This window comes from Salvia miltiorrhiza, chromosome 4 (genome assembly GCF_028751815.1).
Source record: "Salvia miltiorrhiza cultivar Shanhuang (shh) chromosome 4, IMPLAD_Smil_shh, whole genome shotgun sequence".
NCBI lineage: Eukaryota > Viridiplantae > Streptophyta > Magnoliopsida > Lamiales > Lamiaceae > Salvia > Salvia miltiorrhiza.
This window is the reverse complement of record NC_080390.1, coordinates 5,711,356-5,782,799: the sequence shown is the minus strand read 5'-3', so window position 1 is coordinate 5,782,799 and position 71,444 is coordinate 5,711,356. Positions and strand designations below refer to the sequence as shown.

Genomic DNA, 71,444 nt, shown 5'->3' with positions numbered 1-71,444 from the left:
GAGGATTGATAATTGGAATTTGGATAATTGTGAATTGTGAAAGCAGAAATCGCAGGCAGAAAGGGAAGGGTGGTGGATAATGCATTGGATTATTATTTACTATTAATAATAAAATTGCAGAAGAGAGTTGGGGGAAGAAACTTTAATGGTGGTTGCCCGTTTTAGGACACACCAACGTAGCTCCAACCTTTTCTACCAAACGCGCACCTCCAGCGCGTGTCACTCTTTATTTTTCTAGTATTTTTTTTCTTTGAAATATTATTTATTGCTACAACAGAAAATAATTGTAATTATTAATTGAAAATAATTAAGGATCAATTGACGAGAATCTGTATTAGTTTGGGAATATCCGGAGGCGAGATTGAATTCAAGATCTCTCACAAAGGAAATTTTTTGAATGCTTCAGTTTTGTCACTTGAATTAGGCCTCATTGACTCTTTTTTTTTTTAAATATTTTACAAAATATTTTCTAGTATTTTACAAAATATTTTATTATCGTTTTGGATATAAGTTTGAGTTTATTATATGGGGTTATTACCGAAAAATACTCATAGTTTGCCAGTTTTCTGATTTATAACGTGACTTTAAAATTTGGCCAAAAAATACACCAATTTTAAATTTAATCTCAATTTTAACATAATTTGAATTTGTGAGAAATAAAAACCTATGTGGCAATTAAGTCCTACAAAATAAAATCCTACCTGGAAATAGAGTCTTGAAGCTTCAAAAATTTCCGTCGACTCTGCCTGGTGAAAACGGTGGCTGTTGCTAATGGAGGCTCCTTTATCGCCGAAAAACGATAGGGGAGGTAGAGGCGGTGATTTGGGGGGTTTATCGATTTACAGAGGCCTTTCTGCCGTTTAGAATCGGAGCAATAGAGGAGCGGGTTTTCGGTGAGAAACAAGGAAAGTCGAGAGACATAATTGGTCTTCGCCGGAGTTCGCGGATAGGGAGGCTAAGCCTAGGGTTTCAGACGGTGGCTCTCACTATCGTCGTGTTGCCCAGTCGAAACAGAGGAGAGGGGCTCTGTCGATCTGAATGTGTGAGGGTGAGGCGAGAAATGAGAGATATGGAGGAAGGTTTGACGACGGTCGACGATTGTTCTTGGATGTGAAGGGAGCGCCGCGACCGATGTTTATGTGTGTGTGCGTGTATCAAATTATATTAGTAAGAAACCTTCATTTTCAAATTGATTTTAAGTTGGTTTTGTAAGAAATTTAAATTATAATGATTACAAATTTACAATAGTATTTCTTTTCCTATTCTTTGTTTTTTTCTTTTAAAATTTCTAGTAAATGGATACAATATGTATTGCGGATAAAATTGTGTTGGTGCAAACTCGATTTAAACTTAGAGCATCTCCGATCGCTTGCACAGTTGCACTTTTATACAATAATTTTAATATTAAAATAATAAGTTTATTTTTATTTTTAATAGTAGTATGTTTACTATACAACAAAAAATATATTTTTTAATTAGTCTATTCTTAAAATTTATTGTAATTATGTAAAATAAGTGAGATTTAACAATAATAATAATGCATAAAAAAAAGTAACTCAACATTGTTCATTGCAACAAAACATCGCAACAAAATAATACAGAATTGGAGACATTTCTAGCTATAGAAAAGGGTTCGACGCTATTATAACTTTGCCTGTCGGAGAAAATCTAAAATGTGTGTTACTAATGCTTCATGTTTATGTTTCATAGTATAAACTAGTGATGTTATGACTACTACCACAAATTATGTTGTAATTGAAAAATGCATCATTCCAATATTCATTAAAGTAAAAGAAATTAAGTGTACTAGTTTTTTTCCTTAACTAACCATACAAAAATCAATCCTTTTACGTTTTATTGTACACTGTGCTTGGATAGAAATTTTAATTTGTGATAGCATTGTCTAAATTCCATAAATATTAAGTCTATAAAATATATATATTTAAGTGAATAATAATTTCATAAGGAATTAAATTCCATATCACATAGTTTCATGCTCAAACGCGTTGAGAAATGATGTCGATGCAATATATATTAAATGTATATAACAAATTTAGAATAATAGTAGAAGATGAGTATTTTTCAACCAAAATATATTTCCCTAACTTGTAATTCTGATGGTTGAAAAATATACAGCCGAGCATGAGTGACAACAATCGATCTTTTTTACTTCCTCTCAATAAAATATTCTGTTGGTCTCAATAAAAGATAAAATGTTGTGTTACCTTCAAACGAATAAAATATTGTGTTTTGACTCTGAACAATACATAATTAATAAGTCAACAGCATCTACCCTTATTTTCACAAAAACTTAGGTGCGATAAATTACATGTATGCTACAGACACACGGAGTTAGGATTTTAAAAATAGATGGGTGAAATTATATTTTTGTATTTAAAACTAAATTTGAATAGATAAAATTATAATTTTATTTATAAAAAGTAAAAAATATAAAGTACAACTAGGGATGTTACAAAAGTCCGAAACCAACGGATCAACCCGAATAGACTGATAAAAAAGAAGGGTTAGGTTTGAAAAATTTTAGCCCGAAAAAAATTTAGGCCGAATGGCCCGAGTCCGATAAGGTTGGCCCGAAAATCGAGTGGGTTGACCCGATTAACCAAACACTTTCTTAATAATTAATTTTTAAACTTCAATACTTTACTTTTTGATTCGATAATAACATTTTGATACTTGTAGAATATGTTTTGATTTTTTTCAATGGTTGATAACAAACATCTATGATATAAAAGTCAAATAAAAATATTCATTTATGTTAAATTTATATACAATTTTTATCAGAAACGAAGTTAAAGTTAGATGTTAACTTACGTTAAAATGACACTAATTTTTGTATCTAAAACAAGGTGAAATATCTCGATCTAAAAAACACGACATATTTTTATTATAAGAATATGATTATCTATAAAAAAAAATTAAACATATAAAAAATCATAAATTTGCGGGCCCAAAAGGGCTAGCCCGAAACCGAGTGGGTTAGGGTTAGAGTCGAAAAATTTTAGCCCGAAAAATAAAAAAACTGACTAATCCGAATCGAAAATAACCCGAGAGTCTGGAGCTCTGCTCCTCATATTTGAGTTAATATGTATTTAGAATTACGCTCAAATTGATTTAATCAAAAAAGTCTTATTTATCTTTATACGAAGTAGTATGATTTATAAAAAAAATCTCATTTGCTTTGAAAAAAAGTTTCATTTATATTGAAAAAAGTGTCATTTATATATGTTGGGAACCTTGTGGAATATCCTAACCCTTGTTTTGTTGATACCAAAATTCATAGGACTTAAATGTAATAGACTAGAATCGTTTTGAACTCAAGTGTTAGAGTTCGTTTCTAGTTTAGTTGCGGTGTCGAAGACTGAAGACTGAAGACTGAAGACTGAAGGACGAAGACTGAAGACTGAAGACTGAAGACTGGAGTTACCAACTGAAGTATCAGTTGAAGAATCAGTTGAAGACTGATTATTTAATGCGCGCCATGGACTGATACTAAAGTCAAGTATCAGTTGAACATTCCTCCTAGGACTGATCTTCCAACGTTCAGAGGAAGCCACGTACGCTCAAGTACAACCGCATTAAATGCAGAGATATCTCAATATCTTATCTCTGCAGAGGTCATTCCTATCTGGTGGTTACTTTTCAGAGATGTCACATCTGCTGTCCATCAAAGAGAGCCGTTTCCACACAGACAAGGAACCTCGAAGATTGAAGCCTCAGCCCAAATTCGAATTGCTCTCCAACGGAAGAAATCTTGAGGACGATTTACGCCAACGAATCTATTCAAGAGTTCTCCTACAAATAGCGCTCGAGGATCAATTCAATCTTCACCGATTCAACGACATAAGCTGAAGCTCTGCCGAAATAGCTACTCAGCCTAAAGCTTAAACCGCCCAAAGCTTGAATCGAAGAAGAGAATTCCAAAGCCAAAATCAGTCACTGCTGATTACATACATTCTCTTAGACCCTAGGCATATATCTGTGTACCCAGAAGCCAAAGGTCAAACTTGCTTCAAAGAACTTGTTCTTTGTAAGTATAGTTGGCACTCGTTTAAACCTCTCCCCCATAAGAGTGTTTGAGTGACTCGGAGTTCAGGAAGGTACTCTGAACTCTGAAAGGGAAGTCTGAGCACGAGTTGTGCTTAGCAGGGAAATCCTACGCGAGTTGTGTAGGTGCTGAAATCCTACGCGAGGTGTGTAGGTGGGGAAATCCTACGCGAGGTGTGTAGGTGCTGAAGAGAGTTTATCTTCAGTTTACGGTTTGCAGTGCACCAGGCAAGCACTTGCGGAGTGGATTGTTGGTCTGATCAACCAGCCGTGGATGTAGGAAAGGGTTTTTCCGAACCACGTAAAAGTCTCTGTGTTATTTACAGCTTTCAGTTTTACATTCATACCTGTGCTATTTCAATTGATAAAACTGAATACTGACTAATAGCAAAGAGAAACCTTAATCCAACTATCTGCTCCACCGAGGCTATTCGAAACTAAGTTTAATTTCCGCTGCGTATGATATCTATCTGACTGAACTATCCTCTGATAGTCAGAAAGAGTAATATCATCTCTATCCTTGCAAACACGACTGAAGCCCTTACGTGCATCAGTTAAGTTCCAGCAACTTAACTGATATCTCCTTACTGAAGAGCTTTCAGTATCAGTCGTCAACCCTGTTGGTCAAAATTGATTTCGGTAAAACATGAGTCTTGTTTGCTTGTAAAGTTTCGTTTCAATCTCTGACTGAGATCCCTCTGATTGAGGTTAGTAGATTGTTGTAAAAATAGCCCATAGGTGTATTCCCCCCCCCCATACACCTATTCGAGACCCCCCGGACCTAACAATATAATACAACTTCTATTTTGTATGTTTATTTTTTAAAAATCTTATTTGATTTTAATAACTAATTCATTTACTTTATGTTAAAACAACGATGAGTTAGACATATCGAATCAAATTTGGAGGGCGAAGCCCTAATCGAATATTTGCGGCATGCCGCACCAAAGAGTATCTCCATCCAAGAGCCGCCTTGTGAGCTCTATAGAAGTAGTCCTCAGAGCCCCTCTTCTATAGTGGAGCTCTATAAATTTCATTTTTATTTAGTTCAAAATAAAATGTATTTCAACATTAAAATAAAAATTATATTTTCAAATTAATTTTTTGATTAAATTTAAATTTTAAGATTAGTATAATTAAAAAATTAAAATTACAATAACTAAAAAAGTTACTCCCTCCGTCCATGAAAGAATTTCCTAGGAGGGAGTTGCACGAGTTTTAAGAAAAAATATTGTTGAGTGTATTGAGAGTGGATAAAATGTAATTGAGTGTATTGGGAGTGGTGAAAATGTGTTGTAATTAATATTGAGAGTTGTGAAAAGTGAAAAGTAAGAGAATTATAAGTGGTGGGGTATAATCCAAAAATAGGTAGGAAGTTCTTTTGTGGACGTCCCAAAAACGAAGGATAAGAAGTTCTTTCATGGACGGAGGGAGTATAAAATGGGATGAATAAGTTGTAAGAAGAAGAAGAGGAGCAAATAAAGAAAGAATGAATTGAATTGTACTGTAATAATTGACGAGGAAGATGTGATATTTATAGGGTGGGAAATAAGAATTAAAGAAAAAAAGAAGAAGACAAGTTCAAATCAACGACTAATTTAAAATATAAAAAATCTCAAAATAGTCATTAAAAATTGAATTTTCTAATTTTTTTTTAAATAGATCCGTGCAATGCACACGTTATATATAAGAGTAAAATTTTGAAGTAGCCAAAATGAGGCATAAAACACAATTTATGGCCACACATTGAAAAAACACAAAATTTGGCCATTTTTATTGATTTGGACGTTTTTTCCCTTAATGAGGCGGACCGGGTAGGATCAGGCACGCGGGTCGCGTGCCGGGTCGGGTTAGGCACTTATGGCACTATTAGTGCCATAAGTGCCAACGAAAATTCAAAATAAAACTAAGTAAAATGGTTATTTGGGCACTTATGGCACTAATAGTGCCATAAGTGCCATACGTGCATCACAAATACAGAAACAACAACATCATCTAAATCCTAAATGGATAATCTAAACCCTAAATGGAACATCTAAACCCCAAATGGATAATCTAAACCCTAAATGAAATATCTAAACCCTAGGGGGAAGTGTGCACTTATGGCACTTATGGCACTAATAGTGCTATAAGTGCCATACGTGCAGCACAAATACAGATCAGATCAGATCTGTCGATGGCTGAAATCGAAGGAAGCGGAGATCAGATCTGCCGATAGAGGAGGAGGCGCAACGATCAGATCAGATCCACCGTCGCCGCCTCATCAGATCAGATCCACTGCCGCCTCATCAGATCAGATCCGCCACCGACGCCACCTCATCCTCCGCCACCTGACCAATCCCTCCTCCACACCGCCGATTTCAGATGACCGGATCTCCTCCACCGCCGCCGCCTCATCCTCTACTCCGACGAATTCTGCCCAAGCCGCGAGAGCTCCGACGAATTCTCCAAGTTCGGCGCCGCTGTCGCGCAACCGCTGGAGAGAGAGAGAGAGGGAGATGAGAAAGAGAGAGGAGAGAGCGACAGCCGCTGGAGAGAGAGAGAGAGAGAGGGAGATGAGAAAAAGAGAGAATAGAGAGAAGGGTAGAATAGTCATGACATACAAAAAATAGCCAAAATTTATGTTTTTTCAAATGGTAGACAAAATTTGATGTTGTATGTTGAATAGGGCCATTCGACCCTATTGTTTCTATATATAATGTCTCTGAACACAGTCTCTCAAATCCCATGGTCCGACAATAGCGCGAGACTCGCTGGAGCGCAGCTCGAGCCGGTCCAACAAGCCCCGCTGCGAACCCTCTAAATGCACTTTTGTATATATATAAAACTGATGCCCAAACTTTAGCAATTAGCATGTTATGTAATCATCTCGTTTTGTTTAAAATAAGCCATTAATTACTCTCAAATGCTTAAGTTATTTTCTTTTCTTTTAAGGAACTTAAATTGTAAGTTACGCGTAAGTGTTAAAATAAGTTTACCAATGTCTTCTTTAGAATATTTATATCGACGAAGGATCACTTGAATTTATACATATATATCAATTAAAGTTGGTGTGAATTAAAATTTCTTTGATAAAGTTTATGTAAACTTCAATAGTTCGTTTGCTACATGTTATTTGATAATGTGTAATATTTGTGACTGAAATGTTTATTAATGTATTAATTATCAATATCATATTTAATAAGATATATAGAAAAAGTGTCACACCTTAGAAGTATGATACATAATCAAAAAGATATGAGTAGTAGATAACATACCATTAATAATTTATAAAAGGACTTTGATAAACAAGTGCTATAAATATATTAGTAATAAGATAAATTATTTTCCTAAAAATTTATTACTCCCTCCGTCCACCAATCAACTACCTATTTGATGGTCGGCACGGAAACTAAGAAAGCTGAAAAAGGTGGTGTAAAAGTGGTGTAAATGACTAAAAGGGTAGTGTTAATATATTTTGATTACTTTTACTAATCTTTCATTAGAACATTATTTTAATGCCTTGACTTATTAAAGTGTTCCTTTTTTTTTAATAAACTATTTCTTCCTTTCTTTTTTTACTCTTTAATTAAATAAACTAAAAACTCAGAAAATATATAAACTGGAAATAAATAAATAAATAAATAAACTGAAAATTCGAAAATAAATAAATAAATAAACTGAAAATTCGAAAATAAATAAATAAACTGAAAATTCAGAAAATAAATAAACTGGAATTAAATAAATAAATAAACTGAAAATTCGAAAATAAATAAATTAATTAAAATCTGAAAAATTATTTTTTTAGAAAATAAATAAACTGGAATTAAATAAATAATTAAACTGAAAATTCGAAAATAAATAAATAAATTAATTAAAATCTGAAAAATTATTTTTTTTAGAAAATAAATAAGCTTAAAGTTCGAAAATAAATAAATAAACTGAAAAATCGAAAATAAATAAATAAATTAAAATCTAAAAAAATATTATTTTTAGAAAATAAATGAACTTAAAGTTCGAAAATAGATAAATAAATTGAAAATTCTGAAAATAAATAAACCGGAAATTAATAAATAAACTGAAAATTCGAAAATAAATAAATAAATAAACTGAAAATTCAGAAAATAAATAAAATGGAATTAAATAAATAAATAAACTGAAAATTTGAAAATAAATAAATAAACTTAAAATTCAGAAAATAAATAAATAAACTTAAAATTCGAAAATAAATAAATTGGAAATAAATAAATAAATAAACTGAAAATTTGAAAATAAATAAAAAATAAATAAACTGGAATTAAATAAATAAATAAACTGAAAATTCGAAAATAAATAAATAAATTAATTAAAATCTGAAAAATTATTTTTTTTAGAAAATAAATAAACTTAAAGTTCGAAAATAAATAAATAAACTGAAAATTCAGAAAATAAATAAATTGGAAATAAATAAATAAACTGAAAATTCAGAAAACAAATAAAACGGAATTAAATAAATAAATAAACTAAAAATTCGAAAATAAATAAACTGAAAATTTGAAAATAAATAAAAAATAAATAAACTGGAAATGAATAAAAGAATAAATAAACTGGAATTAAATTTTTTAGAAGATAAATAAATAAATGAATAAATAAACTGAAAAGTGAAAAATAAATAAATAAACTGAAAATTCAGAAAATAAATAATCTGGAAATAAATAAATGAATAAATAAACTGGAATTAAAATTTTCAGAAAATAAATAAATAAATAAAGTGAAAACTGAAAAATAAATAAACTGGAAATAAATAAATAAACTGAAAATTCGAAAATAAATAAACTGAAAATTTAGAAAATAAATAAACTGGAAATAAATAAATGAATAAATAAACTAAAAATTGAAAAATAAATAAACTGGAATTAAAATTTTCAGAAAATAAATAAATAAATCAACTGAAAATTGGAAAATAAATTTTTTAGAAAATAAATAAACTGAAAATTCGAAAATAAATAAATAAATATAGTGAACAATACGAATATAAATAAATTGGAAATAAAATTTTCAGTACATAAATAAATTGGAAATTTAAAATATCCTACTCCATTTAATTAACATCAAAATTGGATTAAGTAGATAAGTAATGGTAGAGTGTGGTGGGTCCAATTGGTAAAGTGTAGTAATTTAAAAAGTAAGGGAGGGTATATAAGTCCATAAAGCAGAGTATGTAGTTAATTGGTGGACAAAATTTTAGAGACAAATGGGTAGTTGATTGGTGGACGGAGGGAGTATAATTTAATGTATAACTAACACATGGGATACACTATCATCTCGTACAATGCAAACACAACTAGGATTTTCCTAGTAAAAGTTTTAAGTTTAATTTTTATTTAAAATAAATATCAATTCAATTTTTATAGTATAAAACAATAAAATTACTTTGAAAAATTATAATTTCATTGTTTATATAATTGATTAAAATATCAGAATCCATTAATTTGTAATAGTTTTAATTACAACACCACCTCTAACAATTCCGCATTTATATCTTCAAAAAAACATCTGTTAATTCTATCATGTCTAACCAAATTTTGCACATATACACACTTAAAACGACGCCATTTATTATTTATGTTAATTAAAATGACATAGTGTGATCACTCTTCTTCTCCTCCTCATCCTTTTCTCCATCTACAAAGTGGTCAATTTAATGGTTGCACATGTAGAGTCTACATCAACCCAATTTTTGCCAGAAAAATAAAAATAAAATTAAAATACCATGGCCACAAAATTATTAAAAAGTATTGTATAATTGAAAAAATTACAAAGTCGTTAACTACATATGTCAATACGATCCATAATGGCCAGCCATTGCTAATAACTGCTAGTAGAAATATCTTTTGTTAATTCATTAATTGCATGTTTGCATCATCATCAAACTCTTAAGAAAATATCCCATCGATTAAAAAAAAGGTATCTCATTTTCTAAATTAAAAAAGAAAAAAACATAAAAATAATTAATGTCGAATCATACTCGATTTTCAAATCTGTTTTAAATACAATTTGAAAATGAGATACAATTTCAATCTCACATTTTTCTCAACCACCCCTAATACCACTAAGGGTGCGTTTGATTCACTATATTGGTTTAAGCCATATTATTTTTGAACGGATATCTTTGGTAGATTAGTGGATATTATTAATCCTATTTTTGCGTTTGATATGTTAAACAAATATATTAGTCACACAATATTGGTGTTTGATATCTTATTATGTGCCCTAGATAATTAATTAGAAAGACACAAAAGCCCATGCGTTAATTAACATTGGACCAGCGTATCCCTAGTTTTTCAACGAACGATAATATGATACGATCTGCATCCTCAAGTAAGAACCATTCTAGCGCCAAAAGTAAAAAAAAAAAAAAAAACCATTCTGGCGCCAAAAGAACTAGATTTTTTTCAACGCCGGGATGGTCGGCGAAGCTCCCGGCTGCCAAACCCGACAGCAGACACACGCCCACCACAAAGGTCAGCGAACCCAAAGATCCAGCTCTCATTCACAGCAGAACAAGCGGACTGCCTGGGTACCATGCACCAGCAGCCGCACTCCATGTGTTCGAAGAAAAGCATCAACCAAACTATATCACATAAGCAAAAAAGCAAACACTTGGAGTGCACAGCAGCCCCAAACAAACCACACCAGAAATTTACAGACGAACTGCATTCGGTACTTATAACTAAACCCAAAAACACCCAAAAACTGCATTCGGTACTTATAACTCAGTAAATCTAGCCATAGATTAATGGTCGATGAAAAAAACTACGATTTGAAATCGCGAAAGAAGTTCCCAAATCCAGTTCAAAAATCAACCATTTCTAATCAAGCTTTGGGTAAACCCACACCACAATCGGCGAAATTATGTACAAATGCAATGATTTTGATCGATGGAAAATCTGGGTCGAAGGAGATATCCCTTACCAGAGCAAAATAATTTTCTTCTCAAAGCTTCGATTGCGTCGATAGAGAAGACGAGAGAGAGAGAGAGAGAGGCGCGACGCCCTAATTATTTTCGAGAAATGAATGTTGTGTGTTGGAGGGCAATCGAGACAAATGAATTCTTTTCTTTACTGCTGGCAACAGAATCGGAGGGGGGAGGCGCGATTTGTAATCCGGACTCATCACGGAAATTGTGTCCGGGCCTTATGTTTATCAAGGGCCGTGCGTATTAAAAAAAAGGATATCAAACTCTCTTATAAGCCATGATTCCTTTGCTAATACTGCATAAACTAAGGAACCAAACTGCGCCTAAATGAAATGAAACTAGAAGAAAAAATTGAACAAACCACACGAGTCGCGTGGGCTTTAACAGTTAATAATACTATATTAATAAAGTGTCGTATAGAAATAAAATAGGGGTAAAATTTTAGGCCAAAGTTTGGCCATCAATGTTGTGTGAAATCCTACCGACATTTGTTGACTCAACCACAACCAATCTAAATAGCTCAAGATCTTCTTCACGTCACGTCCCAAACACTATGTATTAGGGCCCACATCATTTTATGATATTTAAAACATAATAAATGTGCATATTTCATTAGTATGTGACGAGACTGAAACCATATTTTATCGCCTGGATCTAATTAGTATACCAAAGTATCATCTCAAAATTAAATTCATCATTTGTGGAACTCAACTCTGCATATCAAGAAAATTGCAATCAGCCATGAGGCATTAGAAATCGTGTGCAAACACAACATATTTATTCTCAATGTTTGAAATGGCAACTCAATTTTCTAGATGTGAAGATGGCTTCACTCACCAAGAGCAAAGTAGAAGCATTACTACTTGCATTTTACCAAGTATGCATCCCATCCTTGAAGCCGATATTCCTTAGCTGCCTCCGCAGGGTTTGCAGCCTTAATGATTCCACGTCCCACGATAATCACGTCGCTGCCTCTTTCTGAAATGACCTGAAAACCACACCATTTCTCGTAAGATTTATTTACAATGGGGAGCATGTGGTAATGAATCGATTTCCAACCAAAAGGTTGTTATATATTATCATCCGCGGTCGTTCATATTCATATTAACAGCTATCAAATGCAGCTTACACCAGAAAATAGTAGCTTGTCATAAACTAAATGATACTTACAGAGTGTGGAGTGTTGTATTGTTGACCCAAAGCATCTCCACCTTTCACCAATTGAACACCGGGGGTTGCATGGATGAGAGCTGGATTTCCTGGCCCACCAGGCCATGATGCCGGATTGACGGATATGAAGCCAATAACAAATTCCGGATGATCTTCAGCAATTTTCACAGCCGCAGCTGTGTAATCACCCTTGGCCAGGTTACCAGCAGAACTCATTTCAGCGAGCAGCAACAGACCTCTGCCTTTTGGTAAACCCTATCACATCGGAAAAGTCATGAGTAAACTTAATAGCATATTTCTGATAAATCAAAAGGTCAGCAAATTCACACCTTTAGTTTTAAGCCATCCACGATAGCTGGCCCTGAAATTATATGAGCATTTACTATATCTGCCCAGTCCAGTATACGGAAGATACCACTGTACGAACCGAATGAGAACTCTTAACAAAAGCATAAGAGGAATTTTTGTGAAGGGAAAGCCATAGAAACTTCTTACCTTTCGTACTGCATGGTGACTGTGTTACCAATGTCCGCAAACTTACGGTCTTCAAAGATTAAGAAGTTATGTTTGTCTGCAATCTTCAGAAGATAAAGCAGAATTAGTTCCCAAAAATAATTTAACAAGCACATGTAGCCACTCAAAACCCTTTTGATCTACATTGGATACAGAGCAATGTAGAAGAAGTTTCCAGACATTTATGTTCTGTTTTCTATTTTCTTCCACCTTTTTAATCTTTTTCTTGTTTGGGGTGGGGGGTGGGGGAGATTGGAATTATCAATTAGACATTGTCAGTAGTTCCCGGTGAAGCATGGACGGACAGGTGTTCAAATTCCCTCGAGAAAAATAGAATCAGTCCATCTTCCAAAAGTTTGAACCACTGAGGAGATGGCTCAGGGGACTACGACAGTAAACCAGCGATAGCTACAGTTGTTATGCTAAATGTGAAAATAACATTCAAAGAGTAGGGATATACCGAGCGAAGTTTAGATCCAAAATCAGGTGTGAAATCAGGCAATATATCGACATGAGTTTTTAACATGCAGATCTCAGGCCCAACCTGCAGAAGTACCCAACCAAAAGGTGAGTGAGACAGCTGGAAAATTCATGCTACCACATTATCAACTAATCAATAAATCATAATTATTATAAATATAGTAATGTAGAAAATTACAGTAGCATCAAATATGAGAATATATATAGATGCCCTTATTCATGCTACGGCCATTATTAATTTTTTAGTACCCTTGTATTCTGTACGAAAATACTAAATGAATGATTCACTATGCCTTGTAGCTTCTAATTCATAGCAAAGTTTGAACTAGTTGTTAGAGTGGAATTTGCATTGGTCAGTAAGAATGCTTACTTAATAGTTTACTCCTATAAATGCCCAGAAATTAGAAAATTTTCAACTGCACGTAACCATGTATGGAACACATTAAACCACTAGTCATAGGTCACTTAATGGGACAATCTTTGCATACTCAAGTGGACAGAAATGAACAACAGGAGGAACAGATTTTAATCGAATTAAAAACAAACTATACAGAGCAGTCTCTAGCTTCAGTAACTGGGGCCAAGACAATTCAAACATTTTCCATATTTCCAACTAGAAACAGCCAGAAATACTATGGCAGCATAAGTTGAAATTCTAGAGACTAACCATATTTATTAAAAAAAACTAACTGAATCTTTTTTATATTCCTTACCTTGTCCGCAATATCGAGCAACTCAGCAGCAGTAGCAACATCAGCAGCCAAGCACAAGTTTGATTCTTTCTTCTTCATAATCTCAAACAACTTCCTTCCTGTAGGATTCTTTGCCATCTTTGCCCTCTCTTCAAATGGAACTCTGACCGTCAACTTCTTGTCAGCTACCGCTGCCAGCGGAACCGACACTTGTCGATTTTCCTCCAGAAACTTCTTGACCGTATTTTCTGTCTCTTCTGACACTCTCCCTTTCTCCTTCAATATCCTCACCATTTCAGTCAGCTTCACCATTGAATGAAGGGTAATCCCATTTTGTGCCAAATTTTCCCTGCCCCCCTGCTCTCTAGGTAGAAGCAAGACAAAGAAGAATTTATAAGAAAATCTTTAGAACATGAAGCTCGAGCATACAAAATTGAATATTCACGCCTGCTGTAACAAAAAATGTACAAAAGAGAGGACGAAAGTAAATGAATCAAGTAGAACTGTAGAAGTATAACATTACAGGCAAACAAAAAAATCAAGCTGTAAAAAGTTCAAAATCAGCAAATAAGTATCAAGAATATTACAGTAGACAATTTCATGCACCTTCAGCAGTCACATAAACCATAACACTATTATTTTCACGTATTCCACCTTATGACCAAAGGCTAGTTGCACAAAGTGCACAATATCCTTCACATACTGTGCTTCATCAGTCGTACTTATCAGAAATAGATGCAACATTTCCTCTTCACAGCAGAACAAAAACGCGCACAGACACAACATCCAACACTCCAAAAAAATATCAAGTTAAAAGTAATCAGATGCAAGCAAAACCTTACTAAAAATCACGCATTCTCACCTATCAATCATGACCACAGCGTCCGTGACCTTCAGGCCAACAGCGCGGAGCGGCGCGGCCGTCTCAAGGACGGAGGCGCCGCTAGTGACGAGATCCTCAACAATGAGACAGACTTGATTTTGCTGAAACGCCCCCTCAATGGCCTTAGCGGTGCCGTAGTCCTTGACCTCCTTGCGGCGCATGAGCATGGGGATATTAGAAGCGACGGAGATGCAGGTGGCGATGGGGAGAGCGGTGTAGGGGACGCCGCAGATGACGTCATAGTGGGCGGAGGATGGGACGGTGGCGGCGATTGTCCGGGAGATTTGGCTGAGCAGGGAAGGGTAGGAGACGATGAGGCGGAGGTCGATGTAGATTGGGGAGGAGATGCCGGATTTGAGCTTGAAGTTGCCGAATTTGACGGCGGCGATATCGTGGAGCTGCAGGATTAGCGACTCCATGTCCATTGATAGCGGCGGAGGAGATGACATTCTAGTGTGTGACTGCGTCGAGTAAGGGTTTTATTAGTGTTGACAGTGACAGTGATTGTCAATTTGTTTCAATGTTTTCATTGAATGAGGGCATAAATGTAAATATCTCCCTTTTTCAGAAACCGACCCGGACCGATCAGACTCGGAAAACCGACAGAAACCGATGCGAATTTTCCATTAATGGGTTTAATTCCTAAATCATTCATAGGTTTTAAACTCTCTGTTCTAATCTAGCACACATGAGTTGGCGAAGCCTTTAAAATCATTCATAATTCATACACAAGCTCACATTCATAATTTAATGATTCTAATATGCCAATTCCTAAATCTAATGAAAGCAGCACATGCATAGACCATAAATCTAACCGGAGGGACCGAGAGAGAGCTGAAGAGCGGACCAGCGAGCCGACGCCGGAGGGGTGGGTCGGCGAGCCGCGGAGAAGAGAGATTGAGAGGAGAGAGAACCCAGAGAAGACGCCGCAGTCTAGGGCTGGAGAATTTAAATTTTTTCCTTAATAAATATATCCGGGTCGGTTCAGGTGCAGGACACCCACTACAATTTTTCGGTGCTTCTATTTCGAATCGAACCGGATAGAGCTTTAAGGGCGTGTTTGATATTGGCTAATACACTGTATTAGCTAATTTAGTGCAGATCAGTGTTTGATATTATTTAGTAATAATGTGGATGACCCGATTTAATCTCACGACCCAATATTATTAATTCAGATTTCTTAGGATCAATAATACCAACTCCCCCTTAGGATTAACTTAAATCAGGATATTCTGTATTTAGCTATGATAGCAAACACCAACTCAGTATTAATAATCTGTTATTATCCACGCTAAATATCTTGGTTACAAATTATTCTACATAAATGTCAAATCATTATGCTCAAATATGGAGTAATTCTAATGGAATGTATTTGAGTTGAATATTGAAAAATAAAAAAGAATTTATAATAATAAGAATTTATATTTATATTTTAAAATAATTAAAAATTAGATTTATTCAAAAAAATAAGAGGACAAAGGATTTTATAAAATTTTAATTTTAAAATAAATATAACTTTTATTTAAATCAAATATTTTACGTAAAAATATAGTATTAAATTAAAGTCTTATAGTGATTTTTAATTTGATATGCATATTAAATATTTTATAATTGTTCAAATTTCCTAATTTTAGAGGTTATAAGATCTCACTTGATACACGGCATAAGATAAAGTGTTATATGTTCGATTTAGATGTCTTTTACTATATATCATATTAATATCAGTTTAATAAAATACATTAAAATATTTGTAAAAAACATAATTCATTATCTGATATATGATATATTACGATTATATAAAATTATTAATTATTATAATTATGATATGTATTACGTATTCCACCTCCTTAGCTTATAATTGGTATACAGAATCGCTCAAATTTTTATATTTTTTTTATTTATAAAAGGTCGTGTATAGGGGTGTTCATAATTTGGTTTAAACCGTAAACCAAATCAAACCAAACCGTATTTATGCGGTTTGGTTTGGTTTACGGTTTGAAAAATATGGTTTGGTTTATATTTTTGCAAAAATATGGTTTATGGTTTAGGTTTGGTTTTTTAAAATTATAGGCCAAACCAAACCGTAAACCGTAATATATTTAAATCAATTATTATTATTATTATTATTATTATTATTATTATTATTATTATTATTATTATTATTATTATTATTCATGTATATTTTGCAAGTTTAATAAAATTATATAATATTCCTATCCATTAAAGCCTTTAATTACATATCATCACACAATAAGCGTATTTCTCTTAAACTGAAATTGTTAATTCCTAATTTATTTGTTTAAATGGATGTTAGAGTCTCGATAATAAACTTGAATAATCTGGAGAAAATACATGCTTAAGATTTAGTTTTGATGCACATTAAATGTCTTCTTAGTATGTATTGACTTTTTTTTATTATTATCATTTTCTTCAATGTAATTTTATTTTTATTAAGTTTGAAGACCTTAGATGTTTGATTTTTTTATTACTCTATAATAGAAAAATAAAAAATATATATAAACCGCAAACCAAACCGCATCAAACCGCATTAATACAGTTTGATTTGGTTTGGTTTTAATATTAATATGGTTTGGTTTGGTTTCAAAAAATTATAAAACCGTATTTTGTGGTTTGGTTTGGTTTTGATGCCAAACCGCACCAAACCAAACCGCGAACACCCCTAGTCGTGTATTTTACACCAAACAATATATTTAAAATATTCGTATTATATTATACACTTTAATCACTTGTACCAAACAGTGTATAAGAGCATTGGCAACGCAGCTCCTCGAGCATTACTCGAGTAAGGCAATTTCTTCGTGTATGGCGTTGCAATGGCTGTTTCCTCGAGCATTACGCGAGTGCTCGGGTAGCACTCGAGCCTCAAATAAAAAAAAAATTTATTTTAATTTCCAATGGCTGTTTTTTTTTTGTTTTTTTTTTATTAAAGTTTTATGTAATATTTAGGATTTTATAATTAATGCAATTTAAATTTGAAATAAATTGTGTTATTTAAATTTGAGCAATTAAATTTAAATGAAAAACATAAAATCAAAACTAATGTTATCAAGTAGGCTATCAAGTAACCCCAATGCAGAACTACCTACTCAATAACACAACCACTATAAAGTAGACTATCAAGTAACCCCATTGCGGATGCTCTAACATCTTTAGAACTTGTTATCTTGCACCATGGCTTCAATTAATTAAGACATGAAGATAGTAGTATAGTTGCAGGTAGCTGAGACAAGACGTTGATTGATGCATAGACAAGCAAAGAGAGTTTGCCTCCTAAACTAGAAACAACATAATCAATACCAAAACACTACTACTGCTCCTTCCAAATCCTACCAGTAACCCTGAGTTTCAGCTCCTTCCTTTCGCCACCGGAGAAGAAGAGCGCCATGTTTCGTTGAACGATAAGACCATCAAAACTGTCACGAACCTTCCGGTGGCTATCCCTTATGCTCCGGGGAACTCCCTGCCACACCACCTTCCTCCCGTTACCTCCAACCTCGAGGCTGTAGCTGTAGTTTTTAGCCTCATTGTCATCACCCATGAACCGCAAAAATGCAATGTAAGCGGGCGCCATTCCTAGCTGAAACGCTTCGAAATGTAGACAAAAATACTGACCGAAACAACTGAAAACCTGCACGACCACGAGATAGGAACTGCGATGCTTCATTCTGGGAAAAAACTTCCATGACTTCAAAGCAGTATACGGGAAAGAATGTTATTACCGTAAGCATCCATGTGGCGTTCTCGACCTCATGTGGATTGGACTTGACATACCGATGGTTGAAAGTGCTCCCGCTGTGCATGTCTACTTTGTGATCATCTTTGAGGTGGCTGACAAGAAATGGAATATCACCAACTGCAGAGCAGTCTGAGCCAGCGTAAGGGCAACTGTAAGGTCTAAAAGCACATTGATATTCATGCTTAAGCTTGCTGTAGTATGGATAGATGCCGATACACCCAAAATTTTGATATTTACAAGGAAGCTCAAGAGACGCGGCTACCTTCTCCAACACAAGACATCTGATGTTTCCAAGTTCGTGCCTGCATGTTGGACACCGGTTGTGCATCCTAGGTTTGCACCCGGAACACAACGTGTGCCCATTGGAACACTGCATAATAAATACAAGGGAGACTGATTAACAAACAAACACATGAGAGGCTTTTCAATGTCAAGTTTTAAAATATGAGTAATGCTAATGCGTTGAAGCATTGAGATAAATGAAGTTTCCTTGAAACCACTCTTAGATCTAAATTAAATAAAGAATATTGGATTTCATACCAAAAGGAAAAAAACACAACATCACTTGTTAAATGATTACATTGTGACTAAGGGAATAGCCTGCATTTGTAAGGACCATCATTTCTCTTTGTAATGCATTTTTAGTAGCTCAAAGTAAAGATAAAGTTTATTGAACTTTTCAGACCCAAACTTTTTTATATTCAAAATAACTCATGCTCTTTCCCTAACTAACATGTAAAGGAAAATGATAGTTTCAAATCTCTGTCCTACTAAAAATGTAGTTCCCCTAATTAGTAAAAATAATTGTCCAATTATTATGTTTCAGCAGTTCCAATCAAGGAGACAAATGGGAGCATTTGAATAAATTAACTATTAATGAGACATTTTAGGTTTTTATTTCTCCATTAAGAGCCGCTCATCCTTATGTTTCAGATACAGGATATAGTCGTACGTACCTGACTAATAGGAGGGTACATGGCATTCAAGCAAACTGGACATTTCAACAGCTCACGAACACCCCTTGTAACAGCTGGATTAGGTTTTAGTGTGGTTTGAACATTCTCATTCACATTCTCACGAATGTCCAACACATTTTCTTTTGGAGGTGGATCAATGACTTCAGGTTTATTTCGCGAGTCAACAGAATAGGAAGGTCCACTTGCCATTGACAGCATGCGCAGTTATAACCTACACAGGCATAGCCAGTTTACATGCCAAAATCTACATCACATTTCATCTACAGATATCATAATTAAAATGTCAAAATATGAACAATACAAGAAAGTAAAAAGTGCACAATAATCATTGGCATCATGCTAATAACAAGCCCATGATTCATGGTGTAAAAGTTCAATCGTAGTCTATGGGGACCGTATATCACAAAACCTTTTATTAAAGATAGAATTTTCTCACACATTTATATTTAAAAACACCACTCAACTAAGACCAGAACAAGGAGAAGTGAGAAAATAAAGAGAAATAAATGCATATAAAAATACTACCTTATACGCATATTGCATGAGGAAACTCAAAGGTGGCAAAAGAGCTATATTTGAGTAAGAACAGTCTATTTCAGACCGTTACTTGAGCACAAATATGTTGAAAGCTAAGACGAGAACATAGGCCATCATGAATACCTTACGTAGGCAGCACCATTTTATTTGAGCAGATACACGCGCCGGTCACAGACTCACAGCCTTCAGATGAAATAGAAATAAAACATAGCTCCTTAGGATGCTAGCAAACCGTAGTACAAATACTAAACCCTTAACACAATCTCTTTGATCTTTCGTGTTAAGCATTACAGATCAAATAGACAATGTGTAAAATCCTAAAATAGGACAAATTTTCTTCTACTTCAAAACTTCTATAGCATATCATAAATAATAGTAAGAATTTCAAAATCTTGTTTCCCACTTTACAAAGTCAGATAAATTCATATTTCTGTGCCTGAATTTCGAAGTGACAGCAGCACAGCCCTAGCTGTCCATTATGAGTCAATTTCATTCTTAGTCCTAATACATAAATCATTTTAATTTTTTTAAAAAAAGACTAAGAATGGTAAAGAATTCAATGGCTTGATTTCTAAGGTCAGCCCAACTCCTAAGCTTAGTTATCAAACTACATTAATCATTCATTTCAGTTAAAAATGAAAAGAAAACAGCAGGAAATCAAGAGACAAGGCTATTCTAAGATAGTTTCATAATCTCCCAGAAATAAAAAAGTTACACTGTAAATCGGATAGGGACAGATACAAACTATGAAACAGTGGCAACCATAGATCCATTACATTATACGAACACTCACACTCACACTCACACTACAAAGATTAAATGAAAGCCATAGTTGAAACTGAAAGAACAACAAGCATAACCGCCCACGCCAACGATTACAAAGCAGAAAAAGAAATTCATACAACTTAAGAAAATAATATATCCAGAAAGATTAAGAGGCAAACAAGATCAAACAAAAAAAAACCAAGACAACCCAACAAATACATAGAGAGATTACCTTACTGCAACAATAAATCGTTGTGAAATCAATAACCCATGAAAAAAACCGCCGCTTTCGTTTCGGGTGAGCTAACGACGGGGCAGAGTCAACAAAAATGTGAAAATTAAATTTTGAATTGTATTGAGCCTTGAAGAGAAGAAGTAGAACCAGCAGCAGAAGAAGAAGAGTTTGGTGTTTTGTGTTGGGCTGGCAAATGGCATGTAAGGATCTAAGTTGGAACAAATGGGAAACGGACAATATATTGCATAATTCAAATCAATAAATACCAAGAAATTACGATTCAAATTTAGGCATAAAGACTAGAGACAAAATGCTGGATTCAATCATTCAAAAGTGGACCTAATTTTCCTCTATATCAAGTAATCTATCATTCATTTCAAATATATAATAATCAATTATGGCATGTAAAACACTTTAATAATAATGCATCGTTATTATTACAATCATTTATACGGAGCAAAATTTATGAGACGAACCAATCTCAATTCAAAAAATTACAAATATAATATTTCCTCCGTCCTAATTTTTAGTATTCAATTTTCATTTTTTGATCGTACCACATTTTGATATTCATTTATATTTTTAGTAAAAGTAGGTGAAGCCCTTACTTGGCTTTAATTATTTTAACACTCATATAAAAGATGCGACTCTTATTCCACTCACAACACACCCAATCATTTTATTAAAATTCATGTCACTCTCAACTGGACACTAAAAACTGAGACGGAGGGAGTACTTGAGATGAGTTTGGTTCTAGATTTTAATTTGTTACAACTTGATTGACGAAGGCCTTTGGAGGACAAAAATTAGTTGAAATCAATGTGAACTTTTCCATGTGTTAACGGTGTGAAGTGTACCTTTGAAAGAGTGGAAATCGAATGTTGGCCATTAATTTAATTTCAATAATTTTTAATTAATTTCGATATTAAGATATTTAAATATTCTTATATTAACTTTGTCAATTGTTTATCAAATATAAATATATAGTAAAATTAGTACGAATTCGTACCAATCGTGGGGAACGACATCCTATTACACTTGGTACAAAATGAGACTATTCGTACCAATCGCATAGGTTGTTGTGTGTCACAACTGATACAGATAGTTTTCATTCATATTAGGTGTCAGGTATCACTGATTGATGTCATTAATTGAATAATTAATGCGAAATTTTTCTTTTGTACAAATATTACTCTAAGGCTGCGTTTACTTTGATGGATAAATTTATCCATGGAAAATGATGGATAACATAAATTTATGCCTTTAAATGCCCTCTTCCTTTTCCAACATTTGACACAAAAGAGATGCTCATGCCATTTTTCCTTCCTTATTTTCACTTCAAGAATGGATAATATTATCACACCATTTTTGGAGGGATAATATTATCCATCCTTGAAGTGAAAATAAGGAAGAAAAAATGGCATGAGCATCTTTTGTGTCAAATGTTGGTAAAGGAATGAGGCATTTAAATACATAAATTTGTGTTATCCATCATTTTCCATAGATAAATTTATCCATCAAAGTAAACGCAGCCTAAGGGGTAATTTTGTTTAAATTTCTAAAAATTTATTTATTAAAATTAAATTGGTGGGTCATCTTTTAATTTCCATTATTTATAATGTCTATCTCGCATTCATTATCTATTACTAGTAACTAGTAAAGTTTTAATAATTTAACAAGTGCCGCAATTGTTTGATTTTTTATATTTTTATTTTCATATTTCCTTTTCCTGTTACACATGTGTATTCATCTAGATCTACATGGCATAGCTATAAAACATACAACAAATAAATGAAGAATGGGAGAATAATAAAAGCCTAACCTCTTTCGAACCTAAATAGGGATGTCAATGGGTGGGTTTTACCCGGATCAGAACCATTAAAATTGTTACGGTTTCGAAATCAGAACCGATCCATTGCTTAATGGATCCACACCAGACCAGACCATTAAGTGAAAAATTAAATGGTGTGGGTAGGTTAATTACCCATGGGTATTATAAGACCCATAGACCCAATAATACCCATTACCAAACTAAAAAAAGCCCAAAAAAGACCAAAAAAGCCCATGGTCTCAACTCTCAAACTCTCAAATCTCAATTCTCGTCTGAATTTGAAAATTGGATCTGCACGCAGCCCGGCAACCGCTTCACGCTCACCTCAATTCCTCCGCCGCCGCTGCTCGCCTCCGCCGCCGATTGGTGTCGCCTCGCTGCTGATTGTTGTCGCGCTCTCCGGAATTCGCTTCTCTCCGCCGCTTCGGGAGTTCCTGCCCTCTCCGCCGCACGCCGCCGCGAAGCTCGCCGCGCCGGGAGTTCCTGCGCTCTCCGCCGCACGCCGCTCCTCAAGGTAAACCCTCCAGCACCGCTAAGCTGTCCTTCCTTAAACAAAAAGCTCGCCTACTCTGAATTAATTTAATTCTGGAAATTTAGAAGCTTCTGCCAAAATGCCCCAAATTGAATTTTCATAAAGGAAGCAGATAAGGAGCTAATTGAAGTTTTACCCAATAATTTACTCAAAAAATGCATTCCCAAATCCAGTTTGTGTTGCTTTGGTTAGCTTATTTGGTTGAATGCTGAAAACTGCTTTGTTGATGAGAAGTATGATGATTTGAGCGTGGATGAATTCTCAAATATCGAAAGCCTGAGTTTGAAGATTATTCACAAGTTTGGTATGATCAGATTATCAGAATATGCCAATAGAGGAGGATGACTATATTCATCTGCTACAGTTTTAGATTGGCTACTGAGTTTGAGAAAATTTTGTTGCCTTTTTTACTATCTTCTGCTGCATGTATTTCACATACATTCCATTTTCAAGAAATTTCACATAAATTTTAGATTGGCCACGCCACACATTCTTCTCCTCTGTCGCACATTCAGCTTCTCCGCCTGCATCTCCCCGTGCCACCACGCCCAACCAACGCCACACCTCCCAGCGTCGCCTCAACCCCGGTTAAATCGCCGATTGCTCATCGCTGGAATAATTTGGCCGGATCATATTTGGCGTCTCCTTCACTGAAGGCAAAACCTAGGGCGGGCGGTGAAATCTGCTGGGACGCTCTTCACACCTTCGTCTCTTTAAATCTCTTCCACATTCCTTCTGAGGTTTTTATCTCTTCCGCAATTTTCTAATTCCTGTTTTAGTTTTCATTCTTAATCATTTGGTTATCTACTCTTTCAATATTTCTCTCATCTTTTCTGTGGATCACACTATATTTATTCAGTCTTTTCTTGTTTTCTTTGTGGGGTTGGGTTTTATGCTGCTCTTTAATTATATTTTGCTTTGTATATGGTGTTCAAGTGGTGGCCATGGCTGGTTGTGTTTATGTCTGTTGGTTAAATAAAGAATGAGAACATATAACTCGAATATTTGAAGCTTCTTTTCTTGTTAATCAGTGTAATGGCAGCTGCTGCATTAATTGACTTCAGAAAATGGGCATTATCATTTGAAAATCTGTGAAAGGTTGTTCAATTCTGAAAAAAATGATCTCTGTTATGTGATTGCTTATTAGATAATGTGTTTCTACAGGCAAATATCTATCGGGAGGAGAAAAACTTGATCGACTTGTATGTTATACTGCTAAGATATTCAAGGTAAAGGTTTTTTATTACTTTCACAGCTGAAACTGATCTTTTTAATGTTTTGAGTGCATTTGTCTCAGCTGTTGCAACTAATTACAGCGCTTCGTCTTCACTGAAGCAGAATAACGATTATACTCGACTTAATCAACTATCAATAATGATAATTACAATTGGATGGAGATATATAATCAATAGATAAATATATTCAAAACTACTATAAAATATAGCTATTATTTATGTAAATGTTTCATACTACATTTAATATATTAATTCAAAATAAATAAATAAATAAAATCCTAATTAGCTATTGGAATATATAAAAAGGAAATTGAAACAAAACCCTAATTAGCTACCCATTTCCCCACAACAATTCAGCCGCACGCGCACACCTTCTCTCTCTGCACATACGCCGCCCTTCCTCTCCTTCTCGTCGCCGCTGCAGATCCGTCGTCCTTTCCCTCTCGCCGCCGCCCCTAATTGGTATTTTGTTTTTGTGCATTTTCCGTGTTATTATTATAATTTCAAATGGTTCTCTCCCACAGTCATAGAAGAAACAAATCTTTGGAATTGAGGAGTTGATGGAGACGATGGGAGACGAAGATGTTGGTTCCACGCCATCATCTGCTACTGCTGAGTCGCCCTCCTCTGTCCCTCCCCCGCTCGGAATGACGCTGGAGCTATGCCGGAATAATATCCAGAAAGCTTTACACAGTAATTTTCTATTTGATTTTTATTCAAATTTTTTGTTGGGTTTATATCGAAAGATGGTTCCTACATGTTGCAGATCCAAAGGTGAAAACTCTGATGGAGAGTATGGAGAAATCTGGATGCAAAATCGGAGAGAATTTCTTCAAGGCTAAATATTGCAGTGGTGTACACGCCGGTCATTTCAGCAGGGGGCAAGGGGTATGTATGTCTTTTTAGTTAAGTCCTTTCCTTAGCTTTTCTAGTAAATTGATGGATTTTTATACTTGCGCTAGATTGGAATATGTTGTAATTACATGGGACATAATGACTATTTGGTACAAGCAATGATTCATGAGCTCATTCACGCATATGATGACTGTCGTGCTGCTAATATGGAATGGGATAGCGCCGCTCATCAAGCTTGCAGTGAGATTCGAGCTAATCATCTCAGTGGAGATTGCCATATTGTCAGAGAGTTTCTTCGCGGTAATCTGAAGTTGAAGTTGAATGAGATAAAAGCTCATGAGCCAGTGAGTTTGCTCTCTCTCTCCAACTACTCATTTTTTTTTTACAATATAGTATTAATTTTTACAATTAATTAAATATACACTAAATAGTAAGGTAGTCCAATACTTTTTAAATTGACAAATTATTCTTATCAAATTTATAGGTTACAAATATAAAATGTAATGCTAGCTAATCTTCGGAATATTAATCTTAATTGCTCAAAAACAATATATTAAATGGGAGTCGGAGTGCAAAAAAAAACAAAATATCATTGCCTCAACTCTGCAATTCAACAATTTGAATCAGAGAAGTAAGAAACAAGAAGTCTTATTTTCCAAGCAAGCCAAGTGAAGAAGACATGTGTGAAGATTAAGGGATTTTGATTAAGGGATTTTGATTCCTGCTTGATAGAAATGTGTGAAGAAAAGAGCAGCTCGATCGGTGGCTGCATGTGGCCATTCACCAACTACAACAGAGGCAGCCATTGAAGGTGTTTGGGATACTTGTTACAATGACAAAGCGCCCTTTGATCCAGCTCCTTGAGTCCTCTTCTCTTGCTTGGGAATAAAACTTCTCTTGTTGATTAGAATGAATTGTTGAATGCATTTCAATAACAGATATGAGGCAATGATGCATTCTATTATCTGAGTTTACATTCTTGAAATCATTAGAACTCCATTTAATATAGCTATTGATACCACTTTTTAAACTGTAAAAGGAAAAAGAAAAAAACACAATTGCATTGTTCTCTAAATAGATTGTTCATTTCCAGAATGGTGAAAATTTTGATAAAGAGAGTGTGGAGAATAGTTGATGCTGTATGATAGTCAATACCGAGTCAATACAAAAAGGAATTTGGGGCCAAAATGAATTTTTGAGACCCTGCATAACAAATACAAGGGAGACTGATTAACAGACAAACACATGAGAGGCTTTTGAATGTCGAGTTTAAAAATATGAGTAATGCTAATGCGTTGAAGCATTGAGATAAATGAAGTTTCCTTGCAACCACTCTTGGATCTAAAATAAATAAAGAATATTGGATTTCATACCAAATGGAAAAAAACACAACATAACTTGTTAAATGATTAAATTGTGACTAGGTAAAGGAATAGCCTGCATTTGTAAGGACCATCATTTATCTTTGTAATGCATTTTTAGTAGCTCAAAGTAATGATAAAGTTCATTGAACTTTTCAGACCCAAACTTTTTTTATATTCAAAATAACTCATGCTCTTTCCCTAATTACCATGTAAAAGGAAAATGATAGTTTCAAATCTCTTTGTCCTACTAAAAATGTAGTTCCCCTAATTAGTAAAAATAACTGTCCAATTATTATGTTTCAGCAGTTCCAATCAAGGATACAAAAGGGAGCATTTGAATAAATTAACTATTAATGAGACATTTTTGGTTTATATTTCTCCATTAAAAGCCGCTCATCCTTATGTTTCAGATACAGGATATAGTCGTACGTACCTGACTAATAGGAGGGTACATGGCATTCAAGCAAACTGGACATTTCAACAGCTCACGAACACCGCTTGTAACAGCTGGATTAGGTTTTAGTGTGCTTTGAGCATTCTCATTCACATTCTCACGAATGTCCAACACGTCTTCTTTTGGAGGTGGATCAATGACTTCAGGTTCATTTCGCGAGTCAACGATATAGGAAGGTCCACTTGCCATCGACAGCATGCGCAGTTATAACCTACACAGGCACAACCAGTTTACATGTCAAAATCTACATCACATTTCATCTAGAGATATCATAATTAAAATGTCAAAATATGAACAACACAAGAAAGTAAAAAGTGCACAATAATCATTGGCATCACAAGCCCATGATTCATGGTGTAAAAGTTCAATCGTAGTCTATGGGGACCATATATCACAAAAACTTTTATTAAAGAGAGAATTTTCTCACACATTTATATTTAAAAACACCACTCAACTATGACCGGAACAAGGAGAAGTCAGAAAATAAAGAGAAATAAATACATATAAAAATACTTCCTTATACACATATATTGCATGAGGAGCTATATTTGAGTAAGAACAGTCTATTTCAGACCGTTACTCGAGCACAAATATGTTGAAAGCTAAGACGAGAATATAGGCCATCATGAATACCTTACGTAGGCAGCACCATTTTATTTGAGCAGATACACGCGCCGGTCACAGACTCACAGCCTTCAGATGAAATAGAAATAAAACATAGCTCCTTAGGATGCTAGCAAACCGTAGTACAAATACTAAACCCTTAACACAATCTCTTTGATCTTTCGTGTTAAGCATTACAGATCAAATAGACAATGTGTAAAATCCTAAAATATGACAAATTTTCTTCTACTTCAAAACTTCTATAGCATATCGTAAATAATAGTAAGAATTTCAAAATCTTGTTTCCCACTTTACAAAGTCAGAGAAATTCATATTTCTGTGCCTGAATTTCAAAGTGACACCAGGATCAGCCCTAGCTGTCCATTTCTTAGTCCTAATACATAAATGATTTTTTTTTTTAAGGAAGACTAAGAATGGTAAAGAATTCAATGGCTTGATTTCTAAGGTCAGCCCAACTCCTAAGCTTAGTTATCAAACTACATTAATCATTTACTATTTCAGTTAAAAATGAAAAGAAAAACAGCAGAAAATCAAGAGACAAGGTTGTTCTAAGATAGTTTCATAATCTCCCAGAAATAAAAAAGTTACACTCTAAATCGGATAGGGACGGATACAAACTATGAAACAGTAGCAACCATAGATCCATTACATTATACTCACTCACACTTGCAATAATAAATAAATAAATGAAGTCTCTTCATATTAGCCTAGAAAGATGAAGTGAAAGCCGTAGTTGAAACAGAAAGATCAACAAGCATAACCGCCCACGCCCACAATTACAAAGCAGAAAAAGAAATTCACACAACTTTAAGAAAATAATATATCCAGAAAGATTAAGAGGCAAACAAGATTAGACAAAACAAAAACCAAGACAACCCCAAAAGTACATAGCGTAGTTACCTTAATTGCAACAATAAATCGTTGTGAAATCATAACCCATGAAAAAAACCGCCGCTTTCGTTTTGGGTGAGCCAACAACGGGGCAGAGTCAACAAAAATGTGAAAATTAAATTTTGAATTGTATCGAGCCTTGAAGAAGAAGAAGAAGAAGAGAAGAAGAGTTGTGTTGGGCTGGCAAATGGCAATGGCATGTAAGGATCTAAGTTGGAACAAATGGGAAACGGACAATATACTGCATAATTCAAATCAATAAATATTACTACGATTCAAATTTAGGCATAGAGACTAGAGACAAAATGCTGGATTCAATCATTCAAAAGTGGAGGGCCTAATTTTCCTCTATATCAAGTATCTATCATTGCATTTCAAATATATAATAATCAATTATGGCATGTAAAACACTCTAATAATAATGCATCGAAATTATTACAAGTTACCTTTAATCTTGGGACTATTTTGAAAATCATTTATACGTGAGCAAAATTTATGAGACGAGTCAATCTCAATTCAATAAAATTACAAATATAATACTTGAGATGAGTTTGGTTCTAGATTTTAATTTGTTACAACTTGATTGACGACAAAAATTAGTAATGGTGTGAAGTGTACCATTTGAAAGAGTGGAAATCAAATGTTGGCCATTCATTTAATTTCAATGATTTTTAATCAATTTCGATATTAAGATATTTAAATATTCTTATTTCAACTTTGTCAATTATTTATCAAATATAAATATATAGTAAACTTAGTACGAATTCGTACCAATAGTGGGGAAGAACATCCTATTACACTTGGTACAAAATGAGACTATTCGTACCAGTCGTGTAAGTTGTTACGCGTCACAATTGATACGAATAGTTTTCGTTCGTACTAGGTGTCAGGTATCACTGATTCATGTCATTAATTGAATAATTAATGCGAATCTTTTCTTTTGTACCAGTATTACTCTAAGGGGTAATTTTGTTTAAATTTCTAAAAATTTATTTATTAAAATTAAATTGGTGGGTCATCTTTTAATTTCCACTATTTATAATGTCTATCTCAAACTCATTATCTGTTACTAGTAACTAGTAAAGTTTTAATAATTTATTCAAATAACAAGTGCCGCAAGTGTTTGAATTTTTATATTTTTATTTTCATATTTCCTTTTCCTGTTACACATGTGCAAAAATATTCATCTAGATCTATATGGCATAGCTATAAAACATACAACAAATCGTGCCTAAATATGAATCTTTATATATATAAAAAGTAAAGTAAATAAAATTTAATTCAATTACAAGGGTGTAATTGGAATTGGAAAAAAAAAATGCATCATCTAATCAAATACTAACTGCCGAAAAAGTCAATTGGAAAACAAAAACTCCTCAATGTTTAATGATGCAATTATTGTTCTTCCATTTTATTCTCACTTTATATATAAAAACACATTTTTTCTATTTTCATTAAATTATATTTTATATAAAGTATGAATCATACATCTTGATGGAAGGTCGTGAAATTACCTTTAATTTGATATATAATATGTAGAAAAAAATTAAGATGAACAAGTTATAAAAATTTAAAACTTTTAACATACTAAATAATTTATATTTTGTGTAGTGATATTTTTCTTAAAATTTGGAACTGCATTTTAGTGTGCTCTATCAAAAGAAAATTTTCATTCGTGCATGAAATGAAGCAGGATAATTTTATGCTTTTTAAATTTTATTTTTGCTTAATGATAATATTTTAATTTTTTAAATTGTGCATTTATATATTTTTTTTGAAAAATTTGTAGAATGTGTAATTTTTATATTTTAATTTTTTTTTATTCTTTACACAAAGCACAATTTTACTATTTTTGTGTGGTTTCATATTGGATAATATATGCATCTTAAATTAAAAGATCAGGGAAAGTTATTAATATAGTATATATTGACTCCGAAATAAATAAATATACAAAATATAATGATATAAATTCAACAATTAAACGTTTTTTATTTATATATATTTTCTAAAGATTGGATGTGTTTAAAGCTTTCTGTTAACTTTTTTTTTCTTCTTATTTTGTATTTTATGATATTTTGATTATTATATTATGCATTAATGTTTATTTAATGTATAAAATTTATTAATATAAATATATGATATTACTATTAAATAACATTACTATCAAAAGACATCAAATTATATATTTATAGTTTATGTTAGAAGGAAATTAGAAAACAACCACATTATAAAAGGATGTTGTAAGTATTTATGTTGTCTATCAGTAGTATTTTAAATTCATAATTTTTTTTTTGAAAAACTTAAATTCATGAATTTTAAATCCATAATCCATGTGCATTTGCACATGTGATATACTAACATTTATATATAATTACACATGTAATACAAATACTTCAACTATCCAACAGCTCAAACTAAATTTACATTTATTTCAAAAAAAAAAGGAAAAAGAATTCACTCATTCAACTAAAAATTAAGGCATGTTAACTTATCATTTTCTTATTCTTTTTATTTGCATAGATCATTTTCTTCTTTGTGTGTAAATGAGTTCTAAATAAAATATGCAATATGTCTATTAGATGAAAATTTATGGAAAAAAGGTTTAATATATGATATGTATAAATTGAATTTAAAATGAATATGTAATAGTTTAAATTTTCTGTATATTATTTGAATGGAACAATTTTTTATTTTTATTTTTATAATTTTAATTTTAATATTTTTCTTATATATTATATATATTACTAGATTTGGTTATTAATTATATGTTTGAATTTGAAAGTAGTTATAAACGTCACATATTTTTAAATTTTAAAATGCTACCATATTATAATTATAAAAAATTGTTATTTTACTCTATTATAAAAACTGAACAATAAATAATTTGTTTTGAAATAATTAATATTCTAAAATAACTATTAATGCATTACATACAAAATTCAAGTTCCGAATAAAAAGAATTTAATATTCTTTTTGTTACATGTGGAATTATATATGTTTCAACTTACTAAATTTTTCTCTTCATTGCACAACTCTTTTTCTATTGTGCAATTTTATTCGAGATAATATATGCAATATGTAATTATATATCTTAAACAAACGGTCATGAAAACCCTTTAATTTGAAATGTATAAATCAATTTAAAAATGAGCAATGACTGTTAATAATCTCTCTCTCTCTATATATATGTATTAGTTTGAAAGTTGAGACTATTGCAGCACTTAAACATCTTTTTAAAGTTTTGTTGTTTTTCTCATCATTATTTTTATATATTTATTATATTTTGATATTTGTAAATTGTAATATTAAGTAGTCCTATTATTTTATATTAAAAATTTGTTAATATGATACAATATCATTATTGTAAAAGAAGATAATATTATTTTCCACCGTCCATGAAAAGTATAACACTTTTGTTATTTTGGGTGTCCACAAAAACTATAACACTTTCTATTTTAAGATATGATCCCACATTTTTTCTTCATCTTTTATCTTTACAAATATTTCTCATTGACAAAAATATAATCTTTAATTAATTTAATCTCAGCCACTAATTTTTTATAATGATAGAATCTTTTTTTCCACTACATAAAAATTACCATTATTTTTTATTTAAAATTATGTCCATAAAAAGTATCATATTTTTTTAGGATAAAAGAAATATATTATATTTGTAGCTCACATGTACACTAGTGAGATATAATTGCACGTGAGTTGAATTTTTCTAAATGATGGGCAAGATGTGTAGACAACTGTTTTTCTCTTTAAAAGTACAATTTGTGTTCGTTTGTCTCACAAATCACAAATGGTATTCGTTTTTATTTTTCAAATGCATGACAACTATATATTCGCAATTACTATAGTTTCGGCATATAGTGTTTGTACCATTTATTATTATTATTATTATTAAGAGAGAAGTTCCTCATTTTCCCCCTTAATAACTCGAACTCCTTATCTATTAGTTGGAGTAGAAGCGTCTTACTATTTTGTATTGTGATTATGTCTTTTGATTTCTTAGGCGGTCAATTCCAACTTTTTAACGAGGCCATTGAAAAAATTAATGTCCCCTAGATATATATTAACATTTTTTTTATAAATTATACAAGTAAATAAAAAAAATTTAAGATCACACGACGATGGAAAGTGTTATAGTTTTTGTGGACACCCAAAATAACAAAAGTGTTGTGGAATTTTTTTTGGGTATTAGAGTATCTCCAATGAGAGGTGATTAAGTTGGTGCTATAATTAATGGTGGTCCCCACCTTAAGCACCTCCCCTTCAATGCATAGTTTTTACCTTGGTGCTAAAATCCTCATTTCCACCAAAATTCCAATTTGAGCTCTTTTATGCTAAAATGTTTAATTTTCATTGAAAATAAATTAAACATTACATAATTTAAATAACTAAAAAATAATAACATAATTTAAAAATCATAAACTATATGATTCCTCGACGCTTGAGCACCTCTTGCATCAAATGGTTGTACCATGCCAATTGAGCTTCATTCATATGCGAAGTATCCATGTTGAGGATTTTCAAATCGAGCTCCTCCCTTTTCATCGCGGCGATCGTATTTTTGGCTTTGGCGATGCCACTGGTTTGGATTGCATGTTCCTTCATTTCGAGGGCGACTTTCTCAAGTGTCTCGGAGTAGGACGATTGTGTGGAAGAGTCTACTCCTTTTTTTCCTTTGCCTTAGTCTCGCTTCGCCGCTTTCTGGCATTGGGGCCTCGTGGTGATGCTCGGCTCCAATGAAGTTGTTGTTGCCTGTCCTTGGGAGCTCTTCGACTTCTTTGCGGAGTGGACATTGCCTGTCCTTGGGAGCTCTTCGACTTCTTCGCGGAGTGGACATTGGTAGGGGTGTGCAAACCCAATCCGGACCCGCCGAACCCGCCCGGACCGACGGGTTTGGTCCGGACCGAACCGGCTCACTATAGGTGTTTGGTCCGGGTTGGGTCTTATTTTCAGGACCGAAAGTTTTCCGGGTCGGTCCAGGTCGAACTCGGTCGAAATCCGGCGAACCCGGAACCGACCCGTGGTATTATAAATTTAATATTTAATTTTTATATTTAGTAATTAATATTTATAATAATAATATAATATTAATCTAACCCTATAATACTATTACTGTTCTGCCACAAATTCAATTTGAATTTTAAATCTTCAAACCCATCTAATAGCACTAGCAATGCAACTTAGGATTGGATTGAGGATTTCATATTTCTTTTTATGAACTTCAATGCTTGTATTATTATGTAATAGATTGATTGTGATTTATGTTTTTTTTTGTGATTGTGGATTGCGAATATTTGAGACTATGATATGTGTTTTGATATCGTATTTTTTATGTTTTAGATCTGAAAAATAGGTGCAAAAATAGGGAAAAAAAAGAGGTAGGTTATTAGCGGGTCTGACCCGGACCGAACCGGACCCGTTGCTCGGGTTCGGTCCAGTCCCGGGTCGGCCCGCTCGAATGTTTCGGTCCGGGTCTATCCAAAATTCTAAAATTTTCAGGTCTCCAAACCCGGCGGGTCAGTCCGGGTCGGTCCGGGTCCGACCCGCTGCACACCCCTAGACATTGGCGGCTGGTGACGCGAACCTCTGACAGTCGTGTAGGATTTTCCAAGCTTTGATATGCATGAATCTCTTTTTGTGATTCGCCTCGTGCATCGCCTGGGCTTGTTCGATGATTTGATCATCGCTCATCCCGCTACTCCAATTGTCCTTGCATATTTTGTAGTAGTCGGACCAAATTTTCACCTCCTTTTGGACGCGTTGGAAGTGGGATTTGAGATGATCCGACTTACGATTAGGCAATCCCGGCGGCTTCAGAGCATTGTATTTCTCGCCGATTGCTCCCCAATATTGGATCAACCTTCGGGACGTTCCCAAAATAGGATTGTGGGTAGCCTCCACCCACAATATACATATGAGCTCCGTCTCTTCGCTCATATAGTTGGTGCGTGGCCCCTTGGCTTTAGGCTTTGCCGTCGGCTCTTCTTCTTCAACGGTTGGTAATGTTGCCGGAGTTGAAATATTTCCTGAAGCAAGAACGTTTAAGGCTTGAGAATATGGACCGAACCCCATCATCGGTTGAGTAGTTGGCACACCTGAACCTCCACCGTGTTGCTCTAGATAATCGTCAAACTCACGATCCATTGCAATAAAATTGAAGAACACACAACTTGAAGGAAAAATATATAATGAGAGAACAATGAGAAGAATGGGAGAAGATGAAAATTTGTGAAGTCAAATAAGGGTATTTATCATGAGTAAAAGTAGATGTAAAATTAACAAAACAATATAATTTTTCACTATCCAAAGATTTTAAAGTTTTCGAATCAGACAAAAACCCAAGTATATGATCAAATGATTTCATTTCTTCATATCTACATTTCAAAGAAGCAATCGTCATGTCCACAAACTATAAAATCCACAATTCTAAATCATCATGTAATTTTTTTGGGTCCAAAATTTCTTTTTCGAAACGTTTTTTTTATCTCAAATTTTCTTTTAATACACAATTTTTTCTGAAGCCATATAAGAGGATATAAAAAAATTTTAGCCCCTAAAAATGATGGGACATGGACCGTCGACCAAGCTGGCCCACCCTCAAAGTCTGCCTTGTCTGCATAAATAAGTTGATTGTTCATAAAAGTAAAACTGACGCAACTTTCCACATTCTGATCGTATAACTCCATGTATAGATCCGTCGCCAGTCAAAAATATCTGTTCCTCATCAATCCATTATATGCGTTGTGGTAGTCTCACTGCCTTTACCAAAATCTATCATTAGCTTCTTGTTGCAAATTGTGCCAAACATGATTCATGATATGAGGAATATCCGGCAAAATGTTCACCTAATAAAAATAACTAAATAATGTAAATCTTAAAATAATACAAAACATCACTTACCATATAAAATGTTTTTGGTAAAACTGACACATTCTAATAAATCTAAGGCGAAATTGGCCATAAACCCTGGATGGTGAAGCATCCTAAGACGTTGGACCACCAAAGGCCTAGGATCATATCATAAGGGAGTTGGACCTGGACTTGGAGCATAAATATAGGACCTAGGACCAAAGATTGATGAGGTCATAGAGCAGGTAAGTACTGCTCGACAAACTATGGAGCAAGAAAGTGAGGTTGAAGAGCATTATGGTGATGCTGAGGTTGTACAACGCTATGTGTGGGATGATGAGGAAGTGCTAGATGTCATTTCCACCTAAAATACATAAAAATGCAATAGTTTATTCCTAGTTAAAGATCAAGATGCAATAACTTATTCTTTGATAGATAAAGCCATAAAGGTGCAACAAGATTGATGCAAATTGAAGAAGCAAAAGTAAGGGGAAATGAGTAATTGACTTAAGCTCATAAACGATAAATAAAATGAGGCATACCATTCAAGATAAACGAGCATCACCATTTCTGACAAAAAATGGGCTCAGGGTGTACCAATAAAAATGACCCTTCTATCCACCATCATAAAAATACAATAACACATTTATAAAAAAAGAGATTTTGGCAAATAAACTCACGAATTATTTCAAAAGTGCAATTTTAACGTGGCTTTTGAAGTGTGACGAATTAAATCACTACATTTCCAATTTTTGCAATTTGGCCCCACTAATTTTTTTCGATCGTCGGATTGTTGAGTTGGAGTTTATGCGAATTAGTTCACCATATAATATTCATATGACGATAATGCTCTTCAACCTCACTTTCATATAAACAGAGTTTGACTTTTTACAGTGATTTGTTGTATTATTTTGTTAAATTTGTGTTATTTTTGTCACATTTCATTTTCTTAGTTAATTTTTAATGTTCAATTTGAGTTAACCCTCGAGTTAAAATACATTATGAACTATTTATAATGAAATTAGTTTATTTTTTTAGAAAATGAAACATTTTTTTTAAAAAGCTGTATAAAAATAGGTTTTTATATGCTTTTAATGCACTTGCTATTGAATTATTGGAATTGCGAACAACTACTTATTATATTAAGTGACTGATTCTAATTTTTTTTTCTTCTTTTGAAACTAGAAGAGGAATTTGAATATAATCAATCATGCAACCCGCACGCAGGCGGGACCTTACCACCACCCAAACTGTGGAAAAACATCATCGCACGCAGGGTGTTTCTCTCAACACCAAACAATACAACACCGCAAGCAGACATGAATACAATCATCGCACGCAGGGTGTTTCTCTCAACACCAAACAATACAACACCGCAAGCAGACATGAATACAACACCACCTAAAGTGGGAAAAAATCACTGCACGCAGGCAAGATTGAACACAAGACCTCTCACAAAGAAGAGTCTTTGGGTGCCTCAACTTTGCCACTAGAGCAAGACCTCATTGGCGTGAGTGATTTTAATTCTAAGTCTATTAAAATTCCATCTGGATATAAAAATGAATTATAAAAAATGATCAAAATTTTTTGGTTTGGAGCTCCAGCTCCCGAACCCCCTGTGTAGATATTTTTTGAAGTTGTCTTGAATAAATTCCGCCCTCCTAATAATTAATTCAGAACCGATCACCTACCCACCGTGGGCAAACATAATGTGTCCACCACTGATGTGGCAATGTTAATTAGGAAGGAGAATTAATAAATTTTACCCTAATTAAAATTATCTTACTCTAATTATAATTGCCACATCAGTGGTGGACACGTTATGTTTGCCCACGGTGGGTAGGTGATCGGATATGACAATTAATTATGGATCCGTCCCTGACATCAGTTATAACTTTAAATTGTCTTTATTTACAAAATTCTCACCAATTTTATCTAAAATTAATTTTAAATTAAAAATTATACCTTTTAAATATAGTACAGATATTACCCAAATGGGTGAAATGGATGCTTTCGGGTTCCAAACTGGGCAAGGTGTACCCGACCCGACCCGACCGGTAAACCCTTTGAAAGTGAAACCTCATACATTGACAGCACCACCTTCTTCTTCAACACTCCCCCGCGGAGCTGAGCCCTCATATCCGTACGTAAAATCGACGCAAGTCTTTGATTCAATTCCTTAAACCCCAATTATCCCCTAATTCACAAACTACATCAATTTTTTTCTTTTATCTTACCCGATAGAATCATGCCGGACGTGCATTCCTTCGTGAATGAGTTCGTAATCAAGCTCAACAAACGGTATTGATGAAAACTAGATAAAATTCGAATGTTTCTCCCGATACAATACCCTTCTTTTGTTTAATTTGTTGTTCGATTTGTGTGCCCGCTGATAATTGCAGCCAAATCGAGGGGTCGAAGACGACGGCGAAGCTGACGGCGGAATTGCTCCGTTCCTTCATATCTCAACAGAGGCTGCCGCACAGTAACCAAGCTGGGGCTCTCATTGACGCCGTCAAGGTGGTCGGGGAGAAACTCATTGCTGCTAAACCTGTTGGTATGCTAACTCTCCTTGTTCGATTAATTAAGTCTAATTCATTTTACTACTTGACAAATTTGTCTGTTGAGTTCTTGCTTTTGGCCCCCCTCCCCATATATTATTTGGGACCAGTGTTTGTAATTTTGTAAGTTTTTTTATTTTATTTTGAGTCAATTGTTATGGTCACATGATGCCTGCTTCCTGGGAATACAGCTTTATTCCATCAATTGTAAACTTTATCGAAAAGGAATAAGTTCGTATGATTTGAGGAGTTGAAGAAGTTATATTAAGATTATCAAGGAGAATGTTAATTGTTTTGTTATCTTTCTGAACGAGCATTCTAGTGACCAATTTCAGATATGAAATAATAGTGGTTGTAAGAATGTTGATTGAATGCTAGCAATAGCTAGGCTCGTTTAGTAGGATTTCTTGGCTCTTTGATTTTGTGAGATTTTAGTACTATTATCTTTTTTTAGGTTTTTGCTCAATCAATTCAATCAAACTGCATTGGAAGTGCTTCCATTATATTTAGGGCTGGGAGCTATGAATATCTTATAGTGCGACTAGTATAAATTAAATCTCATAGGATCAACTGGATATGCAGATACCTATCTATGGCGGCTGATTATGATATATTTTTGTGTTATCTTCCAATCTAATCACTTGTCAACAATAATACCAGAATCAGGGGCCCTTTAGAACTTCAGAATTACTCTTGTCAGATAAACGTGAGTTATTTTAGTTTAGATCTTTGGAGATTATAGGAGTTGATAAGTAGTAGGCTGCATTTATCTACAAGGTAGTATCCTTGACCTTGAGAGTAAAATACTGGTCTAGGAGGTCCTCTTTCCTCGACACGAATGCTTGTTGTTACTTGCAAGTTGCACGTAGATCATCGTTTGGCTATTCAAGCAGTTCTTGTGGATTGCATAATAAACAACAAGCAGTTGCTACCATTGCATGTAGATTACATAATAACATCTATTTGGCTATTTGAGCTCCAAGCAGTTTGTTCCCTGTGGATCACATGGAAAGCTCTATTTGGCTATTCCAACATCAAGCAATTCTTATCTCCGTCTGAATACTTCCAGTTTTTGTAGCTTGATGGTGATGAGCAATTTTGGTTGCAGAGTTGGCTGTTGGGAATGTTGTCCGCCGTGTTCTACATATCATACGCGAAGAAGATCTTTCTCTTACAAATGCTGCTGTTGGTGGGTTGAGTTTGGCATCTGAAAGCGATGATGAGGACGGCAACGAGGAATATGATCATCCAGTTCTTTCAGCTACAGCTGTAGCTGCTGCTGCAAGAAATGCTTTAAGGCCACCTTCATTGCAGACTCTACTTGAGGACATACCTCATTCAGCAGCTGTTCCTCATACCTCTTCTTCTGGGGGCGACTCTGAAGGAAAAAGCAAATGTATATTCTTTCACTCTGATTTTATAAGAGTCTATATTAATTTGCAAGAAATGTGATCCTTCTTTTAAATATATAAATCTGGAATCAAAGAATGGGCCTTATATTTTTAAACTGCTTAATTATGTCTAATATATGGTAAGAAGGCAGTTTCAGTTATGTCGTAAGTTTCAAATGAATAATCCCAATTTTTATACTCTTTGAAGGGTATCATTTTCTAAGTTCAGAGGTCTTATTTATTGTTTCTTCCTTCCAGCTGCTGATAAAAATTCAATGACACGGAAACTGAAACACAATGTCATAGAGGCGGTTAATGAACTGATTCAAGAAATTTCCACTTGCCATGAACAGATTGCTGAACAAGCAGTGGAACATATACATCATAAGTACGCATTTTCATATCCCTATACAATCACTACCATCATATGTTTGCATGTTACTTTATTCCATGGTATTAGTTGGGGGCCTGGAATAGTTATTTTGTGACACCTTTAAATGCTTCATCTTGTTTGTGATAAACAATCAGATCCGGTGCATAATTAATATATTAACTTGAAATATCCGAGGAAGTATTTTCTGTGTGCTGTCATGAACAAGAATTGGACTCACCTTACTTTTATTAACTAGTCTCCTCATCTTGCTCACTCATGTGGAGTTGACATTTCCTCTTCTTCATTAACTGGTTTAAAAATATGATTTGGCTTAATATTCTTATTTAATACTAGGTTGAAGATCAAGTGCTTGAGTCTTCAAATAGAGACATTGTCCATTCTGTTTCTTTTGTAATCAACTGATCATGATTATGAACTTGAACTAAATCCAGGACTAGAGAAGTCATTAGATTAGTGTTTCTGTGGCCCTACTCATGACAGTTCAATTGCCAGTTCTTTAAGCCACAAATCATAGTTATTAATCGCGCAAACCTGTCCTAGGGTGATCGCGCATCGCGAATCGCGCGCTATTTGAATATATCGCGCAGAAATAGATAAAAACATAATATATATCATAATCATAGTAAAACCATGCATAATATGTCTAGTTCAGAATAAAACTATATCATAATCATAATCATATATCATAATCATAGTAAAATCATAATAAAATAAATCTTCTGAGTTGGAATGTCTAAAGACTCTTAAGTAATTAAGTATATAGAATAAAACTTAAGTTCAGACTGCCGTTCAAAATTCTGCACGAATAAAATTAAGAGAGAGAGGCAGACTGCCGTTCAAAATTCTGCACCCTAATAAAATATAACCCTAATTAAGCCTAATTAAGAAAAGCCCATGCAATAAAAGTGAGGCCCATGCATGCAATTGACTGATTTCAAGGATTAAGTTCAATCGCGCGCGCTACCGGCGCGATGCGCGACCTGCGCGATGCGCGAATAGCGCGCGCTACCGGGAAGGAGCCAAGTTATAGCGGTGCGGCGCGATGGAGGTGCGCGACGCGCGATCGCGCGCGCTACCTGCGCGATTCATAACTATGCCACAAATGCAGTTCAAGAGATTGTAGTTTCTAAGCATAAGTCATTGTATGAAGTTATGACTTGAAGGGGAAAAGTGAAAATTATTGAGCGTTATGAATCAAAATAAGCTAATATTGACAGTGGTAGCTAATCTTTAAAAAGAGAAACCAACGGACCCAAAACTCTTATTATGTCATAATAATGAGTGGTTATGCATGAATCAATTGCAACTTATAATTGAGATAGTAGTTGTTAATCTCCATGTAACTTATAATTGAGATAGTAGTTGTGAATCTCGATTACAACTTATAATTGAGATAGTAGTTGTTAATCTCCATGTAAAGAAACTAATGGTGCAACCTCTTACCATTTCTTATAAATGACGTGGTCAATTCGTTTGATTTTTCATTTCCCTTCACAATTTTGTGCTTCGTGGTTTTTCCTTGCAAACCCTATACAAAACATGGATCCATACATGCATGTCTAGTCAATCCTAGTCTTTTTACCTTATAATGAGGTGTGTGTGTGTGTGTGTAGCCACTAGGCACTAGCCAATCACAATTCCTCAGCTACTTAACCTTTTCTGTTTTCTCCCACATTGTTTTGTTGTTGCATTTAATAACTTGAACTACTATTTGCTCAAGTATCATTTCCCTCTTTCATGTTCCAGTGAGGTGATTTTGACGCTTGGCAGTTCACAGACAGTAAAAGAGTTTCTACTTGCTGCAAAAGAAAAAAAGAGGTCATTCCGTGTATTTGTTGCCGAAGGTGCTCCAAGGTTGAATGCTTGAATAATTTACTTCCCTTGCAATAGTTTTTCACTTGGGCGATTAAATGAAGAGTGTCTCTGCAAATATCATTTTTGTTTATGTTTATTGATGTTTGTTATGTAATCAGATATCAGGGGCATGCTTTTGCAAAAGAACTGGCTGCCAGGGGTTTACAAACTACTGTTATTACCGATTCTGCGGTTTTTGCCATGATTTCCCGTGTCAATATGGTACATATGATGATTGCATTGAACTTTTTATGTTCTCATTATTTTGCATTTGATTGGAAAACTTTCATTTAAAGGTTATAGTGGGAGCACATGCAGTCATGGCTAATGGTGGTGTTATAGCTCCTGTGGGGTTGAATATGGTTTCCCTAGCGGCTAAAAGGCATGCCGTTCCTTTTGTTGTACTCGCTGGAGTTCATAAGGTATTGTGTTGTAGGGCTCTATCTCTATTCTCTATGATTTGTTCTTTCCCTTGCTGCTGTGTAGGATTTTCAGTAATTGTATCTATTTTGCCGTGTAATGGATACAAGATTTTTGATTAGTATTTGACCATAAGGCAAGGTATGATGTCAGACACAAAATTATTGGAAAGGTCTGATCTTAGGAATTGCTCACCATACTCTTGCTGTAGCCAGCTCTAGAATTACTACTTTGCAAGAGTTAGAGCTGGATCGACATCATTCTAAATCTAAATCTTGTTGATCAACAACTAGGAAATTTTCTGGTAGATAGATGGGAATTTGGGTGACCCTAAATTGTGATAAATCGAGTGACCACTGGGAGGAAATTTCCACGTTCCTCGTACTTCCTTGAATCTTGAAATCTTCATGGGTACTGTGTAGTAGGTGCTTGCTTCCTCTTTTCATTTTTGTTTAGCTCCGTGATTCCCGAATCAACATCTAATAATTGAATGTCAATAATTATAATCAAAATCAAAATCTGGTTGATGATTGATATTTCTGCTTTATAATATCACTTGATGTTGTTGACATGTAGTGTTTGCTACCTTGCTAATTGTTTTTGCCTAATTATACAGTTGTGCCCTCTATACCCTCACAACCCAGAGGTCCTACTGAATGAACTAAAGTCTCCATCTGAGTTGCTGGACTTTGGAGAATTCTCAGATTGTTTGGATTTTGGGATTGGCAATGGTTCATCTCTTATTCATGTCGTGAATCCTGCATTTGATTATGTGCCACCGGATCTTGTTAGCCTGTTTATTACCGACACGTAAGTTCATCTCGGATGAAGTTCAACAACATGGTTACAAATCTGGAATCTTTAACTTATTCAATTTGAAAAATTAATAAATGGATGGTAATGCTTCAAGTCAAACTGGTTTTACAATAGGATTCATGTATATCATGTGACAAAGGTTTAATGTTTATGAGTTATATGCCCTTCTCATCTTGTTACATTATAAAATTCTCAGTGCTAGACATTCTCACTAACGAATTCTTTTTTATACAGTGGTGGTCACAATCCTTCATATATATACCGGCTCATTGCTGATTTTTACTCTCCCGACGATTTAGTAGTGCGACGGAAATCAGCTTCTTGAAGATCACCTTTTGCTAACTATGTTATGAAACATGTTGGTAAGTCTTAGATCCGACGCCAACTAATTTTTGTAGCTGAAGTGATGGTAAAAAAAGATGCTGTGATTCATATATTGTGTGCTGCACATCCTTCATCTTCTTCACTGATCCTATTCTATTTTTCCAGTGGAATCTAAAACTTAGCAGATCAGGGGAAGTATCAAATTCAAGCAAAGATGGGAAAAGGGTTGATCTTGTAGTAGATTCTTTGACGGAAACAACTGATTCAATAGGGGAGGAGTAAATACCCCTGAGAATTAATGGGTCATGCTTTGCTGTGATGAAGTGAGTCGCCGAAGACAGAGTGACACGTCGAAGTTTCGCATATGTAGGCTCATTTCTTGATGGTGTAGTAACACAAGGCGAGGAGCAAAACATGCCTTCTTACTTGTCTCTGTAACTGAGTGAGTTTATTTGCGTATGAACATCAACATGCCTTTGCCTTTTTCTTCTTCTGTGAAAATTTTGGGTGATTTTGGTCTCCTATTTTAACAAGAGTTGAAAGCTGATTTGTTTAAAAATGCTATTTGTATGTGCATTCATAACGGCCTCCATTTTGAAACTTATATTCATGACAGTTCTCGTGGCTCTTTTATGATGCGACACTGTAATGATGTTTTTGGAGAAATTGCATAAACAGATATGTATAGAGAGACTTCAAATTTAGAATATGCAGATATTGCAGAGCTTTTTCGAGAAGTATTGATTTTTTTTCTTTTTTTCTTTTTCAATAATGATATTTGGTTAGTTTAGGATTTCTTAAAGTGGCATGTTAGATTGGAGTAGTTTTTAGCGTATTTTTAACAACTTAGAAAAATTCAATAAAATATATTCCCTCCGTCCACGAAATAAACTCTTACTTGCCCTTATTTGTCCACGAAATAAACTCCTACTCTGTTTTTTGGACAATTATACCATCCATTGCTTTTAAATTTACTACACTTTTATCTATTGTGCCCACTTTATTCCACCATTACTTATGTAATTAGTCTCCCCTAAACTAATTATTATTATTATTATTATTATTATTATTATTATTATTATTATTATTATTATTATTATTATTATTACTATTGTTTTTATTATTATTATTATTATTATTATTATTATTATTATTATTATTATTATCTTTATTGTTATTGTTGTTATTATTATTATTATTATTATTATTATTATTATTATTATTATTATTATTATCAAATTGTTAGTTAAAGATTAGTAAAAGTAATCACAATACATAAACACTACCCTTTTAGTCTTTTACACCACATTTTTCAGCTTTCTCAGTCTCCGTGCCGAACCCCAACTGGGAGTTTATTTCGTGGACGGAGGGAGTATGAATTTCAATTGACTCTCCAAATTTAACATTGTTCAATTCTTGAATACTTAAAAATTGTCTTTACAAAAAAAAAAATTGCACAAAAGCCCACGCCCTTGTTTAAAATGATATTAGAACATGTTTTTATTGAGGTATTATAAAATATTTAATTTATTAATTGATTAACCCCACGAGGAGGAGACTCTTAAGGAAATTATAGATTCGAACAATTGTTCGAGATGCAATGTATACATGATTAATCTCAAAGAGATGAAGGATAAGAGAGATGGACTACAAGACAATCTCATATAGTGCGAACCAGGGGCGGATCCAGGATTTGAGGTTAGAGGGGGCTGAATTTATTGATCTACGACGTATGTAGACATTTACACGGGGGTTCGGGGCGGGAGCCCCCGAAGCAATTTTTTTTAACATTCCGTACACTTCATTTTCATGTATTTTTGTAACAATCACTTAATATAATAGATAATTGTTTGTAATTCAATTAATTCAACATCAAGTAGATTGAAAGTATACAAAACAATACTTTTATGCATTCTTTTAAAAAAATATATTTCGTTTTCTAAACAAATAAACTAATTTTCATTGTTAATAATTAGTAATTTTACTTTTAACTTTAGAATGGACTCAAATTCAACATTAAAAATTAAATAAGAAAAAAAATAGGATAAAAATAACATAAATGTAACAAATCAATGTACAATTTCAAAAATTAATATGGATAGTTGGATATACTATAAATAATGTATTATATTTTTCTTCTATTTCTTATTTATATATATACACATATATATAGATATATAAAGTAAAATAAATTTCTATATTAAAAAAAAACACTCAAAAATTGGGACCCCTGAATCCGCCACTGGTGCGAACGATGCCTTGAAGGACATGTTCGTCGAGGAGAAGGCATAGAAAATATTCGTGAAATTATCATGAATATTGAATATTATCAAGTACATATTCTAGAGATTGCCAAGTTCCAAACGGCAATGAGACGAATCCAAACAAGTATCCATCCACCTCATAATTAATGGATACTCATGAAGAAGGAGCCGTCCTTACTCCAACATTTAAAGAAATTCAACCAAATTCATCTAGCTTAGCTGAGTTAAGGGAGGTCTAGAAGACAGTGGAATATTATGGTATCCACTTATATGGACAAAATTTGTCCGGAAAAAATATGATTAAATTTTGGTTAAAAAAAAAATAGCTAGTTTCATTGTTTTCTCCATATTATAATTTTTTGTAATTTTTTATTTTTATTATTTTTAAAGTACAAAAAAAAAATCAAAATGTTTTTGAATTTTTTTATATAAAAAAACCATAATATGGACAAAACAATAAAACTAACTAAATCCTTTTTAACCTTGAACAAAAAAATTTAAATAAATTAATTTCTTAAAAAAATTAATATTTTTTTATCCGAACAAATTTTGTACAAATAATGTTACTTTTACAAATAAATCTTCAATTTTAATAGTATAACATAAAATTACCACTCGATTTCGAAATTGATTTCAAATTAAAAAATTTATTTTTAATATTATAGCCATATAGGTAGATTCACACTATCAAATCTCGAGATGGCTTAATCTGTTAGCATTTGCTTACCGCCAAAAAAAAAAACTCACGCAACAAATTTTTATACGGAAAGCTGAAACGACATATTCCGCAGCCCCGACGTTGATCTACCGTATCTCTCTCTACTGTACCTTCTCTTTTATTACTTCCTTCTTCTGCGCACACACACACATAGAGTGAGAAAGAAAGAGAGAGAAATCGAGCAAAATGCAGAAAGTGTGCATAAAAAGTTTGGTGGAGAACGGCAGCCTAGAGAGCCGCCGCTACTACCTGGCGCGGCGGACTATCATGGAAATGCTGAGCGACAGAGGCTACCAAGTGCCCGACATGGACGCGCAACTCCGCCGCTCCCTCGCCGACTTCCGCGCCGAGTTCGGCGACCATCCGGAGGCCGACCGCCTGCGCATCACCGCTCACCGTGCCTCTCATCCTTCCAGAAAGGTATATTACTTTCTTAGGTTTATTTCACAATATTTGTCTGTGCTGCTTTCTGTATTTTACGAAAAAAGAAGAAGTTATGAATGTGTTTTTGGTCTATGATTTTACTTATTTCGTTTTAAAGCTAGAGTTATGATTTTGTAATTTTTTAAAAAAGTTGTGGTTCTTAGGTTTGTAATGATGCTTTGTGTTTTGGTTGAAATCTGTTGTGATGATGCTTAAGGTCTAGGGTTCCGTTGTATTTCACGTTTATTATACACAGCCATGATTTTGAGAGGGAAAAGGGTGAAGCCAAAGGAATTGGTGATCTAAAAACTCTTAAAATAAAATAAAATGGCAGGGTCTCAAATCGAAGCTTCTAGACAAAGATCCAGTGATAAGAAATTAGTACTTTGTATGTTTTTGCATTTAGAAGGCCTCTTCTAAAAATTTCAAGGTCCTATCAAACAATGTTTAGGATGGTAATAAGCTTTAAGCACTCAAATGGAAAGCACATTTAAAAAATAAGATATTTGTATGTTTCATAATCTGGTAATTTTTGTCAGTAAGTGATTGCAAATTAGTGAGCTCTCTGAGTAGCTTGCTTTCGTAACTAGCTTCTTTTCTTGTGTGGTGTATATGCATTAAGCTTTTTCCTTGTGTGGTTTCTTTCTCTAGATTCTGGCCATATTCTGTGAAGGTTTTCAGACGAGAAAACAACATGCCGTAGGTATATTGAGTCAGATTGTGAACAAAGAAATGCTGGACAAGGTGATACTAATTGTTCAAACCAAGATGAATTCCCATGCTCAAAAGGTGTTGGACGAGTATCCAGTGAAAGTGGAAACGTTTCTGGTTAGTTAACTTAACTGCAACTATGTACTATGGTTTTGAGTATGGTTTTAAGGCACAAATAGGTACACCGGTGACATCATGCAATGTTGATAAGATATATGATTGATAAATGCTTCCAATTTGCAGCTCAAGCTAATTGTGTTTGAGATTTGTTTATCTAATGTCATGTGATTCATTGCCCCTTTTCAGATTACTGATTTGTTGGTTAACATCTCAAAGCATTTTCTGGAGCCGAAATATGAGATTCTGTCTGTTGAGGAGAAGGATAAGCTTTTGAAGGTATATGAGATTGAAGACAAGCAGGTATATCTTGGATTTTGGTAATTCCATGGCTATTTTGATACGCATAAAGCCAATCAAGACATGGAGTTCAAAATACTTTTGCTGGTTTACAACTTAGGGAGAAGATACACACTTGCAAGCATTCTAAGTTTTCTTGGGCTTGATTATCATTGACAGTTTTTGAGAGATGAAGCCTGCTTTGAAAGTATAGTGATTAGTGAAGCTGTGTTGCTCGCTTAGGTGCGGTCTATCTTTTGTCCAATGTCAATTTAGGACTATCCCCAATATGCCTCAAGGGTGTTAAAAAATTGCACATCAAGAAATGGCTACGATATTTATTAACATAACAAGTTTTATATGATGATCAACTGAGTGTACATGTTATGATGAATGTTTATACATAACTGTATATGTGAGTTTATCATGGTGGATAACTGGTTAGTGTTGGTGTGTTTGGCAGCTTCCTATGATGCTTGAAAGTGATGCAATTGCAAGGTACTATGGTTTAGAGAAAGGGCAAGTGGTGAAGGTGTCTTATGCTGATGGCATTCCTCATTCTCTAGTATCTTATCGTTGCGTCGTCTGATCCAAAACCTCGCAGTTTGCAGTTGATAATTACTATTCTGAAATTTTAGTTGCAAACTAACATGGGTTTTGATACTTGCTGAGTTGCTGTTGTCAACGGCTGTTTTGGCATGTAATTATCGGCCATATACTGGTTGGGCTTCCACCCCCACGTTGACGCAGTTTCTTAAGGAGAAAAAGGCAGTTACATTACTTGGTAGTATGGGCAATTGTATTTATTGACTTGATGATTTTGTTGTTGCTATTATTTTGAGTTGTTATTGTCACTATAAAGTATAAATCCATGTATGGAAATTGGAAATACATATATATGTATATAAGAATTTTCCACGTATTATATGAACGACGCCTTTTGCATCACGATCCCAACAATTTTAGTGTAGGGGTATTAGTTGATAACATTGTTATTAGACAATATTTAAAATTAAATTGTAATACCCGGGCTTTTGATGACGTGTTAATTGCTTGAGTTTGAGTAATTAGGGTTTAGATCCCTTGTTTGATTTACTTTATAAAGAGATGAGGAGTTATATGAAGTTTTCTTGTTATTTTTTTTAAGATGTTGAGATGTTCTTTCGATGATGTGAGAATGATGTGAGATTTTATATCCGTATTTGAGTTTGAGTATTTGAATAATTCGAGATAATTATTTGAATGAGAACGATGAACTCGGAAGTGAGATCTGAGTCCGTTAAGACGTTTTTCAAAATTTTGACTTTTTGACGATGAATAGTAAAATACTGCTATTTCGTCTTTTTGTCGACTTTCAAAATCTTACGTGTACGTCGTCGAGAAATATTCTTAGTTTTTCGATACGAGTCCAATAATGAAAGTTTTTATTTTTGGACGACGAGTGAATAGTAAATCGGGATTTCTCGATAAACGAAATGAGCTCGTTTATCAGAATTTCGAGAACGAGCTTGTGTTTTCTATATTTATATAGAATTACGAGTGCAATGAAAGTGAGTAGAGGTTGAGAGGGCGAGTAACAAAGAGTATGGGTTGTTAGTTGTTAAAATGAGACGAGACGAGATATTTAACGACTAACGGGTTAATATCTTAAATATCTAACCTACCCTACCCCTAACCACCCCCAAACCTCCCAAAGCCCCTTTCCCTATTAAAGTGTTGGCTGCTACAACCAAACACTCTAAACTCACGCACAACACACAAACTCACACACACAACACCCAAAACACACACTATATTCAACGTTAATACCATTTAAGCTTTTGACCTCCGATTTGAGCACCGAGACGAGCGCCGATCATCTTTTCGATCACGTATCTAAGTAGGTAAGATCTCTACCTACGTTTTGATGGTTTTCTTTTCGATTTTCGTCGACGTCGAAAAACGTCGATTCTCGACTTTATTTTGAAACGACGTCGGATCGTCGTGAAATTTTAGTATGTTGTTCTTGGGTAGATGTTGAGCATGTTTAATGAAGGGAGTAAGAACGGAACGAACCGTAGCTATGAAACCCATGAGGGCAGCCCCGTTTTTCACATATTAGCTTGTCTTTCGATTTTTGTTTGATCGTTTTGACTTGATATTTGTGCTTAAGGGTATGCTAGAATCGATATATATTAAATTCGTATTTTTCCAAGCACGAAAATTGTATAAGTTTTTAGAGTATGATTATTTAAATTCGTGAAGTTTGGGACGTTGCATAATGAATATTATTGCGTATATGTGTTCTACGATATCACATGAGCATGCTAATTGATTTACAATTTATGGATGATAATTGTTGAACGAAATTAAAACTGGAATTCTGTCAAAATTTTACAGCAGTTTCAAGCTTATGTTTCGATGAGTTTTCATTGCTTGATGGCTCTGAAATTTTAGTATGTTTATCTATGATATGTGTATTTCGTCGCTGCAAAATTTCATGTCTTTTGGATGATGTTTGGTATTTTAAAGATATTTTGAAAAAATCCTTGACAGAATCTGTCAACTGTTGGTAGACTTCACAAAAACGTTTATATCTATTAATCCATGAAGGATTTTGCATCACCGTTTTTTTTAAACGAAACTAGACTTCAATACTTTTCTAAAAACATAAGATTTCGATTTTTATGACCTCTGAAACAGAGCAGTTTATTATTTCAAAAATGCCCTGTTCTGCTGTCATATTTTTCCAACAGTAAAAGTGTATGAGTTTCATTGTTTATTTGGCAGATCATATGAACGTTTTCTCTTGTGAAATTTTAACCAAATCTTCAAGGATACCTTTAGTTTTGGCTGATTAAATTTGATGGAATTTTATTAAGGTTTGCTTTGGTTTCTAATGGCCTAAACAAAATTGGCAGAAACTGTCAATCTTTGACAGCCTGCACTAAAAGAGCAATATCTCCAAAAAACCTTTAACCTTTTTGGTTAACTACCATTTTTAGAGTGAACTACACTTCATGGAGTTTTTGAGATCAATTGGTATGAGAGTTTATGATGATTGAGTTGGTTGTTATGAATTTTTAAAGATGACACAAAAACAGCAAAACTTTCTAGAAAACAACTTGATTATATTTGTTTTGATGGATGATACGATATGACTAAATGGTGTGAGTTGTGAGAGTTATGATTAACGCACATAAATGTTGGTATCTGACACTCGAACAATTGGTGTCGAGTATAAATGATAGTTTACTGATAAAGAGTTTTGATGATTTTGAATTGTTTGGTTTGCGTTGAAAAGATGTCAAGATGTTAAGTTTTGAGTCGAGAGACGAGTTCACGTAGTGAGATTCACGCGTTGAAATCTCGTGGATGACATTATATATGAATAGGTCATGTCGAAATTTTTAGTGAAATTAGAATTTGAGCATAGTCAATTCTTGTTGACCTGTGACTCAAATACATACCTAATGGAAAGTTTAACTTTCTAATTGGTTAATTAGACGAGATGAGAGCGAATAGATCTGCTAAGAAAGTGGACTTTTCGATGTGTTAAATATTTCTTTTAATTGAAGCGCTGCTAATTATAACATAAGGATGTTATAATTAATGAGTAATGACGAGAGATAATAATTGTTATATTGATTAACAATCAAGAGAGATGAACATTAGAGATACTAATGTTTCATAAAAGAGATTAGATTATTAATCGAGGTTTCTTTTATAACTTCTCACCAATTCTTCATAACGATGAAGGTCCTTTTGGGAAGTAACGACTTGAGGGAGAGAGTGACGTTACTCATTGATACAGAGACACAACGAGGTGGGCATTACTTTTACTATACGTATATAGAGATCCCCTGCGTGTCGTAGGCCTCTTATACGAATGAATGCATGAGATGATTTAACTGTTAATTTCAGTTTTATATATCTATCAAACGAGTTTAATGCTACCTTTGAACAAGTTATTTCGTTGCAAATCTTTGAACTGGAAAATATTACAACTGTTGTCTTGCCATAAAATGTTTAAATTTTAGTATGATATCTATCTGCTTTGACTTTGCCAATGATGCAATCGAATTCGGGTCCTGAGCAGTTGATAGCTATCCTGCCAGGGCTAGTGTACACCAGTGACCGTGAGTCATCTAGCGGGTTGGCCGGTCAAGTGACCGTGAGAGGTGGCCACCTCTCCGGCACACAGTTCCAGATATGATAGATTACAAAAGAACTTAGTCTGATCAGACGAACTTTAAGAATCACAAATGAACTTAGTAAGCTTGGGCCTTTTTAGCGAAAAACTCCCTTGCTGTACTGTTTATGATGGCATGACAATTTACAGTTTTGAAGCATGTATTTTTATACCTAGGCATACGTGCCCACTGAGTGCTTTTGTACTCAGCCCTGCATATGTTTTCTAAATGTGCAGGTTGAGCTGATGTGATGATGGTGCTGCAATGAGCGGAGTCTCCAGGGTTGTTAATAAATAGTTAACCTGTCTAGAATATGTCTTCATACATATGTCTAGCTACTTTCCGCTGCAAGATGTTGTTGATGTTATAGTATGTTATGTCATACTTTGAGTCTTAAGAGAATGGTTTCATACGATGTATAACTTGATTAATGATATTAATTAAGTTTTATGCTGTCTTTCATAGACTGTTTTCAATTGAGTATTAATGAATAAAAATGACGAGTTTTATTAAGATGAGTAAGTTTTACGGCTATAAATGACGCCCCTTTTCTTCCCCTTCTTCTTTAACCCCATCCCTAGTCGTGGATCACTCGGCCTAACTATCCATAGTTAGGGCGGGCTGTGACATAAATACTACTAATATTTAAAGTTATATAATTTGGTTATTACCAATTAATCTAACTCATAAATATTGACATTTTCACATATACTACTAATTTAAAATTTTAAAAATAAATAATATATTGTGGTTTGTGTATCGTGGATCACACGGGAAAGCATACTGACAAATAATTAAAAAGGGGATGGGCTGCGACCGGATGCACGTAAGACCACTCATTGAAATATTATTGAACCAAGTGAAACAACATCACAACATAATATCAACATTCAAACATGTAATTCTTGAAAGCATAACCTATCCGTTTCCCGCAGGAATAGGAGGATCAAGCATTAACAATTCACATTCTCGCAAGAAGACGAAATTCTTAATAAAAACCGAACACCTTGTGCGTCGTCTGGTGTCTCCAGCTGGCCTTGTAAGCATGTCTCTTGAAAAGAGAGTGACGTTTCCGCTTTGGGTACGAATACCACGAAATGACAAAGTGAAATGAACACATCTGGATAAAAATTGCAAATGTAAGGATAATATAAAGAATAATAACAAGGGACGTGACCAATGGTGTCCTTTCCTCAAGATAGACCAGAAAATATGCAGACATGAAAACAGAGATGGCACTGAAGACGGAAAGGGAGAGGCACGCTAGGCCATTTCTCATAGCTGGTAGCAGGTCCAGGAGGACTTGGTCGCTCGCCATCATGGTGCGTGAGAACTGAAGGACAGAGAATGCTGAGAAAAACATAGCTAATGCTTCGAAATAGATGAAATACGTGAACGCCTCTGACTTGAAGAGTATGGGAATCCCCGTATTTTGATTGTATTCTCCTGGCATAGCAAAAGCAGAAGCGAACACTACAGAAAATACCAAAGTCGATATGAGCAACCAAGAATCTGTCGTATTCCTAATCCATGTTGCGCTCTTTTCCATCAAGCTCTTGTGCTCCTTATCAAATAATTCACTCAGTGTGTCCGTCCTTATTTCTCATCTCCAAACAGAATGGCGGTACAATTGCCTTCACTTCCTATACGTGCATAACATAAGCATGCATATAAATACATAAATTAATTAACTCCAATTAATGATCTTTTAGGTAATTATTCCTACCTTAAACCACATCATTTCCATATGCAATCGAAAAGTTGGAAGCTACCGGACCCCCGGGTCTAGTAACCCTAGTTTGGCAGCTAAATGCAAAATGTTGTTGCCCCTCTCATCTTGTGAGACTGCGATGAAATCTTTCCTTGCTCCCGTCTCTTCAATCAGACCGAACAAGGTCTCTTGTCGGTACCTAATGGCGATGTGAAATATGGTATATCCTTCACTGTTGATGTGCCATGCAAGCTCAGGGTAAGTGTGAGTGAGCAGAGTTATAAACTCCACGTTCCCTACTTGCGCTGCATCATGAAGAATCGCTGGCTTTTTCATTAGCTCAACTGCACTATTCTTTCCCAATCTTTGAATACTTTCCCACATCTTATTAGCCATCAACCCAAAATCTACTCGCATTACTCCGGCTCGCCGCTGCATTCCTAAAATATATGCATGCATTGTCTCTCTTTCATTTAATTCAATTGTATCTTAATTAAACATTGCAACTCAAACAAAAAACTCAATATCCAATTAGAAAATTAATTTTAAAGTTCAATAACATAATTAATTGTTCATTCTGGACATTAAATATTTTAAATAAGGGAGATAGGTCAATTAATTACTGTTCTTGAAGAAACGTTGTTTAGCCAACAGATGCAAAGTTGTTCCTTCATTGTAGCAAGTTGGTCATTACACCCCGAAATTTTTAAAGCCACGTCTGTAAGATATAATGCATCTAAATTCAAAATAAATTAAATTCCGCTACAATCAGTGTTGACTTGGTAATATGTAAGATTAATTAAAACCATTTTGTGACAAAACTGAAAGCTCAAAAAATTGGTGTAAGTTCCAAAAAATAAAAATGGCCAAAGATAAGTTGACGAAACACTCATAATTAAAGATCTTTAGATACCTATAGTGATTAAGTGCATGACATGAGCAAGCATTGTTTGACTCTCTTATGCAGTTTGCAGGTTATGTATTTCTCACTGTAATTAACCCAAAATAAATATGCATGCACATACAAAAGCAAGGAACAAATCATACCATACATTTCGCGCCGTATAGTCACAAGTAAAAGATCAAACCATTCTTCCATTGACAAATCCTCAACTTTAGCAGACTCAAGAAAATACAAAACCATCTTTGCATTTCCACGGAAAGATGTCTTGTATAGGGGTGTCTTATTTTCCGAATTGCCAGCAGTGGCAAGACTTTGATTATTTCTTATCATTAAATCAACGATGTCTACTGTGCCCGATATCGTGGCATAGCAACATGTTGTGTGGCCATGCCCATCCAACAATGTTAACTCACTTGGACTTAATTTTTGGACTATTTTAGCACAATTTGTTTGTGTTTGATGGCAGCAGCTACATGAAGAGCTCTATTCCCCTCTTCACTAATCTCATATATATATATATATATATATAGGAAGAGGTTCTAATAAAAACCTCTGTTAAAATGAGAACTAGGAACCTAATCTTAGCCTTTTAAATATTAGATCTAATGGTTAGTATTTAGTCAACAAAAGAAATTGTGCATCTATTATATTTTACTGTGCACTTAAAAAATATGCAATTTATGCAATTGAAACTAACAATGCAAAATACTCAAGCAAATCGAAATTGTGCATCTATGCAATTGAAACTGTGCATCTATGCAATCGAAATTGGTCATTTGTAGTTTAATCTCAGCCCTCTATTTTATTTAAATCAATGGCTTTAAATTGGTTCCTAGTTTTCATCTTAAGGGAGGTTTCTATGTTAACCCTACCCTATATATATATATATATATATATATATATATATATATATATATAGGGTGAGGTTAATGTAGAAATCCCCCTTAAGATGAAAACTAAGAACCTAATCTAAACCATTCATTTAGAAAAAACAGATGACTGAGATTAAATTACAGATGCATACTTTAATTAATAATTTAAATGCAATTGAAATTGAAAGGGTAAACATGTAATACACTAATTAAATATACCCACGTCTCTCATTCCACTCAATTTCACAATTTCACTTTTATCTAGGGTTTTTACTTGAGATGAGCCGCCTATGCACCTAGGAGCCGGCGATCGAATCTGTTGAAAAAACCGACTAGGGATAATTGATCGTCGGTCGAATCTACCGGTGTTAGAATCGTTCTGTGCAAGTCGAAGGCGGTTGCAGGAATATTGGACACCGATCTGTGCAAGGCGTCGATGGTGAGGATTGACTTCGAAGTGTGCAAGACGAAGGTTTTCCGGCGACGGCGAGAGTGTTAGTCGTGGGTCTTAGGTTTTTCCGGCGACGGCGAAGACGGAGGTATTAACTTAAGTGGTTGTTCCCCGGTGATTCAAAGTAGGCGAAGGCGTAGGCGAAGCGATTTCAAGGCCGCAACGAACTCGGTCTTTCTTCAGGCCATTCAAAACAGATAATTGCTTAACCATTTTGAATTTCAGTTGCATTGATGGTGTATGTTGTTGAGTAGATTTTGGGTTGTTGTTGCATAGATTGCACAGGTATAAAATTGCTTTTGATTTTTTTGTTAATTCTTTCTAGATTGCATAGATGATGGTTATTGTTGCATAGATGTTGAATGCTGTTGCATAAATGTTGTATGAGTATGAATTTCAATTGCATAGATGTTGTATGTCGTTGTATAGATGTTGGGTTTTTATTGTTTTTTTTTTTTTATATATATTGCATAGATTATGGTTGTTGTTGCATAGATGTGCAAACTGGTTGCATAGATATAAAATTTCAATCAATTTTTTTGTTAAATATTTTTTAGATTGCATAGATGATGACTATTGTTACATAGGTGTGCGATTTTTTTGATTGGATATTGTATGAAAATCAATTTCAATTGCATAGATGTTGTATGTCGTTGCATAGATGTTGGGTTTTTGTTGTTTTTTTTTTATTGCATAGATTATGGTTGTTGTTGCATAGATGTGCAAACTGGTTGCATAGATATAAAATTTCCATCAAGTTTTTTGGTAAATGTTTTTAGATTGCATAGATGATGATTATTGTTATATAGGTGTGCGATTTTTTTGATTGGATGTTGTATGAAAATCAATTCCAATTGCATAGATGTTGTATGTTGATTAACAATAAGTTAAATCATTAAGAAAGAATAAAATAAAATAAAACAATAATTAATGCGGTTTTGTAGGTTATGGGATCCACGATTTTTGCTGAATTGGTTTATAAAATTTTCACTCCAATTCCAATTACACCCTTATAATTGAATTAAATTACATTTACTTTGCTTTTTATATATATAAAGATATGTTGAGCAAAATATTATTTAATTGCAAAGCTAAAAAAATATTATAAATTATGAGGTTTGCACATTAATAAAGATGTGTTCTAAGATATTTTATATGTGTATTGGTGCATTGGAAAGTTCTATTTGCACAAGCAATATTTTTTGTTTCATAGATGTTAAGAATAGTTGTACAATTTTGTGGATAAGTCTATTGGGTTGTTCATTTGTTTTAATTGTTTAGTCTAAGTGCATTTGAATTGTGAGTTAGTTCATAAGTATTTTTTATTATAAGAGTTTTTAAACGTGAATTGGAACATTGGAAAGTGCTACTTGCACAATCGGAATTTATTGTTGCATTAGACTAAAACCATGGAATTCAATAAGTGTCTATCCCCAATGATTCTTATTAACTGTGCAACTAAAAGCTACGTACCATTAAATCAAATGAAATAATTAAATATGCAACTCAATAAATTTTTTGTAAAAAAAAAAAAAAACAATAATCGACTATGCACTAATAAGTATCAAAATCTATGAATCCAACTGTGCATTTTCGTCGTATATTTGTGCAAGCGTATGCAAAAATAATAACTATTGTAAAAATTTAAAACAAAAAAATGTTCTTTGACTTTTACATTACTTTTAATACTTATGCACATCAAAATATTTAAAAACACTACATCCAAAATTTTAAATTTATTTTCATAACGAATTTCATAAAATATGACAAAACTGCATGAGAACCAATCCCATAAAAATCTCTTCTTTAATTAATTCAGTAAAATGCAAATGACTTAATTAACCTTTAAATTATGAAAAACTAAAAAGACGGCACCTTATAATTAGATTTCCTAATTATGCGTGAATTATTAAATGAAATAATCTTAACCACTAGATCTACAATTTTAAAGGTCAAGATTAGGTTCCTAGTTCTCATTTTAAAAGAGGTTTTTATTAGAACCTCTTCCTATATATATATATATATATATATGTGTGTGTGTGTGTGTGTGTGTGTGTGTGTGTGCATGGATGTGTATGGATAAATTGACACGAAGTCTAGAAACTGCAATTGAAGGGGGAAAAAAGTAATGTTTTTTTGAAATTAAGGAATTTTTTTATAAAAAAAATAACATACAAATTTTGGATAGATGATCTCAAGTGATATTTTAGCTTGTACAAACAAAAACATGACTTTGTTACTATTATGGAAAAAAATGAGGGATGAAAAAAAAAATTCTTTAAATATTTCATTTCATTTATTTTTTTAATCTACAAAAGAAAATTTTGTACCCTTTCTCAATCCTCCTTGGAGAGAAAATGAGAAATGAGAAATGGTTAAGTTCTTTTTTGTAGAAAGAAATAATTTAAAGGGAGAATTTTCTTTTAGCTTTTATCCTTTTTTTTCTAATGATAAATTTACAATCAAAGAGAACAGAGTCAGATTCCCACAATAATATAAAATGGAAATAGTTGGAGAAGATTTAGTCAATAGTAGACATGCCTAGACATATTTGACAACCCTACTGTTATAACTTGGGAAATTAACTGTGAATTATTGCCTCCGACTCAAACTTTAGAAAGTCGGTTTTTTAGTAGATCCATGCCTTTTGGGTCAATATTTTATATGCTTTAAGGTCAGATGTAGCTGCTGTCAGGGCTGGTCCTGAGAAAAATGAGGCCCTGGGCTAAATTATAAAAATGGGCCCTCAATATATTAGCGCATCAATATATTAAAAAATAAAATTTTCCATTACTTATAAAAAATGATTTCATCTAGCATTTTTACTTGCAAAATCATTTACGATATCGTTCAAATCTATGTTATCTAAAATCTCTTAATAAAGATAATAGAATTAAAATGAAGATAAAACCATTTTATAATTGGAGGATATAAAATGAATGACCAAGATGTTGACAAAACATTTTTAACTAACGATTATTATTATCTATTTAAAAAAAAATCCACCAAAATATCTAGATATTTTTCTTTCAAATTTTCTATTAATTTTGAAAGGGGTTTTGGAACTTTTAATTACTTTTTACTGATTTGCATTTCATAATATTTTTTGTGTTAATAGGGGAATCTACCCACATTGATAAAATGTCTTGCAAAACTATCCACTTTCAAAGTCAAAGACCGAAAAGCAAGTTTGATGGTGATGGGTTGCTTGGTTTTTTGTGTAAAAGTTGATGATGATGGAAATTGTGTAAGAGTTGTGTAAGAAAACAGTTAAAATTGGTACAAAATGTGAGAAAATGTGAACTCACGTCACTTTCATGCATTATAAGATTAAATAGCTTTGCAAATTTTGAATAAATTAGGGGACGTTTGTGTGTTACAAACATTAATACGAAGGCCAAAAAAATCACGAATATGTCAATTCTTAAGCAAATTTTTTTTTTGAAACCATTGAACCACGTATCCGCCAGTGATTCGTAGCCGGCCTCAGTAGCCGCTGAATTTTGTGACCGGCGGCTACTATTCAGCGGCTACTAATTACTGGCGGGTACTTGTGTTATTTGCTTCAAAAAAAAAATTTGTTCATAATTAACATGATTGTGAATTTTTATCCTTCGTGAATTTTTATTGTTACATATGCACCGTTATTTTTAGATTTTTATTTAATTTTACAAGGGGAAATATGAGAGATAGTGAAATATTTACAGTACAAGAAGTGCACATGGATGGGAAATATGAGAGATAGTGAATCTGCCAAAATTTGGATTATAGTGGGGGTAATAACACTCACTTTATGCATGATTTGACTGCACATAAAATAATAGACTTGCACATAAAACAATAAGAAATTATATACCAATTATTTGGAAATTCATATATTCGGAAATGAAATAATATTCTATAGCCAAAAAGTAAAGTATCCGCCATTAAATTATTTGCTTTATCTGTAGCCGCTAACAAAAAATATATGGCGGCTACTGGGTCTTTTGTACGATTTTCTGGCGGATACTGGGTCTGTGAGGCAGAAAATATTATTTTATATCAAAATATGTATAATTTTAAATTTTTCAGCTTGTTATGAATGTTTAAATATAACATACGCATTCCTCTTTTGTATTTGTTGTTTTTTTTTGTTAATTTTTTAGTAAAAAATTAAAAGTACATACTGAGAAGGTGACTCTGCAAAAATTTTGGTTGTAGTGGGACATTAATGCTAATTTTATGCATGTGTGAGGTGACATGCAATAATAGATTGAAGCCGTATTGAATGAACACTACAGTTCACGTGAACTTTTTGTAAGGAATCAAGTTTAGTCCTTATAAGGCTGCATTTGTGAATGACCAAAACACAAATTGAAATACTCACCTTGAATTTCAGAAATTCAGGCATACCCTAAAGATTTGAGTGGTTTTGTGCGAGAGCAGGCAATTTGTGTTGAATTTCAGCCCGAAAAGGTGATTCTCCAGTATTGTTTGTATAAATTATAGTTTGCATGTTTAATCGTATGTTGTTTTTAACGTTGAGAGCATGTTTTACGTTATTTTAATGAATTCCTTTATTATCTGACATTTAAAAGCATTTTAGAGAAATATTAAATCTGTTTCTAATATAATTGAATGTTTTGAACAAAAAAAACGAAGTATCCGCCAGAATTTCATTAGCCGCCAACAATAGTCGCCGACCCCACAAGGTCAGCGGCTACTGGTGATGGATAACAATATTCTGGCGGATACTTCATTTTTCGAGCTTATTGTGATGTTTTGAACTTTTTAAGCGTATTTTAATATTATATTTTATGTGGTTTTATAGATGGAATTCGTGAGATACATATATGTGAGATACAATGGAGTCGTCGATGGTATATACTATGTTGGCGGGGCTACGGAGGTCCTTCCCCTCTTAAATGAAACAGTTGCGAGCCTGATATACAACATCAACAATGTGCTGACAATGCATTCGTTGAGCCCGAACTATCAATTGTATTATTTGGCGACCAATCGATTTGGAAGGGAGACGAAATGCGTAATAAGTGACGACGATGATATGCAAGGCTTGTTGGAAACTGCAGAATATCCCATGGTGTACGTTGAGCACAACAACGACCCGGTCGAAGAAGCGTACATCCCTACTTTTGATTTTGGCCAGGCTTCGGGATACGGAGATGATGAAGCACAATCTAGTCAGTATGAGACGTCGTATCATGCTCGCGAGAGCGCGCCTCCAACACAGTACTTTTCATGGGATGGGCAACCGTTGGACGAATCCGCATGGAATCTGAATGAAATGTGCGGGAGATTCAACCAGGTGCGGATGGATGAAGCCGTACAACCTGAAGACGAAGCCGAAGAACCTGATGACGATTCTGATGAAGAAGACGAAGAATACGATCCAACGAACGAGTCGGGCACAGATTCTGCCGCCTCTGAGGATTTATTAGACGATGATCTGATAGAGTTCACGGCGACCGAGCGAGCAGGTTGGATCCGACAAAGTAGAACCCGTCACGGAAATTCGACGGACTCGACCGGTGATCTATCTAATTGGATAGTTCCGTTGATTCCAGTGGACGCCACGACTTCGCTCGTTGCTCGCGAGAGTGAGCTGTCCAGAGTTGCTGATTTGGGGAAGAACTCTTTTTACAACAGTAAAGAAGAATTGGTCCTTGTTGTTGGCTTCTGGAATATGAAGCAAGGGGCTGAGGCAAAAGTTGTACGCTCAGATCAGGGACGCCTCTATTACAAGTGCAAGCACTCTAATAAGTGCAAGTTCGATGTGCGTGCATCTTGTCACGGCGGAGGGATGTGGGGAGTGCATAAGTTTAAAGAGCACTCTTGCGAATGGGAGTTGGGCATTTTGAAACCAATAAAGGCACATTCGAATGTGGTTGCAGCTTATGTGGAAAAAAGAATACGCGATGACGGAGAAGTCATTAAGCCGAAATCTATTATGTCGGAGTTGTTACGTGAATTTGGCGTCAGAATCAAATATGATGTCGCGCTGCGTGCAAGAAATCTCAGCTTAGAGAAGATATACGGCGGGCATGGGCGACGGCCCAGGGCCCCAAAAAATTGAGGGCCCAATTTTTTTAATATATCTCATTAATTATAGGCTTTATGTATACTAAACAATATTAGATAACATAATTTATTGTCAAAAATTCAAAATTCAATTTAAAATCAATTTCAAATTAATTTGATGATAATTTTGTAACATAATTTTGAGGGCCCAAAATTTTAAATATATCTCATTAATTATAGACTTTATATATACTAAAAATATTAGGCAATACTCCAAATTTTTTTATCAAATTTATATTATATTAAAACTTCAAAGTTCAAATCGAAATGTAAAATTATGCTGACAATGCCAGTTACTAATAGACTGTTCTAAAATGAGCTTCTCAAATTTAAAATGGTTGAAAACGTATTTGAGATCGTCAATGTCCCTAAAGAGATTGAATGATTTGACAATATCTATATACATATATAAAAGCTCAACCACTTTCAAAAATAGTAAGTTATGTTTTCTTGTCAAAAATCACCTTACTATTTTTGAAAACAATTTTTTCTTTCTAATTTTTTTTATCAATCTACTCTAGATAATAATAATAATAATAATAATAATAATAATAATAATAATAATAATAATAATAATAATAATAATAATAATAATAATAATAATATAAAAATCATACAAAAGCATAATAAAAATTTAATAAATGTAAATCATACTAGAAATTCTATTTTTAAGATATATATATATATAATTATTTATCTACAAATTTATATTTTAAGCTAAAGAGTTCTAAAATGAAAAAAATATAAGTTTAATCTTAGTAACTGCATTAAATTGTTATAATAAAAAATATAAATATAAAAATAATACCATATAGTAAAAAATATATGAAAAAAATAGAATAAAATAAACAAATTTTAAAATGTTATGATTATTGATCATGACAAATTTTAAATTTCATATTTGCTAGGTTGTATTTGTTAATTTTATCAAAATACAAATTTTAAAATTAAACTATATATATATATATATATATATATATATATATATATTCATTATATACATAGTATTTCAGTAGAAATTTTGTATAAGTTATTTTAATATAATGTGTATATATTATATCATCTTTAATTTTGTCATGTATGAACGAAATTAAAATTCAGGGCAAATTCATGAATGAGCTAAAATTTATGTATTTATATTGCAACTTGATATAGTTGAAAAAATAGCAAAATTCACTAATAGTTTGTGGATTTACAGTCAATTAACGCCTAAAAAAATATTATGAAATGCAAATCAGTAAAAAGTAATTAAAAGTTCCAAAACCCCTTTCAAAATTAATAGAAAATTTGAAAGAAAAATATCTAGATATTTTGGTGGATTTTTTTTAAATAGATAATAATAATCGTTAGTTAAAAATGTTTTGACAACATCTTGGTCATTCATTTTATATCCTCCAATTATAAAATGGTTTTATCTTCATTTTAATTCTATTATCTTTATTAAAAGATTTTAGATAACATAGATTTTAACGATATCGTAAATGATTTTGCAAGTAAAAATGCTAGATGAAATCATTTTTTATAACTAATGGAAAATTTTATTTTTTAAGATATTGATGCGCTAATATATTGAGGGCCCATTTTTATAATTTAGCCCAGGGCCTCATTTTTCTTAGGACCGGCCCTGCGTGTATAGTTGTGCAATACATTGTGTTACTGATTTATCATTCTTCTGCTAGGCCGAAATTTCCGTTGACGTCCATTGCATAATGCTCGTCAATCCTCATGTAGGGAATTTCTCCATCAGACAATGCATTCATTTGTTGTATCAGGGAGGCGCCATCTGCAACATTGGCAGTTGCTCCAAGCCTGAAGTTTAGTGCTCTGAAATGCATCTTGCGTAGCTCTGTACCATGTCTCCATTGTTTATGAGGGCGACTTCAATGTCAGGTCCCATGTTTCCAAGCATTTGTTCTAGTTGTTGTGTTGTTGTAGAAACTTCATTGAGCTGATGTTGAATTTCATGCTGCAGATGTGCAATTTGATCAGCATTCGGTTCAGCAGCTCCTTGCTGCTGTGCTAATTGGGCCTGCAACGTGGCAAGCCTCCCTCTCTCCAGCAGTAGTTCATTCCCAGCGCGGCGGGCTTGACTCCATTTATTGTAAGGCTACAAGAGAACAACGGGTGAGTTGATCAGAGAGTCGAAAGAATTTTATGACAAAATGTTAGCCTAATGCCCAACTTGATGAAAAGCATCATGTACCTCCAGAAAGAAAATCAGGTACTTGATAAGGCTCAATCTTAACTAAGTTAGACAAGCCAAGAATCCACAGAATATGTTAAATGACTATTGAGTTGATAATCAGTTAACTCAGATAAATAAAAGGTTCATATTCTCGTTTAACAATATAGATAAAAAGAGCATATTTAGGAAAATATCAAACTCTTTTGCAAATTATCATACATCTTCCTGTCACATTCGATACATTCACACAGTTAATCAGCCTACTTAATTGGACCACATTGACTTCACAATGTAATAATGTACCAAACATTAGATTTAAGAATCTGGGATTCATCAACACTGTCAAATAATTAAGTTGCCCATGCACTACTCTCTCCCTCAACACTATCTGGTCACATATTCTCACCTATTAACATGAAGCCGTTTGTGAGCACAATATTGCCACAATTAAACGCACCACTAATAAAGGCTCTAGTCATTGCAACAGCTACACATTTAAAATACACATTGTGCTTTTAACGCAATCATCTTCATTACACTGTTATAAGCACTGGACATCTTAATGCACAACTGCCAACCATATTGATAGATGCATCCCGCATGCTTTACATAACACTAACTGCACAGATAACACTACTTTGTACTCATTCTGAGACCAGCTAACTCATACACAAGTTTTGCACGCACAGTAATCAGTCATAACACTGCAGATTATATGACAAAGTTAGTTTGTTTGTTCCTTTACAGCTTAACATTTTGTATAGTAATAATTACTCTGTGTCGAGGTTTTGCTGTAACCGACACACTAAGAAATTTTTACATAAAGCGCACTCATTTAATACACGGCAACTTTTAACAACTAGCCAGTCTTAATACTGCGGATGAAGTTAATGAAATCAGCACAAACATATCCATGAGATTGGCATCACAGTTACACATCACAAGATCATACGTCATAAAGTACAATGTTGTTTTTTTGCCTTACGATACATTTGGGAAACAATCGTTAGACACTGTTACTCTGCACACAGCTGCACAATTACATCATCCATTCACATACTGCAAGGTAGGCACCAGCATTACTATAGGTCACTACAACCACTCTACAGACACTTGTCACTGGCAATTTACAAACACCATAGTTATAATCAACCATTTATAGTACACTGATTGTTTGTTAAATCATAAGCACGATAACAATTACAAATCACTCATTAACCACATTGATCTCATTCACACACATTGCTACAAGCCACCATTTCACAACTACTACCAAAAAAAAGTAATTGTGTCTAATATGCTCACAGCACCCATATGCAAATTAATTATTATTTTACCACAACAGAACACATGCATCACCATTATATATCAACGTCTGCAGTATTACCCTAGTCTTATTATAGTGGCTGTGCCACAACATGCATTTACGCACTATGCACCATCATACCATGTCAGTGCCATCGATACATTCTCTTCGAGCACTAATCAACCACTGATCATACATACTCCTTCAATTCACTCTGAATGTTACATTCACACTTGTAATCACATCCATGCAATTATTTAAACTATAATGCCAGTAACTAATGATCATGAGCAAAAGCACCATTGCAGGCCGTTTGTGATTACAAGAAAATACAAAACCATCTTTGCATTTCCACGAAAAGCTGCCTTGTATAGGGGTGTCTTATTTTCCGAATCACGAGCAGTGGCAAGACTTTGATTCTTTTTTATCATTAAATCAGCGATGTCTACTGTGCCCGATATCGCAGCATAGCAACATGCTGTGTGGCCATGCCCATCCAACAATGTTAACTCCCTTGGACTTAATTTTGGACTATTTTTAGCACGATTTGTTTGTGTTTGATGGCAGCAGCTACATGAAGAGCTCTATCCCCCACTTCACTAATCTCACATATATATATATATATATATATATATATATATATATAGGGTAGGGTTAATATAGAAACCCCTCTTAAGATGAAAACTAGGAACCAATTTAAAGCCATTGATTTAAATAAAATAGAGGGCTGGGATTAAACTACAGATGCACAATTTCAATTGCATAGATGCACAGTTTCAATTGCATAGATGCACAATTTCGATTTGCTTGAGTATTTTGCATTGTTGGTTTCAATTGCATAAATTGCATATTTTTTAATTGCACAGTAAAATATAATAGATGCACAGTTTCTTTTGTTGACTAAATCCTAACCATTAGATCTAATATTTAAAAGGTTAAGATTAGGTTCCTAGTTCTCATTTTAACAGAGGTTTTTATTAGAACCTCTTCCTATATATATATATATATATATATGTGTGTGTGTGTGTGTGTGTTTTTTTTTTTAATTGACGATTTTATATATAAAAAAGAAAAGAAAAAACCAAAAAAAAACCCTTGAAAGCACAGAATGAGCAGACTAAGGGCCGAACCTCATTAAAACCTTTTCACGGAAAGGCCAGTGGGAAAAACCGTGAAAAGGAAAAAGAGTACGCGTCTAAACACAGAACGAAAGTAGGGAAGAGCAGAAGGGAAAGTTTCCGGAACTCCGGCCTAACCATCGTCCCCAAACTATCCCGGCTCTCACCCCACGAAAAAATACTAAACGGCCGATTAGACGCCGTCGCCGTAAGAAGAACAAACCCAAACAAAGAAAAACGAGAGCAAGACATCCGGGTAAATGCCATCTCCTTGAGCATTCCACAACATCCATCCCTAAAACCCACTCATGAACCAACCATCAGCCCCAACTACCGTTTCTGACGCAGATGGCTATGCGACGCCATGTCAAGGCGAACCGCAGCCCTAATCTCCTCAATCTCGTACGGCCACCACCCGTCCGAACGTTGTTGGTTAGCCATTAAATCTGCCGCCTTGTTTCCTTCTCTAAAGATGTGAGAAACCTGCAGCGAGAAAGCATCTAACATCTTTAAAATCCTATTCCACGCCGCCTTAAAACGCCAAGGCACATTTAAAGAACGAGAATTAAGAATGGATATCACGTAGGTTGAATCGGCTTCAATCCAAAGCTTGTGCCATCCTCGATTGTGAGCAATTTGAATCGCCGAGATAACAGCCAGGAGTTCCGCTTCAAAGGCAAAACCCGAGCCACCTTTGAAGTGAAAACAACCACGCACCACATTCCAGTTATCTCTAAACACCCCACCTGCAGCAATAGTGCCCGGAGCTCCCGTCGCCGAGCCATCCGTATTCACTTTGATCCACGGCGCCACAGGTGGCCACCAATACACCTCCACAAACTCCGGAGGAGGAGCACTCCTGGTAGTAACACCCACTGCCCGGAGAATCAGATAATCCGACCAAGAATTCCACATGTAGCCTAATTTAGTAAAGTTATCATCAATCTCTTTGAAAGCAACTTTCACAGTGTGAATTACACGACTTGCTTCGAACTTTTGATTATCAAAGATACAATTGTTTCTCTGCATCCAGATTGCCCAGATGACCGTGATGATACCCACTTTCCAGAAATTACCGGTGAGGGGACTAAGTTAATACTGCCAAGCTGCCACCAAAAAACTATGAATATCATTCTCTTGCAACCCTTGTGTGTGTGTATGGGTAAATTGACACGAAATCTAGAAACTGCAATTGAAGAGAGAAAAAAGTAATGTTTTTTTTTTAAATTAAGGAATTTTTTAAAAAAAAAATAACATACAAATTTTGGATAGATGATCTCAAGTGATATTTTAGCTAGTACAAACAAAAACATGACTTTGTTACTATTATGAAAAAAAATGAGGGATGAAAAAAAAGTTTTCTTTAAATCTTTCATTTTTTTTTAATCTACAAAAGAAAATTTTGTACCCTTTCTCAATCCTCCTTGGAGAGAAAATGAGGAATGAGAAATGGTTAAGTTCTTTTTTGTAGAAAGAAAGAATTTAAAGGAAGAATTTTCTTTTAGCTTTTATCCCTTTTTTTCTAATGATAAATTTACAATCAAAGATAAATTCCCACAATAATATAAAATGGAAATAGTTGGAGAAGATGGGGTTTGAGAAAACAAACGAAGAAAGGAAATATAATGATGCAGTGACCTTGGGGAGTTAGACAGTTAGTTTGAGTGAGTGGTAGCGAAGCTGCAGTAGTTGTTTGAGCCATTAATTCAGTGGAAGCTGAATCATCATCAACCTTAGTTGACCATATTCTGCCATTTTGGGCCATACATTTCCCTCCCACTCCTACTTCTCACCGTTCTCTTCATCTGCCACCAAAAACTTCCTTTTTTAATTCCTCGTCAAAAACAAAGCAAAGGAATATTCTCCTCAATCTATAAGGAAACTGGTAGGCTCTCTATATATATATAGTGAAAATTTTCTGTTGTTGTGTGTTCCTGCCAACTTCGTCGTGGTTTCCATGAAAATTCTAAAAACAGCTGAAACTAAGGGTGTAAAACAACCGCAACTCGACTTGGTTCGTGAAATTAGCATCAATATTTTTTGAATTCTTCATTTGTTATAATATTGACAGTTGCACTATTCAATTCCTGTCGATAGACGAGGTCTCTCCTTTGTTTATTTGCTGATGAAATATTTATCGCATCAATTGTTTTTTTTTTTTTTTGTTCGCTAATATTTTCACCACGCCGCAAGTATACGGGTAGTTGTAATATATGGAAGCAAGGTCGTATCCCACAAGGATTAGTAGTTCAATCTAGTGATTATCCTAATTCATTTTACTCGACTATTTAGACTAAACGATTGAGTGATTGGTTTGATTATCCAACTAAATACTTAACAAGTGCAAAGACAAATAAAAATCAAATAAGCAAAGTGGATAAATAAGATGATTAAGGCGATTTAGGGACTAGGCATCGATAATTAAGCAAAAGACTTCAATTATAGCTCAATATTAATCTTGACAATCCTAATTATCTAGAGTGATCTCCCAACTAGTTCTAGCCCCCTCCCGGACGACTAGAACGGTAGATTACGGGTCATAGTTGCCGTCCCCGGTCAACTTCTAACCTATAACTCCCAAAAGCACACAAAGATCGACATACTCTCACCCAACTCTCAACCTCCCGGTTATCGAATTAATATGTTTCAAACACCTTATCTATTGCAATTATCCTCTCCCGATTCAAAGTGCAAATTAGAAATGCATAGAATGTGGCCAACAATCCATACAAGAAATAAATCAAGGGTTTGAAAAGATAATGTGCAAATGAACAAACAAGATTTATATTGAGCATAAAAAAAATCAATCCATTACAATAATCATCTAGCCTAATCCCCAAATCAAAGAGAAATTTAGCCTAACATGTTCAAACACAATAAATCAAAGTTAAAGGTGTACATAATGAAAGAGAGAGTAAGAAATGACAAATCCTATTTATGAGCTTCTTCTTCCTTCTCTTCTCTTCAATGGTCTTCAATGGTAGATGGGTGTGTTAAAGGAGGCTAGGGTTTAGTGTGTGGAGTGTTGGGGAAGATGAGTGATGGAGAAGAAGAAGAATGAGAGAAAAAGGGGGAAAATGGGGTTTAAGGGCTGAAAAACGCGACTCCGCTCTTTTCCCGCGGTCATGGCCCGCGCCCGTGGTGCTCAAACGTGGGCAAAACGCAGGGAACCCGCGGTCCCGCCCCGCGGCCGCGGGTGGTGACCGTGGGGGGGACCCGCGGTCCCAGACCGCGGCCGCGGGTGGTGACCGCGGTACACCCCTGGACTTGAGCACTTAGCCCGCGGTCCCACCCCGCGGCCGCGGGTGGTGACCGCGGGCGATACATTCCCCACGACGCGTGACCGCGGCCGCGGCCTCTGTGCGCGGCTGACTTTGTCGGCCCCGTTCTCCCTCGTCCGAGCTCCGATTCGGGCGCCGTTCACGCTCATGGATTCCTCTCGAGACGTACTTCAATCCTATGCTCTCACAATTCTCCAATCAACTCTTGATTTGCCCTGAAAATACTCAAAAACTATACCAAGCAATCAAAACTTCATAAATACTAAATATTCGGGCACAAACAAGCATTCACAAGCAAAACATGAAGGGAAATGACAACAAAACATGTGGAATTGAGGTACGAAAACCATGTTTGTCAACCCCCCAAACTTAAAGTGTTGTTTGTCCCCAAACGACGAAGAGAAGAGAAATAAAAGTAAACAAACATGTAAGCATGAATTTGTGTCATTTCAAAGGCTTCAACAATTTTTTTCAAATGAGTATCACAAGTAGATGTGCATTTCAAGAAATCACAAGTGTCAAAGAGTTCAACATTAGAGCCTCCAAGCTTGAATCCTCACAAAGGTGGATGTTTCAATGGTGCACTCAACTCTCAAGTGTTTAGAATGGACGTGTTTGCACTCAACTTGAAACAATGCATGCAATCTACCATAAGCTTGCCATTTATCCTAACTCTTTATACTTCAATGTGTTATAAATAAAGATCAAAAAGGGCTTTCCTTGGGTTGTAATGAGGATTCTTTGGTAAGGTGAGTAATTTTTAGGCAAAGTGACTCATCCCACGATCAAATAATCATAATGAACAAATCGACTTCACTATTTCTCTTATCAAACATAAACCACAATCCCTGCATTTCATCCTTAGTGATATCTATCATGGCCATGATTCAAAAGGCAAATCACTCCCCTTTATGCTCTTTTATTCACATTCATTTTCATTTCTTTTTCTTTTTGAGCTCATAGGGGACTAGTGATTTTCACTTAATCAAAGCTTGATAAGCACTTTCAATCATTTCCCAAACTTTTCTTCATCAAAGCAACCACCAACACTCTAGGTTCTACCCCTTTATTATTGGTTATTCAAAGAAAGGCTACAAGGCACAAAAGGGGTAAACTAGGATCATATGAGAATTTGGACACAATTTGAGTTAAGTGGCTAACAAAGATGGCCTTAAATCACTTCAATATTAACAACACATCTACTTTTATTTTCAAGAGAGGACTCATGGCAAGTTCTAGAGATCAACACACATGCTCAAATGATTTACACTCAAGAACAAAATGAGATTGTAAATGTATGACAATCGAAGGCTCAATTCTCACAAGCTCATTTCTTTTTCAAGTTCTTGGAGGTACAACATTTAGCTCATCATCACAAGTTCAAACTCTTCATGCAAAATCAACAAGTGATACATAACAATTTCTTTTCAAGA

The 71,444-nt window shown here is 34.2% G+C and overlaps 7 protein-coding genes and 1 long non-coding RNA gene across 30 annotated transcripts in view; 4 read left to right on the top strand and 4 right to left on the bottom strand.

Annotated features, from left to right (window-relative positions):
* The window catches only part of LOC131022408 (probable ADP-ribosylation factor GTPase-activating protein AGD11), a 3,773-nt gene extending 3,620 nt beyond the window's left edge, over positions 1–153 (bottom strand). The window contains exon 1 of the mRNA XM_057951873.1: positions 1–153. This exon is cut by the window's left edge and continues 191 nt beyond it. The gene's annotated coding sequence lies outside the window, so the exon portion shown is untranslated.
* An 11,546-nt stretch (positions 154–11,699) lies between these two features.
* Positions 11,700–15,751, bottom strand: LOC131022407 (uridine 5'-monophosphate synthase). Its single transcript, XM_057951872.1, has 8 exons — positions 15,556–15,751; positions 14,720–15,201; positions 13,879–14,221; positions 13,146–13,229; positions 12,668–12,750; positions 12,502–12,589; positions 12,173–12,427; positions 11,700–11,990 (listed from the first exon to the last, which is right to left on the bottom strand). Exons 2-8 carry the CDS (start codon positions 15,187–15,189, stop codon positions 11,862–11,864), a joined length of 1,452 nt encoding a protein of 483 aa, XP_057807855.1. The 5' UTR covers positions 15,190–15,201; positions 15,556–15,751; the 3' UTR covers positions 11,700–11,861.
* A 2,151-nt stretch (positions 15,752–17,902) lies between these two features.
* Positions 17,903–29,118, bottom strand: LOC131022405 (E3 ubiquitin-protein ligase DIS1-like). 4 transcript variants are annotated; one of them, XM_057951870.1, is made up of 5 exons: positions 21,009–21,342; positions 20,135–20,194; positions 19,454–19,685; positions 18,481–18,867; positions 17,903–18,389 (listed from the first exon to the last, which is right to left on the bottom strand). In XM_057951870.1, exons 3-5 carry the CDS (start codon positions 19,670–19,672, stop codon positions 18,069–18,071), a joined length of 927 nt encoding a protein of 308 aa, XP_057807853.1. In that variant the 5' UTR covers positions 19,673–19,685; positions 20,135–20,194; positions 21,009–21,342; the 3' UTR covers positions 17,903–18,068. The 4 variants fall into 4 exon arrangements, with proteins under 4 accessions (XP_057807853.1, XP_057807851.1, XP_057807852.1 ...); XM_057951868.1 differs by having other exon boundaries at positions 20,000–20,194; positions 21,009–21,340; XM_057951869.1 differs by lacking the exons at positions 20,135–20,194; positions 21,009–21,342 and adding an exon at positions 28,807–29,118.
* LOC131022403 (mitochondrial inner membrane protease ATP23-like) lies at positions 22,817–26,559 on the top strand. 20 transcript variants are annotated; one of them, XR_009101269.1, is made up of 8 exons: positions 22,919–23,356; positions 23,890–24,114; positions 24,539–24,603; positions 24,967–25,071; positions 25,134–25,302; positions 25,376–25,497; positions 25,572–25,808; positions 26,197–26,559. XR_009101269.1 is itself a non-coding variant. In XM_057951862.1 (8 exons), the coding sequence occupies exons 5-8, from the start codon at positions 25,170–25,172 to the stop codon at positions 26,326–26,328; spliced, it is 624 nt and encodes a 207-aa protein (XP_057807845.1). In that variant the 5' UTR covers positions 23,060–23,356; positions 23,890–24,114; positions 24,539–24,603; positions 24,967–25,071; positions 25,134–25,169; the 3' UTR covers positions 26,329–26,559. The 20 variants fall into 20 exon arrangements, 11 of the variants coding, with proteins under 11 accessions (XP_057807840.1, XP_057807848.1, XP_057807849.1 ...); XR_009101268.1 differs by having other exon boundaries at positions 23,848–24,114; positions 25,167–25,302; XR_009101267.1 differs by having other exon boundaries at positions 23,848–24,114.
* A 5,250-nt stretch (positions 29,119–34,368) lies between the features above and the next one.
* Positions 34,369–34,956, bottom strand: LOC131022898 (uncharacterized). Its single transcript, XM_057952441.1, has one exon. It carries the CDS (start codon positions 34,954–34,956, stop codon positions 34,369–34,371), a length of 588 nt encoding a protein of 195 aa, XP_057808424.1.
* A 2,705-nt stretch (positions 34,957–37,661) lies between these two features.
* Positions 37,662–43,980, top strand: LOC131022401 (uncharacterized). Its single transcript, XM_057951856.1, has 10 exons — positions 37,662–37,962; positions 38,064–38,218; positions 39,331–39,618; positions 39,872–40,001; positions 41,754–41,861; positions 41,981–42,083; positions 42,158–42,283; positions 42,898–43,091; positions 43,332–43,459; positions 43,587–43,980. The coding sequence occupies exons 1-9, from the start codon at positions 37,910–37,912 to the stop codon at positions 43,420–43,422; spliced, it is 1,248 nt and encodes a 415-aa protein (XP_057807839.1). The 5' UTR covers positions 37,662–37,909; the 3' UTR covers positions 43,423–43,459; positions 43,587–43,980.
* A 2,407-nt stretch (positions 43,981–46,387) lies between these two features.
* LOC131022400 (DNA-directed RNA polymerase V subunit 5C-like) lies at positions 46,388–48,583 on the top strand. Its single transcript, XM_057951855.1, has 4 exons — positions 46,388–46,823; positions 47,478–47,654; positions 47,844–47,957; positions 48,397–48,583. The coding sequence occupies exons 1-4, from the start codon at positions 46,590–46,592 to the stop codon at positions 48,520–48,522; spliced, it is 651 nt and encodes a 216-aa protein (XP_057807838.1). The 5' UTR covers positions 46,388–46,589; the 3' UTR covers positions 48,523–48,583.
* Positions 48,584–49,684: 1,101 nt separating this feature from the next.
* On the top strand, positions 49,685–52,567 carry LOC131022399 (uncharacterized). The gene is made up of 3 exons (XR_009101263.1): positions 49,685–49,816; positions 51,672–51,738; positions 52,342–52,567. It is a non-coding gene; the product is annotated as an uncharacterized LOC131022399 (long non-coding RNA).
* Positions 52,568–71,444: the final 18,877 nt, after the last annotated feature.

Excerpts from the sequence above, each read along its gene's own strand:
- LOC131022403 (XM_057951865.1), top strand. The coding sequence starts at position 25,170 with ATGGAGACGATGGGAGACGAAGATGTTGGTTCCACGCCATCATCTGCT. Across the intron at positions 25,303-25,375 it reads TATCCAGAAAGCTTTACACA|ATCCAAAGGTGAAAACTCTG; the intron begins GTAATTTTCTAT and ends TACATGTTGCAG. Across the intron at positions 25,809-26,196 it reads AGATAAAAGCTCATGAGCCA|AAATGTGTGAAGAAAAGAGC; the intron begins GTGAGTTTGCTC and ends CCTGCTTGATAG.
- LOC131022407 (XM_057951872.1), bottom strand. The coding sequence starts at position 15,189 with ATGTCATCTCCTCCGCCGCTATCAATGGACATGGAGTCGCTAATCCTG. Across the intron at positions 14,222-14,719 it reads GCTGTGGTCATGATTGATAG|AGAGCAGGGGGGCAGGGAAA; the intron begins GTGAGAATGCGT and ends GCTTCTACCTAG. Across the intron at positions 12,751-13,145 it reads TTGGATCTAAACTTCGCTCG|ATTGCAGACAAACATAACTT; the intron begins GTATATCCCTAC and ends TATCTTCTGAAG.
- LOC131022400 (XM_057951855.1), top strand. The coding sequence starts at position 46,590 with ATGCAGAAAGTGTGCATAAAAAGTTTGGTGGAGAACGGCAGCCTAGAG. Across the intron at positions 46,824-47,477 it reads CCTCTCATCCTTCCAGAAAG|ATTCTGGCCATATTCTGTGA; the intron begins GTATATTACTTT and ends TTCTTTCTCTAG. Across the intron at positions 47,958-48,396 it reads ATGAGATTGAAGACAAGCAG|CTTCCTATGATGCTTGAAAG; the intron begins GTATATCTTGGA and ends TGTGTTTGGCAG.
- LOC131022401 (XM_057951856.1), top strand. The coding sequence starts at position 37,910 with ATGCCGGACGTGCATTCCTTCGTGAATGAGTTCGTAATCAAGCTCAAC. Across the intron at positions 38,219-39,330 it reads CATTGCTGCTAAACCTGTTG|AGTTGGCTGTTGGGAATGTT; the intron begins GTATGCTAACTC and ends TTTTGGTTGCAG. Across the intron at positions 39,619-39,871 it reads CTCTGAAGGAAAAAGCAAAT|CTGCTGATAAAAATTCAATG; the intron begins GTATATTCTTTC and ends TCTTCCTTCCAG.
- LOC131022898 (XM_057952441.1), bottom strand. The coding sequence starts at position 34,956 with ATGGATCGTGAGTTTGACGATTATCTAGAGCAACACGGTGGAGGTTCA.
- LOC131022405 (XM_057951869.1), bottom strand. The coding sequence starts at position 19,672 with ATGCTGTCAATGGCAAGTGGACCTTCCTATTCTGTTGACTCGCGAAAT. Across the intron at positions 18,868-19,453 it reads TGTACCCTCCTATTAGTCAG|TGTTCCAATGGGCACACGTT; the intron begins GTACGTACGACT and ends TTTATTATGCAG. Across the intron at positions 18,390-18,480 it reads ACGCCACATGGATGCTTACG|GTTTTCAGTTGTTTCGGTCA; the intron begins GTAATAACATTC and ends GTGGTCGTGCAG.